The 72,089-nt window shown below is 37.5% G+C and overlaps 1 protein-coding gene across 2 annotated transcripts; it reads right to left on the bottom strand.

Moving 5' to 3' along the window:
• Positions 1–15,871: 15,871 nt before the first annotated feature.
• LOC126416216 (serine/arginine-rich splicing factor 7-like) lies at positions 15,872–59,523 on the bottom strand. Of its 2 annotated transcripts, XR_007575417.1 has the most exons (6): positions 59,393–59,523; positions 58,905–59,120; positions 47,286–47,439; positions 47,005–47,172; positions 17,628–17,800; positions 15,872–16,297 (listed from the first exon to the last, which is right to left on the bottom strand). XR_007575417.1 is itself a non-coding variant. In XM_050083812.1 (5 exons), exons 2-5 carry the CDS (start codon positions 59,038–59,040, stop codon positions 16,219–16,221), a joined length of 537 nt encoding a protein of 178 aa, XP_049939769.1. In that variant the 5' UTR covers positions 59,041–59,120; positions 59,393–59,523; the 3' UTR covers positions 15,872–16,218. The 2 variants fall into 2 exon arrangements, 1 of the variants encoding a protein (XP_049939769.1); XM_050083812.1 differs by lacking the exon at positions 17,628–17,800.
• Positions 59,524–72,089: the final 12,566 nt, after the last annotated feature.

Raw genomic sequence — 72,089 nt, 5'->3', positions numbered from 1 at the left:
TTACTGAATATTTGTTGAGAGAATAGAAAAGATACCAGGCAGTCATAAGACAAAACGTGTAACTGAATAATGGAAAATAACAAGATTGACAAATCAAACAATGAACACCATTACCAGGTAGCAGAAACAAATTACAAAATTTTTCAGTCAATAAATGAAGTAAAATGTGAACTTCAGAATAGTAGCATTCAATTTGCCAAAATTAAATCAGAAATCTGTAAATTAAAAGTTACTGCTGAATCAGCACAAAACAATTAACAGCACAGGTGGAAACTGATTTAGAAGTTGAGAAAAATACTGCATCTAATGTTGAAAGCTTTGATGTACGTGATGTAGTTACAACTGATAACGATATAATTAATTCATGTATTGATTCTGTAGAAGTCAATGTTTTGAGTGAAGTAGATGATGCAGGTGATAGAGAAAATGCTTCCTGTTTTGAAAGTGAGTATTTGTCAGAGGAATTGTTGAGAAACATTAAGAGTGGACATTATTCGAAATTACTGCAAGTGAAGAACCTGTTTGGGAAAAATTATTAAAATTTTGTTGGCTATTGCAGCTCAATTGGTGGGAGAAATATATTAACAAATGTTGTAAACAGTTTAACTTTCCATCAACAAGGAATTACAAATTAAAGATTCCTGTCAGTGCCTTTTTCTACCTTTCCCTCCTCCCTTAACTGAAAACAGTCATTATGCTTGAAGCAAGAAATTAAACAGACACAATGTCAGTCCATGTTCATGCATTCTTGTAAGTCAGTTCTGTCATCAGCTCTTTTACATGATGTATTGCAGGTAAGACAGCGTTTTTCCTTGCAATATTAAAAAATATAAATCATAATGTTTTAAAAGTTGTTTGTTTATTTATTCATTTAGAAAATGGATTTATCCCAATTGTCAAACAATTATGAGCCTTTTTATCAACCAACACTAATTACTGAAAGAAGATTGGTGGATGATGAGCAGCTGTTGAAATGGGATTGCACAATGAAGATTGTGGTGATATAGTCAGTCTTCGAAATTGATCACAACTCTGAGACTGAGTAGTCTTCAGACGAAAGAGATACTACCGATAAATCTAACTTGTATGATTGAAAAGGTGTTACAGAGTGCAGTCATCAGCCTCTAATTCAAAACAGGAGAGCAAGAAGAGTTCAACATAACATTATCAAGCATTTACCTGGGAGTCGCGTGAAGCAAAATATGTAAATTATCCAATTTACTGTTTGCACCTTTTCACAGATGACAGTTTCGAAGAAATTGTTAGTGGGACTAATATTTACATATATACCATTCATTCTAAATATTCCAGAGAAAGGAATATTGCAGACTATTTTTTGAGTCACCGGTCTTTTGATGCAGCCTGCCCTGAATTCCTCCCTGTGCTAACCTCTTAATTTCAGAGTAGCACTTGCACCCTACACCCTCAATTATTTGTTGGATGTATTCCAACCATGGTCTTTCCATACAGTTTTTACCCTCTACAGGTCCCTCTCGTACCATCCAGGTTATTCCCTGAAGCCTAAAAAACATTCGTATCATCCTGTCCCTTCCTCGCAGTATTTTCCATGTGTACCTTCCTTTGCCAATTCTGTGGAGAACTACCTTATTAGTCCACCTGATTTTCAGCATTCTTCTGTAGCACCACACAGCAAGCACTTCATTTATCTTCTGTTCCAGTTTTCCCAGTGGCCATGATTCACTATTGTACAATGATTCTCAGAATTTTTTTCCTCAAATTTTTGATACCGGTATTCTTCTCCTAGCCAAGAACTTCCTCTTTGCCTTTGCCAGTCAGCTCTTTATGTCCTTGCTTCATCTGTCATGGATAATTTTGCTTCCAAGGAAGCAGAATTCCTTAACTTCATCTACTTCGGGATTGCCTATTCCGATATTAAGTTTCTCGCTGTTGTCATTTCAGATACTTCTCATTACTTTCGTCTTTCTTTAACCTATATATTCAATCCACATTCTGTACTCATTAGATGGTTCATTCCATCCAGAAGATCCTGTAATTCTTCTTCATATTCACTAGGTTGTGAGAGAGATTTGTAAGCAGTCTCCATTGTAGAATGATTGCATTTCCCCAGTATTCTATCAATAAACCAAGTCTACAACCTGTTTTATCCACGACTGAGTCTCGTTCATCATTCCACTTCATATTTCTACAAAATGTTACACCCAGGTATTTGTATGAGTTGGTCAATTACAAATGTGTCACTGGAATGCTCTACTATAAGGACTCCTTACCAATCTTGTGGTCTGCATGGGATCACACTGAATAGCACACATAGCTATCCCTGGTGGTCACACACCCTATTATGGTCTATATTTCACCTTTGGTAATGTCAGGCAAACATCATAATTGTGATGACTTCAGTGTAATTATTATCTTTGAATAAAATTCTCATTTCTGTTTCTCTCCTTGACTGTTTCGTTCAGTTACCCCCTTTTTTTTTTTTTTTTTTTTTTTTTTTAACTGTTGCAGTTCTTTCTATGTATGGTTAAAATTTCACTCAACTATGTTACTTGGTACATGTGAAAGTTACGTTTGTCCCTAAGGTTTGCATACCAGTGTAATATGACCTCATGCTCGCCCCCCCCCCCCCCCCCCCCTTCCTTTTGCAGAAATTGAAAACATTATATTTGTTGTGAATGCAGTAAATGAAAACTAATCTTAAACTTTTGATGCTGATTCCATGTTTGTGTTTTTTCATTTATCATGGTTCCAGTAGAAGTGTTAAATATTTAGCATTATGATGATATTTTGCATGGTTGCAACTTATTTGGGTTACATTGGAATAAGTATTATGCTATGTCATATGAAACTACTATCACGATAAAAATCATTAAATGGGAAGATGTGGGTCGGACTTCTTTTTTCTTCAGTCAAGTTATAGTTGTTAACACTTCAGAGTCTGACCACTTAGAAGAATATCGAGCCTAGGAAACCGACCACTTATGCTGTTACATTAAATGAATTTGCAATTGCAAATAAGGACAACTATCAACTGTAGAATGAAATGATGACAATGAAAATTTGAGCTGGACCGGGACTCGAACACGGATTTCCTGATTGTTGTGAGCAGTCGCCTTACCACTTGGTTATTTGTGCAAGGCCAGACCCAAACTTCCATATGTCGTCAACCATGTATCTACGACCTGTACTTGTACATTCATTATGTATATTCCCGTACAGGTCAGACGTTGTACTTGAAAGTCACTCGCCCGGTATCTGCAGATAAACACGATATTGGAGTGCAAGCATGTATGTCCAAAGGAACAGACACTCGGCAACTACAGCCATTACAAAATACATTAAATGATGTATGGGAATATACATAACGGATGAAAGAGTACAGGTCATAGATGTATGGTTGACAACATATGGAAGTTTAGGTCAGGCTGTGGGTCACGTACAGATAGACAAATGGTAAGGTAGAAAATCCAGGTTCAAGTCACTCTCCGGTACAAATTTTCATTGTCGTCATTCACTTCTACAGCTAATGGTTGTCCTTATTCACAATTGCTATACTTGCCGCAGTGCCTGTTCCTTTGGACATGCATGCATGCATTGGATTATTGTACTTAAGCTGTTATTTAAAGCATTACTGGCACATTTGTAATTGATGTATCTTCAAGAGTAATACATGCAAAAAAAAAAAAAGCACCAATCCTCATGATTTATTTTTCACATTTACTTTAATTTTTTGATACATTACATATTTTAAAATAACGGTGACACAAAGTATAATCATCCTCCTAAGAAAAAAGTATGAGGTAACTGAGTAATTACTTCCTCTTGAGCTTCCAAAATTTCTTACTCACACAACAAATGTGATGTATTTGTAATACAGTTACGCAAAATGTGAAACCTAACAAGTACATGCACAAAATTATGTCAATGCAATCGTACTGGGCCAGCCATTCGTGACAGCGGCTGTTAAAGTTTGCTAATGTTCCTTTCGAAAAAATTATAGAAATTGATAACAGAAGGCAGTACCAATCGAGGGACAGGTAGCGAGATGTCTGTACATTGCTCTTACACAAAACAAGTCCAGTTTTCAAATGACAGGTGGCTCACACCTTGAGAAAGTCACAGTCCTACCTATACTCGGGCACAGTCCCTTAACACAAAGTTGTGGCCTGAGGTATGCTCAGGCCAGGTCTGTGAAGTGTTAAGTCAACGTATAACGGTCATTCATTTTGTACAGCAAATGTGTTGTGAAGCTTTATGTTGGAAATAGAAATCTGTGTGGAATAATGTTAGTAGAATAGTTTTTACTAATTATGCTACTGAAACTGATAAATATTTGTTAACCATTAGAAAAGAAAAGTTTTGTGTATAGCGAGACCATGTAAATTACTCTCATCATGATCAGGGCAAACTAAGGTTGACTATGCACTATTAATGATGAGAATGTTTTATCTGCAATGAAGTTTTCATGAGATGGATACTGATACACTAATTTCATGATGTTTCAATTACGTGAGAGGTTAGATACTGAGGATATGTTATGAGGTGATATGGTTATGATGTGTTACGGTTCTTCATGAATAACAACAAACAAGATTCTGCTGTATTATGAAAGATGACAAGGGATTATGAGTATTATTGAAGTATTGTGAGGAATATGAGGAGTAGTTTATGAAATGTAGTGGATTAAGATCATTGAGTCATGAGGAATGTATTTACAGTGAAGTAAAGACAATTTGAAAATATAAGTGACAAGATGAAATGTTACGCGATATTTTTGAATCTGTGGGCTTTGTGATGATAATGAGTAGTAATGCCTAGTTTAGACTTACATATTAATAAGTATGTGGTATAATGAATGATGATTAGACGAGTAATTAATGAAGTAATGATGTTATCTATGTTGAATACCATCCCAGCCCATCAATCTTACCACCTTAAGTAATGTAGAAACATAAGCTGACAGACAAAACAGTAACCACTGATATGTTGACAAGTGAATAAAATAATGATAATTGTTCTTTCTGTTATTAATGAACAAACAATTGTCTATTTTATTTCAGTATGTCAGCCTGTGTACTAAGATGCTTTGCAGTTTTTGTAATAATTACAAACCTATTCCAGCACTGAGAGGAGAATGTTTAAGCACGCTAAAGTGCTGTTTTACGAAATGTTTCAATTCTCATATAAACTTACATCATCTTTCAATAACGTGAATAACTTCATGGAAAAACATAGTTTGTTTGCTCACACAGTTAGTGCTCAGAAACATGTCACCCACAGTTGTATTTGTAATTTAATTATTTTATATATAAGTAAATAAATATAGCAGTACCAATGGAAAAGTAGGTGAGAACTGCTTACTTGAGTTGATGTGCGCATTCTGCTAGCACTATATGTTCATTAATATGTTTAGAGATGTAAGTATATAGCTTTGTTTGTGATCACATTTTAAGTTACCACTTACTGTATTACACAGATTGACAAAGTTTTATTCGACATTCCTGAATACATACATTATCCTACCTATACACCATGTTTATTTTATCTTTTAAGCCCTTGGTTTGATTTGACGCTATTTATACTGCACAATATGAATACAATTTGTAAGGCTAAAGACACTTCTGATGTGAAGTCTATGTAAGATGCATGCGAAGGAGATGAAGATGAGAGACTGCATGCCCCCCCCCCCCCCCCCCCCCAAAAAAAAAAAAAAAAAAAAAAAAAAAGATGAAACTTAATATTTGATGTGTCATGCACACTACAAACATTTATATAGTTAGTTTTTTTAGAACAAATACTCTTTGCAGACATACTTGTAACAAATAAAAACCCTTGCTGATTCAGTATCTACACAACTTATCTACGAGGGCCGTTCAGAAAGTAACCTCCGGTTGATTTAAAAAAATACACCAAGTTAAATAAAAATATTTTAATATATACACCTTACAACTACATCTTTGCACTATTTTTCTACATAGTCTCCATAGCGATTGAGGCACTTATCGTATCTCTTCACAAGCTTTGAAATACCTTCTGCATAAAAATCACCCGCTTGTGCCTGGAGCCAGCCTGTGACCGCATCTTTGAGCTCTTCGTCGTCATCAAACCGCTGAGACCCGAGCCATTTCTTCAAATGCATGAAGAGGTGATAATCACTTGGCGCCAGGTCTGGGCTGTAAGGTGGATGGTTGATAACGTCCCACTTGAAGGACTCAAGAAGGGCCGTTGTTCTGCGAGCAGAGTGAGGACGGGCGTTATCGTGCAAAAAAACGATACCGGAAGTCAGCATACCACGGCGTTTGTTCTGTATAGCCCGTCGTAACTTTTTTATTGTTTCACAGTACACGTCTTGATTAATGGTCGTACCACATTCCATGAATTCAACCAACAACACCCCTTTGGCATCCCAAAACACCGTTGCCATCAGGTTTCTGGCAGAAAAATCTTGCGAGGCTTTTCTTGGTTTGGTAGGCGAATTTGAATGTGCCCACATCTTTGATTGTTCTTTTGTCTCAGGGTTCATGTACTTAATCCAGGTTTCGTCACCGGTCACGATTCTGTTTAACAATGGTTCTCCTTCGTCCTCATAACATGACAGAAAGTCTAATACAGAGGCCATTCTTTGAGTTTTGAGGTGGTCGGTAAGAATTTTGGGCACCCATTGTGCACAGAACTTACGGTAACCCAATCTTGCTGTCACTATCTCGTACAAGAGTGTCTTAGAAATCTGTGGAAAACCAGTAGACAACTCCGACATTGAGAAACGTCGATTTTCACGAACTTTTGCATCAACTGTCTGAACGAGTTCGTCAGTCACCAATGATGGTCTACCACTCCTCTCTTCATCATGAACGTTTTCTCATCCACTTTTAAATAAACGTACCCATTCACGGACAACTCCTTCACTCATAACTCTTGGTCCGTACACGGCACAAAGATCACGATGAACAGCTGCTGCAGAATATCCTTTGGCTGTAAAAAACCTTATGACAGCACGCACTTCACATTTGGCGGGGTTTTCTATTGCAGCACACATTTCAAACTGCCACAAAAACTAAACTAGCGCAGGTACGACGTTCACTCGACCACGGCTTGATGCCGACTGACCTGTTGAGTGCGTGAACGCACAGATGGCGTCGCTACTCCCCCCACAACCCGCACTGTGACCAATCGGAGGTTACTTTCTGAACCGCCCTCGTATATTGACTGACCCGTGTGCATGAATTTTACGCACAAAATTTTTGTTGGTGTGTGTAAAGTAAGAGGCAGGATTCACCTACTGTACTATACGACACATCCAATTACTAAACATCAGAATACAGAGTCATTTTGTTATTTAAACACATATTTACGATAATGTCTTACCATACACTAATCATTATATAACAATATTAGAAATACTAATGAATAAATAAGAAAATGTATCCACACAATCCTATTAAAATGACATAATTGTAAACATAAGGAAAGCATTTCTGAAGAAGAGAAATTTGTTAACATCGAGTATAGATTTAAGTGTCAGGAAGTCGTTTCTTAAGGTATTTGTATGGAGTGTAGCCATGTATGGAAGTGAAACATGGAAGATAAATAATTTGGACAAGAAGAGAATAGAAGCTTTCGAAATTTGGTGCTACAGAAGAATGCTGAAGATTAGATGGGTAGATCACATAACTAATGAGGAGGTATTGAATAGAATTGGGGAGAAGAGGAGTTTGTGGCACAACTTGACAAGAATAAGGGACCGGTTGGTAGGACATGTTCTGAGGCATCAAGGGATCACAAATTTAGCATTGGAGGGCAGCATGGAGGAAAAAGCGTAGAGGGAGACCAAGAGATGAATACATTAAGCAGATTCAGAAGGCTGTAGGTTGCAGTAGGTACTGGGAGATGAAGAAGCTTGCACAGGATACAGTAGCATGGAGAGCTGCATCAAACCAGTCTCAGGACTGAAGACAACACACACACACACAATTGATTGTTGATGATGTAAACACTCTCACATTACTACAGTTTAGCGTGATTTGGAACATTTTTTGTATGGAATGATAAAAATGTGGAATTAAGAGTTACCATTACTGTGGAGAGTTGAAATACTAATTTATTTTTAGTGAAATTTTACATAATTTAATAATAATTTGTAATGTGCTATAATTTTATGAAATTCAGTATACAAACACTTTGCAATATGTAAAATAATTATTTGTATTATATTTTTCACTGTAATTTTCATAAAATAATAATTGTAATAACACCAAAAATACATTGCATTTTCAGCATTTTATACACTGGCTGGTGTTAGGGCAAAACCATTAGTGTTAGTCTGTTAATGGTAATACGATTGTGATTGTCAGTAGTAAATGTTTAATGTTGTTAAAATTTTGGCTGTAAGAAGAGTATTCAAATAGAAACATTCCTACTACCACATACGAATACAAAAAGTCACCCCACGACATTTACAGTGAATAAGAATATTTACCAGTTGAATCAACAATGGTCACCTTCAATTCATCCAAGTATTGACGTGTCAATGAATTGTTTCCTGCTTCAAACCTATTACATATGGCTTTCAAGAAACTTGATATAACTGAAGAGCACAATGCCATGTGTGAGCTGTAATTTACATCATATATGTGTACAGGAATGTTTCACAGTATAGTGAAACTGATATTAGTTACAGTTCATTCTCTGTAAAGTCATCTCCCCTTTTATGTTTAGTATAAATTTCAAATTTTTTTTAGAATATAATCTCTAATCTACACTCATAGTACAGCTGTCATTCATAACTACACTTTTGTGAAGAATTTAGATCAAATTCTTATGTTGGTTGCATAGCATGTATTTAATTATTCTACTGCCAATTGGAAATATATCTCTTGAGTGTGATTGGAAACGATATGTATGAACACGACATATATTTACATGTTTACATTTTTCAGGTTTTCCTTGAGACAAATTTAAGACTGACAGTTGCTAAACACTATACACAAAATGCCAACTTGGATGTGAATTGTGCCAGTGTGTTTCCTTGTGATAAGCTAGTCCAAAATGCCTGTCAAAAAGTCATTTGTACACACATAAGATGTCCTTAAAAATATTATTTATCAAGTATATGGAAGACACAGAGTGCCAAGTGCTTGAAATGTGCAAGTAGTTCAGTAGCGCTATCCAACATAGATCCTCTCTGAAATAATAATCATTTTTTGGCTCCAAATCATCTGAATTTTTCATACTGTGTTAAAATTGTGTTTTGGTAGACATACCACATCCCCCCAGTGCTGCATACTGTCAAATTAGCTCCTACAAGTTATTTATATACTTACTTGCATCAGAAGCATTTTGTAAATAACTAATAACATATAATGAAATTATTAATGATGGTTTACAGGTTGAGAATAATTAAAATAATGGTCATATATGTTTTCAAATGAGTACAAGGGGCCAAAGAACAGAATAAAAGCTAAAATAAACATCACAACGACAAAGCAATACAGAAATTAATATTAGTACGTGAAACTATGCCTTCAAATTGTATTCACTCAGCAACGGGCTACATATACAGTGTTGTCACTTGCAATCAATAGGTCACATCTGAATGTAAGTTGCTTTTCATAGTGTGCATGAGGAAGCTGGTCTTTTCTTCTTAAGGTACACAGGGGGTTGAATCAATAGTGAAACCCCATCTTGTCAGATTGTCCTTTATTCTGCCCTCCTCACAGCCTGTTCCATGACTCCCAACAGGCCAAGATGGGATAGGTGGTACAAATTCTTGTGAAAACTTACACATTACTGATGTTTCCCAGTTGTCTTCCATAGTTGTAAGACATACTGTAGCAACCTGAAGATACGTGACACAGGAATACTAGGTAAACTTCTTAAATTTAAAAGTGTTTCGTGGGAGTTTTTGTCCATGTCGTGTGGGCAAGAATAACACACTTCAATGTTGGCTCATTATGTTTAGTGAATACAGGTAGTTTGTTTATAATCATTAATATGCTCCTGCCATCTAATTGTTGTTTGTTTTGGAGAATTAAAATCTCATGAACAGAATGAGGAAATTTATGTAAAGGGCAGGATAAGTCAAGATCTAATATTACATGCATACTACAAAAATACTCTGATATTTTAAGTTAAGTCATTACAATATCAAGAAGTATGTACATGTATTTAAAAACAAAGATGATGCGACTTACCATATGAAAGCGCTGGCAGGTCGATAGAAACACAAACAGACACATACATACACACAAAATTCTAGCTTTCGCAACCAACGGTTGCCTCGTCAGGAAAGAGGGAAGGAGAGGGAAAGACGAAAGGATTTGGGTTTTAAGGGAGAGGGTAAGGAGTCATTCCAATCCCGGGAGCGGAAAGACTTACCTTAGGGGGAAAAAAGGACGGGTATACACTTTCGCACACACACACATATCCATCCACACATATACAGACACAAGCAGACATATTTTGTGTGGATGGATATGTGTGTGTGCGCGCGAGTGTATACCCGTCCTTTTTTCCCCCTAAGGTAAGTCTTTCCGCTCCCAGGATTGGAATGACTCCTTACCTTCTCCCTTAAAACCCAAATCCTTTAGTCTTTCCCTCTCCTTCCCTCTTTCCTGACGAGGCAACAGTTGGTTGCGAAAGCTAGAATTTTGTGTGTATGTATGTGTCTGTTTGTGTTTCTATCGACCTGCCAGCACTTTCGTATGGTAAATCACATCATCTTTGTTTTTAAATATATTTTTCCCGCGTGGAATGTTTCCCTCTATTATTTTGAAGTATGTACATGTCTTGACGAAACTAATGATGCGGATAGTAAGATTAAAACAAATATGGGATATTGCCCAATGGGAGACAGGACAACCAGTCAGTGTTTGAGATGCCATAATAATTACACTAAATGGCAATGCTGTAACTGAAAGTCAAAAACTGTGAGTACTTTTAACAATTACTTTCTAAATGCAGCAGCAAAAATAGGATTAAGTGGTTCAATTGGAGAAGCAAGAGAATATAGTAAAAATGTAATCCCACAAAACTTTAAGAGTCTAGAAGTATAACCAACGTCCTTCACTCAAAGAGCCCATGTGGTGGTGGTGGAATTTTAAACAGAATTCTGAAAAGTTGTTCCAACTTCCTTAGCATTATACGTAATGTGTCACTGGCACAGAGAAATTTTCCAAACAAATTAAAATAAGCAATTGTTAACCTCTTCATAAGAAATGACAAAAAAGACATAGTTATCATCCAATTTCTTTGCAGACATATTTTTCCAAAGTATTTGAAACAGTAATGTACTTAAGAGTAGTCTCGTACTTAAGAGGAAACTTAGCATACTACCGTTTGAATTTCAGAAGGGTTGTCGACTGTCAAAGCTATTTATACACTCGCTCATCAAATAGTACAAGCCATAAATAATAAAATATCATCAGAAGGGATTTATTGTGATCTTTCCATGGCATTTCACTGAGTAGATCAAAGTACTCTCTTAGAAAAACCAAAGTTTTATAGAACTGATAGCTTTAAGCACAGTTGGTTTGAACCATACTTAACAAACTGATTGCACAAAGTTGTGCTGAATGATATAAACAATAGTGGAAGGCCCATTAAAAAAAATTAGGTAACAGGTGGCAGCATTACTTATAAAAATTACCTGTATAATAAGAATTGTTGAGCATACCAAAGTGTATCATGTCCATTATACACTTCCCCTTAGGACTTCTCATGGTCCAAATACAGTCTCATTTCATTTCCAAAAAGTACCAAAACCCAGAGGTGTTTAACATCCCGTCTACAATGTGGGCGTTAAGAGACAGAGCACAAGCTTGGATTTGGGGAGCCTGGGGAAGGAAATTGGCAATGCCCTTTGGCAAAGGAAACATCCTGGAATTTGCCTGTAGTGGTTTAGGGCAATCACGGTAAACCTAAATCAGGATGGCCAGACACGGGTTTCAACCGTCGTCCTCCCAAATATGAGTCCAGTGTGCTAACCACTGCGCCACCTTGCCAGCCAAGACCATAAAATGTATGACATGTGGCAAAATGGATTTTCCATTGTTTGACTTGTAGCAAAGCAAGTTTTAAATCTACCTAGAATAATTTCTCCAAGATGACTCATTCTATTTCATGGACGAATATCTATTTAAAAATTGGCAGTGTGTGTGTGTGTGTGTGTGTGTGTGTGTGTGTGTGTGTGTGACAGGATATTAGATGGGCAGCCTGCAACTAGTAGCAGGTTCCAGGATAGTTGCTTAGCAATATAGGTAAGGTCCCTGGAGTAGACAACATTCCTTCACAATTTTTGAGAGATTTGGGAGAGCCAGCCACAATTTAACTATTTCACTGTGCATACAACAGATACCAGACAGGCCACATAACCTCAAGAGTTCAAGAAGGCAGCAATTCCTATTCTACAGAAGAAAGTAGCAGACAGTTGTCAATAGTTCAGAACCATCAGTTTGGTAAGTCATGGTCCAAAATACTGAGAGGAATTATTTACACAAGAAGGGGAAACCTGGTAGAGGTTGACCCTCAGTGCGATCACTTCGCATTACGGAAAAATGCATGAGCATGCAATGCAATACTGATGTTATGACATATCTTAAAATATAGACAGAAGAAATGCAATGCTATTGTTATAGCATACAGTTTTTTTTTTACGACTTTGAATGGAATACCCTTTTTGAAACAATGCTGGTAATATGGGTAAAACACAGTTGTGAAAGTTGTCTACAGCTGCAGTTATGAGAGTTGAAGGAAATAAAAGAGAATCAGTCAAAGATAAGGGAGTGATACTGGGCTGTAGCCTAACCCCAGTGTCATTCAATCTGTACGTTGAGTTGTGGTAAAGGACAATGAGGAAAAAAATCTGGAAACGGAATTTATCCTTCCGCGGGCACATTTTTTGTAGCAACTAAGCAAAGATAAGTTTTTTGCTATCCTATTAGAATTGCAGTCAACTGGCTATATTTATTTCTTGATAATTTTGTTTTTGTGATTTAGGACCAAACACTATGGTGGTACATATGTCATCACGACACCTTTGGAGTACTGAAACTATGGTGGTAAATGAATTTCACACTACCCTTTGGAGGGCTGTTACGTGTTGTCATGACACATAAAAAAATAATGAACAGTGTTTCTGTTTTTATTTTATGTTTTTATTTTATGTTTTCTTTTAATTTATTTAAAAAATAATTATTACCAATATTAAAGTTTACTTACCACAATGTGAAAACAATCCTCAACACTTTATCGTGCAATAATGGCATGAGCTGATGCTGATCACAATAATGTATATTGCAGAAGCAAAGCAATGTGTTTTGACAACAGTAGTGATGCCACGACAAACAGAAACTAATTGTTGTAGCAGTTTTCATACACCTGGTGCAGTATATTACCATAAGATATGAGGCATAGACAGATGTGGTAAGATGTACCCAAAAGCTCCAAACTGGTGGCAAGTACGCTTCCCAAGGACCGCAAATGACAGATTAATTTTGTGATACGTACCAAGCCTTTTCCAGAAACTACTTTGGTGGTAACCATACTTCCCAACAACCATTAAAACACCATTGTTTGGTGGGATATGTACTTCCATCAGTCCTCACGGCTATATTTTACAAGCAGAAATTACAGCTGGTGCAGTGGGCTGTCACTAGATGACAGGAGTGTACGGACGCACATATTCCCTCAAACATTTAGTGGGTAATATTCCCCCTTGGCCTGTGAAAAGTAGAATGTGAATTTTGCTATATGGGGAGCAAAATTAGTGAAGATGGCTGACGTACAGAGGATATAAAATGCAGACTGGTAATAACAAGAAACGCATTTCTGAAGAAGAATTTGTTAATGTTAAGAACAAATATAAATTTAAGTGTTAACAAATCTTTTCTTAAAGGTATTGGTCTGAAGAGTAGCCTTGAATGGGAGTGAAATGTGGCTCGTAAACAGTTCAGACAAGAAGAGAATAAAAGTTTCTGAAATTTGGAGCTACAGGAGAGTGCTGAAGATCAGCTGGATAAATCGAATCACTAATGAGGAGGTATTATATGAAACTGAGAAGATGAGGTGGGGTGGGGTGGGGGCGAAGTTATGGCAAAACTTGACTGAAAGAAGAGGTTGTTTGGTAGGACACATGTTGAAGTATCAATGATTTGTCAGTTTGGTAGCGAGGGAGTGTTATGAGTTAAAAATTGGAGAGTAAGACCAAGAATGCAGTACGACAGACATGTTTACATGGAAGAAGTTTGCAACAGTTATGTAGAGTGGAAGAGGCTTGCAGAAAATAGACTAGTGAGGAGCACTCCAGCAAACCAGTCTTCAAACTCAAGGTTACAGCAGGATCAATGATCTTCACGATATATGACGGTAGTATCTGTTCCCGAAAGAACAGTTACCATAGATGACCATGCAGCTTTGCTAGAAATGAAATGATAATTAAATGGACACCCATATAGTTAAAATATGGCTCCCGGCCATTGACCTTCTTGTGTGTGAACGCACACGCTATGCCCGAACTCGTATGGGACTTGGTAGATTAATCTGCCACGAGTAATGAGTATGATGGGCAAACATCTATTAGGCACACTACGAATGTAATGGTGTGGACATGTTGGGAATGTAGGTCTCACGGGGAGCGAGCAAGGGATAAGTCCCTGCAGGCGCACTATCCTCTGTGTCGTCGGTGGCTCAGATGGATAGAGCATCTGCCATCTAAGCAAGAGATCCCAGGTTCGAGTCCCGGTTGGGGCACACATTTTCAACATGTCCCCAATGAAGTACATCAACGTCTGTTTGCAGCTAGGGTGTCCATTTAATTATCATTTCATCTTCACAATACTTTGCTTTCTATTGCCACGGCGATGCTTGAAAGTCAATTTGAGATTCAATGTTATCCTCAAAGATTGTAGTTTTAAAAGTGTCCCAAATTGGTGCCATTCCATTTAATGCCTAATATTCTTTTCATTTCATGATTTTTCAATTTGAAGTCCCATAGCTATTTTGTGGTAACTGTTATTCAGCAAATTTTTCTTGTAATATACTGACATTAAAACAAAGGTTTCTGGATATATTCAGAAGTATTATTTAGGATTGCAATTTCTAGACAGCTTGCTTCCTCTAGGTAACAATTTTTCACTGTGACCATCAACCACCTCACCCAAAAAGTTATTTAATAGTACACAAGTGTGCAAGCTGCACATTGTTTACAATGAACTAAGCAGGAAAAGCACATCGCACCCAGTAACTCAGAGAAGTCCTGCATTTTATGTCTTATCTGGTGACAACATATTACATTACAAAGAAATTTGTTGTGAACTGCATCTAGTCAACTTATGGCAGAATAACAATGACAGCCAAAACAAATTAGGGCATTGCTTCTGCAGCAAGCACATAAAGCTTTGACAAATCCCTATGCAGATTCAAAGATCTTCATTACCTTCATAAAAACATGTCTAAATTGCCATGTAATTAACGTAAGGAATTTGATGGAAAGGTAGCTGCAAAAGAAAAATAGAAATTAAAACCAAACCTTGGATGATACAGCAGTCAGTATGACATGCCAAAGTTACTGCCTTGTAACATTACTTTCAATAACTTCAAAATTACACTTATGTAAATGTATGGACGGCTCTTCGAAACATGTCTCTTCAAAGTGTGAGTCCAGTCTCTTAGCCACTACACTACCTTTGTTGATGGCTCTTCCCAGCATGCAAACACACAAAATTTATACCATGAGCCAGCAATCTGGACAGATAGTTGTTACTATTAATGAACTGATCAATGTTCTCAATCCAAAGTAGTGTTGTACACTATGAAGATGAAACTGTCACTTAGTATAGATGTGGGATAAGGAATGGCAGAGTACCGCAAACTCAAAAAGTTTCTAAGTTATACAGTGTTAAAAGTAAATTCATCAGTTTTATTATCACATAAGTCAGACATCAGAAACATGAACAATTCAAACTAATGTATTTTTTGTACCAATTTGTATATGTACTCAAATATGCATCGTTCACATCCAATACACAATGTATCCGATTTCTCCAGTTACGCCATGAAATACTTAAGTAACCAAGCACTGACAATGCATTAATGCTTACAGTGCCTAAATACCCAAGTAATTCACAGTATCTCATTACAGTGAAGATGAAATTTTATTTTATTAATGTTATTGTATATAATAACTAAATTATTTACTTTGGTAACAAGAGAATAATGTCCCTTGGTTCTTAACAGCAACAGCAATCAATACCGCCTCCTCCTACTGTATCGTGTACCACCCGATGATCGATACGGTGGTGGTCTCCTCCTAGGCTGTGGTGACCTAAACACAACATATAAAATAAAATAATAAAAAACTTTTAGGACACCAGCGTTTACATAGAATTAGTGACATTCCTCAGATTCACTAATGCTTGCTGTAACGAAGAGAACTGTGAGTTTCCTCAAGTACAAAGTTCCATTAGTACTTACACTTGTGAAGCAATGTCTTCAGCCATTATTAGAGAAGTTGATATGCAGCAGCCACTAAAACTGTACTGTTTACAATTTTAAGTGCAGACAAGTATGGCTAATACTTTACTGAGAATAATGAAAAACCTTTTAAACAGTCTTTTAAAATTGTATGGTGTTATGTTTCTACACACGGAAAGAGACAGCAACAAATGAGCTGTGGTAGCTATTTACGTCTACTTGCCATAGGAATAACAGTAGTGTTATATATCTACTTCAATGACCACACCACGTACAACACTAAATCATGATTTTTGCTGGCCTAATCATGACGATATTTACTTCCAGAATATACTGCATGGGAAGAAATCAAACACCTCTCCTACAGCTCCTTTTTCCAGTCAGCATGAATAATTTATTTGTAATAGTCAAACCAATAATTTAGGAAGCAAAAATATGTTTTTTATCATTACCTATCATATATATCAGGTGCAACACCATACAATTTTAGAAGAAACAACAAGAAAAAGTTCTGTAAATAATCAGGTATATAAATCATTCTGAAGGAAATCATAGCCACAAACTGAATGAATTATATTAATGACACACAAATTCTGAATGTAACATTATATTAGGGAAAATTTATGCACATAGTCCCTTCAACATATGAAGAAAAATATGTTTTTTTCTTTAGTTATATGCCTTCTGTGGATTTTTTCTAATGTTAAAAGTTCTAAAATATTCAAAAACTACATTAGCACAGCCAGTCAATATAGTGACCAATATATACATCATTTTCTGACTGTCTTTTTTGTGCTGAAATATACTTCTGTATAGATTATTTGCACTAAAGTAATTCCCTATCCTCAAAAACTACTGAAACTACAAATAGATTGGAAAATGAACCACAAATCATGTTGGTAATGACAACCCTGTAACTACTTCCCAATATTAATAATCCTGTTTCTTCTTCTTGCTGTAATTTCCACAGCAGTTTAAATTTAAGTACAGTTACAAAAATTATTTAATACACTTTAGTAAAAAGATTTCTAACTAGGGAAAAATCAAATTCTGGAATATACGCTCTCCAGAATATACTTCTGTGTAATGGCACTGACCTACTAGAGTTTCATGTTCCAAATATAAATGTCACTGTATTTAAAATATTTTCAACTGTGACTTTTCCAACTGAAAATACCTACCATTATTTTAACAGTGTACCAAGAAACATTACCACAGCATCAACTTTGCATCAGGGAGTGAATCAAAAGCAATCAAAACCAGATTCCAGTCTTCATCTAGCAGCCGTGAAGCTTCACTCCAATCAGAAGTCAAGATAAGTAATCATCTCTTTACCATAACCAACACACACAGCCTAAAGTAAATGAAGCAAGTTGGTAAGTTTGCTATGAAAAGCTGGGGGAACACGTATTACAGTAAGTAAAAATTACAAGTGTTCAATTCTCTTTATGTCAATTGATATTTGTATCACCATCTCTGAATATTCAGTGCTACCTGAAAAACTAAAACAATGAGAATACATAAAATTACTTCAATATGCTTCTGGCACCAATACTTTAAATGTGAGCACCATTATAGGATCCTTTGACATTACTGTGTTAACATTACAAAAAAGACAATGAATATATGAAAAGAGAAGTACTGAAAATAAAAACAGTATAATAGCATGGAAACTACAAGGTGCAAATTTGTCCCAAATGTTAAAAGATAGTTTTGCATTATTTATTAATAATAAACCCTTTATTCTTCAAACGCAACAAACAGTAAATCTTCACCGTTTCATCGAAAAGATATAATGAAGTCAAGAAGTAAAACATAACTAATGTTAGCAACCTATTTTTTTTCTCTGGGAAAAAGTGCCAGATAACCATGCTGCAGTCAAAATAATCAAGCATCTTACTCCTAAAACTATAAAAAAACACTTCTGTGTAAGTATACACTAATTTAGTCCAATGAGAATACAAACTGGTATTCATAAAGAGACATGTATTCAATATCCTACTAACTGACGGACGTTTACTTTCTTCCCACAAGAATGTTTGTTTTAGAAGTAGCCTGTAGAGCTATCTTATGAATTCCACTCTTCCTACTTTACCAGTAGTTTATCCTCTGCTCTCTTATTACTCTAATTTTATGATTTAAGAAAAAGAACACTCCCTTTCCATTTTTATTTCAGTAATTTCTATACAATTAAAAAACATCTGCAATAACTTTCTCCTGCTCTTCTTACACCCTAAGATATTTTCTGTCTACCATTATGCATTAATCTTTCTTTGTGCCAATGCTGTCTGATACACTTTTACCTCCATTCAGTAATTTCTGATAAATACCTGATTCTGATACTAAAAGTTTCATTTTAAGTGTATGTTTCTTTTTGTATGACTTATTTCCATCGTATGTAGACAACCTTGTAGATAGGGCAACCACAGCTACGAGTAATCATCTTTGGTATTAATAAACAGCTTCAGCCGTATTTAATCCTTCATTTTCACATCATTACCTGTTTCATGACACTAAGAGCCACAACCTTGAAACATTCACTGAAATGATAATTTTTCTAAAATTATTTTAAGATATTTTAGAAAACTTTTGAAAAGATTCACATGAGAATATTAAAATATGCATATGTGCAAAACTAAAACATTAGAGCTAAAAAGCTCTGAACTTGGTACCAACATTTGTCGTTTGTCAAATTTCACCAAAAGGTGGCATATCATTGAATAAAACAGTTGGATACATGGATTCCAATCCAGTATGGTGGATGGGACCTAGAAAAATTATATCACAGTGATATGTAGGCAAGGTGGAAAGACCTAATGTGCAGCTAGCTTGAAAAATTGTGGAGTGGTTGCAGCAAGACGGGAGGTGGGAGGGGAGGGGGTAGTCTAAGTAACCTAGACTAATGTGCCAAGTAGATACCTTATTAATGAAAATAAATGTCAACTGTCACTATTATATTCTACATATGTTTTTACAACAGTTTTTGTATTTGTATATCCCAATATTCCTTGCATAACTTCAGAGTGTTAGGTACTGTGGGGCAGCAATTCATTTTAGATTGTGATGCAAAAAGAGACAGCCAGAGCTGCAATTGAAATGGATGTTTGTTTAGCCGATGACCAGTTTTGGATTATTCTTGACTGAATATACATCCAATTTAGTTGCAACTCTGGCTGTCCCTTTTTTCATCCCAACATTCCTTGTTCTCATTCACCATTCATGTGTTCCCTTAGAAGACTAATGAATATTTGGTTGTGCCCACTCATCAGTGCATGCACATGCCATTCATAGGCTAGTTGTGTAGTTCGATGCCGTCTGTAAGAAGACAACGTACATTTGCGTACCTGTTCTGTGATTGCGCATGCTCCAAGAAGTTGTAAGCATGTTTTTCATGTTCTATTTTTCTGTCTATAAGCTATTTACTTGATGCATTTGTCCCTGTTATTTAGAATACACCCATTTTGCTGCAACCATGCCACAATTTTTCAAGCTAGCTGCATGTTATTAATAATTTTTCATATGTTCACCTTACCAGTGTTATTACTGTGGTATAATATGTTTAGGCCCTATACACTACAATGGATTGGAATCCATGCATCCACCTGTTTTTATTCAATGATGTACTGCCTTGTGAGGGTTTTATTTTGACGGACAAATGTTGGGTACCAAATTCCGAGCTTTTTAACACAAATGTTTTAGTTACTTGAGTATAAATATTTTAACATTCCTATGAGAATCTTTACAAAGATCTTTCTAAAAATTTAAAATAATTTTAGAAATAATATTATTTCAGTGAATCTTTCTGGGTTGTTATTTCTTCTTAATTTATTGTTATGCAAATGTTTACCTGACAACGTGGCTCTTGGTGCCATGAAACTGCTAATAATCTAAATACAAAGGATTAAATACAGCTGAAGTAGTTAGTAATAACAAAGATGATTCTATTTTATGGTTTCAGCAAAATATTACCTATAACTTGCAGTAAATGTAGCTACGGTTTGGTTTAATTTTATTTAATATATATTTGCTGGGGTTTAAAATTTCAACAGCGTGGTCACTGAAATGGACAGGAAGGAATAGTCAGTTGCATAAGAATTACATGGTCAACTTCAAATTTCATTCCAGGGCACAAAATAATAGATCTGCTTGCTGTTTCCTGTAGACTCTTATGTAAGTCATTTGAATGTTCATGATCTGTATACATCATTATACACATATAATCAAGAGAAAGTAATTACATAGCTATTGCCATAGTATAACATTAAACCCGGTTGTAATGTTGTTGTTGTTGTTGTTGTGGTCTTCAGTCCTGAGACTGGTTTGATGCAGCTCTCCATGCTAATCTATCCTGTGCAAGCTCCTTCATCTCCCAGTACTTACTGCAACCTACATCCTTCTGAATCTGCTTAGTGTATTCATCTCTTGGTCTCCCTCTACGATTTTTACCCTCCATGCTGCCCTCCAATGCTAAATTTGTGATCCCTTGATGCTTCAGGACATGTCCTACTAACTGGTCCCTTCTTCTAGTCAAGTTGTGCCACAAACTTCTCTTCTCCCCAATCCTATTCAATACCTCCTCATTAGTTATGTGATCTACCCACCTATCTTCAACATTCTTCCGTAGCACCTCATTTCGAAAGCTTCTATTCTCTTCTTGTCCAAACTATTTATCGTCCATGTTTCACTTCCATACATGGCTAGACTCCATACAAATACTTTCAGAAACGACTTCCTGACACTTAAATCTATACTCGACATTAACAAATTTCTCTTCTTCAGAAACGCTTTCCTTGCCATTGCCAGTCTACATTTTATATCCTCTCTACTTCGACCATCATCAGTTATTTTGCTCCCCAAATAGCAAAACTCCTTTACTACTTTAAGTGTCTCATTTCCTAATCTAATTCCCTCAGCATCACCCGACTTAATTTGACTACATTCCATTATCCTCGTTTTGCTTTTGTTGATGTTCATCTTATATCCTCCTTTCAAGACATTGTCCATTCCGTTCAACTGCTCTTCCAAGTCCTTTGCTGTCTCTGACAGAATTACAATGTCATCGGCGAACCTCAAAGTTTTTATTTCTTCTCCCTGGATTTTAATACCTACTCCAAATTTTTCTTCTGTTTCCTTTACTGCTTGCTCAATATACAGATTGAATAACATCGGGGAGAGGCTACAACCCTGTCTCACTCCCTTCCCAACCACTGCTTCCCTTTCATGCTCCTCGACTCTTATAACTGCCATCTGGTTTCTGTACAAATTGTAAATAGCCTTTCGCTCCCTGTATTTTACCCCTGCCACCTTTAGAATTTGAAAGAGAGTATAATGTATATTCAAGAAATATAACAAAAAATGTATTTGTTGCCATTAATCATGTTTGTGTACGACAGTACATTTACACGCCGCCTGTGAATGGATCCATCTATTATTATTCAATAACTGGTTTGGCAAAATGATACTGGTCCGTAAATATGTCGAACTAACAACTCAAGAAACTGGTACGTTAATCTTGTATATATGCTTTGATGAAATAAAATTCCTCACATCAAGTGCACTCTAGCCAAAATTTGGTCCAATCCATCTATTATTAAAGTAGGAACACACTGTTTTGACCCTCTGCCACTCGTCACGTTAATAACGAGACAAAAGTACGTTGCTGTTGTGCTCTTCAGTCCGAAGACTGGTTTGATGCAGCTCTCCATGTTATTCTATTCTGAGCAAACCTCTTCATCTCCGAATAACTACTGCAACCTACATTCACTGAAACAATTATAAGGAATGGAAAAATAAAAAGTTACAGAATAATGTTCCATTGGGCAGTAATGAGGAAAGATATTCATTGGAGAAAGCCAAACAACCTATCCTACCTTTTACCTCAAGTGATTAAGTCAAGGCAAACTTAATTCACGATGCCCTCAGAGATTTGAAACCCCCTTACCCCAAACGCATACAGAGGATAAGCTGTTAACAGCAGCAACAGCCAGAGCAAGTGGTATATTATTGTGCAAGACTGAGCACATCCCCTGCTTCATTAGCTTATCCAAATGCATTTGATCTCATTGTGGCAAATTATGTCTTCCTTTATTCAAAATTAACTGTACAAATGTTTTTAGCACTTCAATTTCCAATGAATTTAGTGTTGTTAGCCTGTAAAAATGCTAGTCTGACCTACGGGCTAGTACTAGCCATGGCTCCAACTATTTGATGTTACTGTCTCGACACTGATGTCACCAGTTTAGCAAAACAGATTCTCCTGGAACTAGTATTCTTGAATATGGGGTATTACAGCCCCCTGGTGCCCATGGGCAATCATGTGGCCAGTCATGTCTGATGAGCTTTAAATAGAGTTTTTCAAGAAGAAATTCAACTACTCAGAAAACCACAGAATGACCTATTCAATGACCTTTCCCAAAGTGAAACACACGAAATGGATGTTCTGCCACCATAACAGTAAAATACATTTCATGATATGAAGAAATTGAGAATGCTGTCAACACAATTAAGCATACTTAGGTCATCTGTGTGATACACATCCACAGATCTTTGGTGTGACGTCACATGTGCTGCACTGCCGTTGAAATTGCTCATTACTATTTTATAAAATTTTAGACTTCATTTACATATTTTAAAGTTTTATTTGTGTTAATATTTGCCGTAAAAGTAACTTATTAGTGGCTTTTCATTAATCTCAGTCCTTCTTCCTGTGTTATTGACTGGAGTGGTCTATTATTCGTGAGAATGCTTGCGTCATTCGTCTAAGCCTCGCGCCTCAGTAGTGTGTTTACATTTTGCGGCATGCACTGCAGCTGTAGCGGTTATAAAGCTAAGTACTGACAAACTTATTTGTGCTCTGTAATACAGATATTACATTTAATAGTTTTCAGCGGTGTGTGTGCCGTGGCGAAATAACGACTTTTTAAACTTCTGTAATCGTTCGCTCTGTGTTTCTTTAGAGTTTTCTGTGTGTCGAAGATGTTTAGTAAATTTCGTGCTTTAGTTTTCAACCGACGTTTATTATTGTTTCTAGTGAAGTATTTCAGTAACATTTTCATTTAGTGTTTTAACTTCACTTAGTGTTCCAGTGTTCATTTGAATTTTTTGGTTTTAGCTAATAATTTTGTGAAAATTTGTTGGTATTGGTATTAGTTGTGGTGTAGTAGTATTAATACGAGTAGTTGCTTTCTTAATAGGCAGAGAATTTCGAGACCATTATTGTTAGTTCTTATATAGTTCTACTGGTGTAACTGAATTTTGGCAACATAGACGTACAGTTTTTTCAGTAATTGTAAAATTTTACCATGAGTGAGAAGTGTGGGCTCTGTCGTACGTAAGTTTGTGAGTAGTGGGTTATGGTGTGGGATTTGTTCAATTTTTTTTTCATTGGGGAGAATGCAGTGGGGAAGCCAGAGGTCATTTTAGTGAGATCCTCTCCTGGGAATGCAGAATCTGTAGTAGAAATAAGTTGATAGAGGAGCAGGAGCGTAAGATCTGTACCCTTCAGCTGCAGTTACAATGCACAAAGGAGGAACTAGATAGGTTCATGAGGGTGAAGGGTGGTAGGGAATGGGAACTGGCAGTTGGCAAGGAGGCAGCTAGGAAGAGGAGGTATTCAGACAGTTTTACTTTGCGTACACGCAATAGATATGACCAACTGTCAGAGTTGAGTAGACAGGAGCCTCGTGTAGCTGTAGATGTAGGGAACATGCAGCAGACCTCAGCAATCAGGAGGCCTAGGTTAGTCGCAAAGTCTAGCAGAAAGAAGAAGGTTCTGCTGCTACGTAGTTCCCACGGAATAGGTGTGGGCCAGCAGTTACAGGAAGTGTTGGGGAGCGAGTACCAGGTCACCAGCATTGTGAAGTCTAGTGCATGGTTGGCTCAGGTGACTGACAGCATAGGCGAGTTATGTAGAAATTTTATGAAGGAGGATCAGGTAGTGATAGTGGGTGGAGCAGGGAACAGTCTCGATAGGGACGGGGAATATGATGTAGGTGGCGACCTGGTAAAGATAGGTACTCAAACTGTTGGCACTAATGTGCATTTCATACAACTGTTTCAGCGTCATGATAGACCTCACCTTAATGCGGCTGTTAGGCGAGTTAACGTGGGGTTGGAGAGGGCGCTGATGGCACAGGGCATGGGTCACATCTCAGTGGTGCCAGTTGGGTCTATCAGTAGATCGGGTTTCACTAGGCATGGCCTGCACCTCAATAGGTATGGGAAGGGGATGCTGGCTAAGCTTATAGGTGACAGGGTAGTGGGTGGTGGTGGTGTCACTCATGGAAAAATTCCTGTAGCAGTTGGTGTTAGAGGTGCACCTTTTTTAGATTGAAGACAGCTGATAGGTATACCTGCTAAAGAAAGTCCCTCTAACTAAGGGCTCACCTTCCGAGGATGTAATGTTTCCAAGTAGAGAAGGAATTAGCATAGTCATCAAAATATAAGAGATATTAGAGAAAGTTAGTTAACTGCTTATAGATGTTGACTATGAAATTATTGGTATATCAGAGGCTTCCTTTACCAGGCTACAGATTAGATGGCTGTTTCTCAAGGAGTTCCTTGCGGGGTGGAGGAGTGGCTCTGTATGTAAAAAACAGTATTCCATTTGAGTCCGTAGGTGTATCACGACACTGCATTGAGCAGATATTTGAATGTTGTGCAGCGGTAGTTGAATTTAGTAAAACTAAACTTCTAATTGTTGTTGTTTATAGGTCCCCTAACTCCGACTTCAGACCATTTCTGCTCAAGCTGGAGAGGGTTCTTGATTCACTTTGTAGGAAGTACCTGAAACTAGTTAGATGTGGTGACTTCAATATAAATTTTGTATATGATGGTGCAAGAAAAAGGATGCTGGTATATCTCCTAAATTCATATGATCTGACAAATTGTGTTTTTTCCAACTAGGGTGCAGGGGAACAGTAGCACAGCCATAGACAATATTTTTATTCATTCTTCGTTACTACATGGACATTCTGTTAGTAAAAGCGTGAATGGCCTTTCAGACCATGATGCACAAATTTTAACCCTAAAAGGCTTTTGTACTCAAACCAAGGTCACATGTAATTACAAACTATGTAGGAAAGTTAATCCAACAACAATAGAGTGTTTTTTAAACCTTGTCAAGGAACAAGAGTGGCAGGATGTTTACAGTGCCGATAACATCGATGATAAATACAATGCTTTCCTCAGCACATTTCTCATGCTCTTTGAGAGCTGCTTTCCATTAGAACATTCTAAACAGGGTACCAGCAGTAATGGGCAGCCTGGGTGGCTGACTTGTGGGATAAGGATATCATGTATAACAAAGCGGGAATTATATCAAAATGTTAGAAGTAGTCACAATCAAGCTACAGTAGCCCATTACGAACAGTATTGTAAGGTGCTTCAAAAAGTTATCAGGAAGGCAAAGAGTATGTGGTATGCTAATAGAATACCTAATTCACAGGATAAAATTAAAACCATATGGTCTGTTGTGAATGAAGTGTCTGGTCAGCAGCACAAGATTGACGATATAAAGTCAGTTTGCAGTAAAAATATTTCTGTTACTGATAAATCAGATATATGTACAGTATTTAACAATTATTTTCTGAGCACTGCTGGTGAATTAAATAAAAATTTAGTTTCTGCAGGAAATCATATAACTTTCTTGGCAATTGCCTTTCCAAGATTGATGTCTGAAATACTCCTTTGTGATACAGACAAAAGGGAGATCGAGTCAATAATTAAATCACTGAAGACTAAGGTCTCTCATGATTATGATGGAGCATCTAGCAGAATATTAAAGTACTGTGCTGCACATGTTAGCCCTGTATTTAGCCATATTTGTAATTTTTCCTTTAGGAATGGTCAGTTTCCTGAGCAATTAAAGTACTCAGTAGTAAAGCCGCTTTATAAAAAGGGATAAATGGATAATGTAGATAATTTAGACCTATTTCTATGCCATCAGTGTTTGCAAAAGTTATTGAAAAGGCTGTGTATATAAGGATAATTAATCATTTTATATCAAATGATTTGCTAACAAATGTACAGTTCCACTTTGGAAGTCATTTAACAACTGAAAATGCTACATTCTCTTTTCTCTGTGAGGTAGTGGATGGGTTAAACAAAAGGTTTCGAACACTTGGCATATTTTTTGATTTAACTAAGGCATTTGATTGTGTTGATCACAAAATATTGCTCCAGAAGTTGGACCATTACGGAATATGGGGAGTAGCTCACAATTGGTTCACCTCTTACTGTAGCAACAGGCAGCAAAAGGTCATTATTCACAATGTTGATAATGGCTGTGATGTGGGGTCTGAGTGGGGTACTGTCAAGTAGGGGGTGCCCCAGGGATCAGTGTTGGGGCCACTCCTGTTCCTTATTTATATAAACGATATGCCCTCTAGTATTATGGGTTACTGTAAAAGCCCACGTTCAAGATCTTGTTCAAAGACTCAATACTGCCATTTTTGCTATTCGAACGGTATCAGAAGTGAGTGATCGTTCGACACGAAAATTAGTGTACTTTATTTATTTTCATTTGCTACTGTAGTATGGTATTATATTTTGGGGTAACTCTTCCCATTCTAAAAGGATATTTTTGGCTCAGAAACGGGCGGTTCGGGCAATAAGTTGTGTTAGTTCATGAACCTCTTGTCGACCTCTGTTCACGAGTCTGGGTATTTTGACACTGGCCTCTCAATATGTATATTCCTTATTGTCATTTCTTATTACCAATATTAGTTTATTCCCAAGAACAAGCAACTTTCACTCGGTTAATACTCGGCAGAAATCAAACCTGCATTTGGATTGGACTTCCTTAACTCTTGTGCAAAAAGGTGTGCAGTACACTGCTGCATCCATTTTCAATAAGCTGCCACTCAAATTCAAAAGTCTTCGCAGTAATCAACATGCTTTTAAATCAAAACTGAAGAGTTTCCGCATGGGTCACTCCTATTCTGTCAAGGAGTTCCTTGAAAAATTAGCTGATTTTTATTGTATTGCTGATAGTGTTTACTTAAACTTATGGACTGAATTTTTTAAGGTCCCTGAACATTTATTTTTATCTGTTATTACGTTTATGTTGTATTGCATGTACTGACACGTTCCATGACCTTGGAGATATGCTTCTCAATTTGGTGCTACTGAACTTGATGAGTAAATAAATAAATAAATAAATAAATAAATAAATAAATAAGCACAGAAACACAACTTCCATACGCAGAAGCAAATAGGAAACATGAAATGATTCAGATTCACTAAAATCTTTAGATATGGAACAAATCAAATTTCAACATGCAACTAGAAATGGAAAAAAAAAAAAAAATTAAAAATACATAGAGGCAAGGAATGCCAAACTTTTACATTAATTCAGGGCACCAATCTCCTCCTTTTTATTCCACCGACAAAATTTTGCAAGAAAATTGTTCTCTTCATACTGCTGTCCACTACCTGAGCTCTACATCGTACAGAACTGGTCTAAATTATTGCACAGAACAAGATCCATAGTCTTAAGTCAAGCATCTTGCTTTCTAACTTGAAAAAATAACGGTGAATGCCGTTGCTGCTAGTACATAGATGCTGAGTGTCACCCAGCCTGCTGGACCTGATGAGGAAACTTAAAATAAAATAAAATCAACTGGCACAAATTTGGACGAAGGGTTGGCATTATCATCTCTGAATGTTACAGCAGACACCGAATGAACAGACACAACTGTGGAAAATACAGGTATCACCGAGGAAGGTAGTTCTGCGGATACTGCTAGTGAAAAGTCATGTGCGATATAGTGTACATCCCGCTACTCTACTTGTTCTAAGCGGGCACTACCTTCCGCGACACACACACAAATGTGTAGCATATAGCAGTGCTCCATTTATAAGACTACTGGAGTGTATGCTATTACTATCTACACTCCCTGCTTCTTGAACATATGCATTTATTTTGCTACTACAATTTCCGCGACCATAAGATCTGACATCATATTACAGAAAATGTACACATATATCAAAAAAACATGAAGCAGCAAAAGTCACACTGAATGCATATGGGCTTGAAAATTCTGATGCCTATACTTCTACAGATGTAGAAGCTTTTTATAACTTGGTAATGATTGCAGTTAGTTCAAAACTCTTGTCAATGAATGAAGACTGAGCGACTGGTGCTGCTTCATGTTTACTTTCCTTAATGGCTTTGCCTTATCATAAATTCACTGACACAGACGGACTGTTTTTTTCTATATGCTGAATCCGTCCTTCCAACTTTTTTTTAATTTTTTTTAATTTTTTTTTTTTTTTTCAGTTCCTTCACATTTTTCATGAAGCCATTTCACCTTAGCTTCCTTCCACTTCCTATTTATTTCATTCCTAACTGACTTGCATTTCTGTATTCCTGAATTTTCCTTAACATTTTTGTACCACCACCTTTTGTTGATGAGCTGAAATATTTCGCCTATTATCCATGGTTTCTACACAGTTGCCTCACTTGTATCAATAGTTTTGTTTCCAACTTCTGCATTTACCCTGTTTAAACGTGTTCGTTCCTCTCGAACTGTACAACCAACTGAGCTATTCATTATCGCATTGTCTACAGCCTCACAGAACTTCAAGCATATCTCGTCATTCCTTGTACTTCCATATCTCATTTCATTGTACATTGACTGTTCCTGACTTGTCCCAAACTTCTGTCTGCTCTTCATCATTACTAAATTGTGATCTGAGTCTATATCTGCTCCTGGGTACAACTTACAATCGAATATCTGATTAAGCAATCTCTGCATGACCATGATGTAATCTAACAGAAATTTTCCTGTCTCCTGGTCGTTTCCAATTATACCAACACCCCTCGTGACTCTTGAATAGAGAATTTGCTATTACTAGCTGAAATTTAGAGCAGAACTCAATTAGTCTTTCTCCTCTCTTGTTTCTACAGGGTGTATACGTGGACAAGGAAAAAAAATTCCCCGGTTTTTCTCCAGATCTCCCAGTTAAAAACACATTTTTTCTCCGATTGAAAATAATACTTTTTTCATGTTGAGTGATACTATATTTTCCCTCGGAACCATAAAACTTATCAATCCTTTGAGTAGTTAAGGTTTTATACGTCAGCATAAAACATCCCGGCACTTTAGAAAACAAACCCCAGAAAAAAACTGCGTTTTGCAAAGATCTTTGATGCACAGCAGCATGTACACTGCATATTTTCGTATTATGATACGCTGCATACTTTAGTATTATGAAATTTGAATTCCACCAAGCACAGCATGTTAGTTCCTGAAGCATTGAAATCAAGGTTGTGATGTGCTTTTGTAAACCAATCGTAGCTCATGTCACATTTTCTCGCCAGCCAATGATAGCAGACATTCAGAGCTTAGGACATATGATGTAGTTAGCCAATAGCAACATCATTTTTTAGTAGTGCGAACACACAAACAGGAAAAATTTATGTTTTAAATTAATTTACATAGTACAGGTATAACGAAAGTTAAGCTTTCATATATAATATTGGTCTTCTTTTGCTTGTGGTCCACTTTAAGATACATCAGACAAATGTGCCAGTAAAATTTTAAATCATGACATAAATTTTTGGTCTTCTGAGTTCAAAATTCTTCTAAGTGGTTGGTTTTAAATGAGAAAAAAACGTTCTGTAATTGAATAAATTCAAAGCACGTTCGCACATGTAACGTAATTCATCTTGTGTAAAAAGAAATTTACTTTGAAAGTAACACTTTTCAAACCACAATTTACAATATTTTTCCTGCAACCTCTTAGTACTCATTTCAGCATTTGTCAGAGAGCCAAAGAAAACGTCGTTACAGTGTGTGCGTAGCTACAGTGACATAGGAAGCCCATATGTTTGTATGTTATAGCATGAAGTGATCTCACATTACGTCATAAATGAACCAGGACGTCTGAGATTACTCCAAGAGCATCAGAATTTCGTAAACCATATTGAAATGCATAATTCACCTTAAAGTGAACATTCATATGTCCAGATTCACAAAGAAGTGGGCCCCAACCTGATATTAAGATTTTCAGTGTGGTTTCCTGGATACAAATTTTCTTGGAGTACCAGTACTGTATTATCTCATTTTGGTTCTTTATTATGGCATAATACCATGTGTACCAGAAGATAAAAATGTGCACTTGAAATAACAATTGACACTCGCCAATATTGTATCAAATAAATTGACTGCTTCTGTGGAAAAGATTTATAAAAGCCAAACTTCTTTAGCAAAGACAGAGAAATAACTTCATTGTTCCGCAGGGCAACTAATGCCCGACTGCCAAAAGCCTGGAAATACAATAAAATCAGAAAATTTATACTATTAACATATTTTAGCTTTCCATAATTATGGGAATGTATTTTAATTCACTTGATGGCTCCCGACCACAGAAATCCATTTTGTTTCCATTTGACACAAGAGCTGTAAACGAAGTGGAAACAGCAAAATCACTAAACATAAACACGGGTCACATGGGGACTCCCCCCCGCCCCATTACAACTCAAACTGCTCTGCTCATGCACGAATCTGGCAGCTTTTCCATGTAGCATCTGGCTGTTGCTACTGCTGATATGGTTAATAGCTGCACTTCAAGTGACCAGAAGCAGGAGAAGGTACTGCCCATACATGACATAACTGCACATGTGCCTGAGTCTGCTGTTAACTGCCCAAACAAACTTAATGTAAACTGTTGTGATATCACAGCCATCAGAAGCAGTGTCTTGTTATTAAGTATTGCTCAGTATATGTCCTGCAGCTTTTGGTATATTTTGCTGTTGGCAGACACCTGTGTGTGCACTATGTTTGTTATGGTAAATGACAAATCTTTGCAACATTTTGGTTTTTTCCCCTCGTTTATGTTTTACTGCTGTGGTATTATTCTGCAGTAGTGGGCTAAAGTAAAATTCTTTGTTATTGTATCAGTTCTTACCAGTCAAAACTACAATGAAAAATTCCCGGGTTTTTCCTGGGCAAGCACCATATTCTATTATCAAGTCCATATTCCCCCCTAACATTTTCTTCCACTCTCCCCCCTTCAACAGCATTCTAATCCCACACGACTATCAGATTTTCATCTTTCTTTATGTACTGAATTACCTGTTCAATATCCTCATATACTTTCTCTAGCTCTTCATCCTATGCCTGTAACACTGGCATATATACCTGAACTACTGTTGTTGGTGTTGGTCTGCTGCCGATTCTGAGGAGAACAACCGTATCACTGAACTGTTCACAGTAACTCGCTCTCTGCCTTTCTTTCTAATTGTTACACCATTTTCTGCAGCTATTGAGATTATCCTACACTCTTTTGACCAGAAATCCTTGTCTTCCTTCCATTTCGGTTCACTGACCTCCACTTTATCTAGATTGAGCCTTAGCATATCCCTTTTCAAATTTTCTAGTTCCCCTACCATGTTCAAACTTCTGACATTCCATGCCCCTACTCATAGAATGTTATGTTTTGTTGGTCATTCAAACTTTTTCGCAGATCACCTCCTCCTCTGCAGTACCTTCCCAGGGATCTGAAATGGGTAGTAGTTCAGAATCTTTTTCTAATGGAGAGATCATCATCAGATTTTCTCAATTCAGACCACATGTCCTGCGGACAGACATAGTGTGTCTTTAATGCAGTGGTTTCCATTGTCTTCTGCATCCTCATGCCATTGATCATTGCTGATTCTTCTGCCTTTAGGGGCAGTTTCCCACCTCAATGACAAGAATGTGCCCTGAACCTATAACTGCACCTTCACCCTCTATGACAAGTCCATTAACTGAATGAGAGTAACTTGTAACGCTAGAGCTCTTCAGCTGCCATTGCTGACGATTTTTATTCAAAATCTATGTGGTGGCAGGGTTCGAACCTGGGACTGAGGATGCTTTGATTACTAATCAAGGATGCTGTCCCTGTACATACCTGTGCATTAAGACGTAGTTTCTTGTTACCAGTAGTGATTCAGGATAGGAACAGTCATTGTGTTTCATGAGCCAGCTGATGAGCAAGAAGAGATGCGCACAGAAGGCCACCCACTAATTTTTGTGTACTTGGCAGTACCTATACACCCAATTTTGAACTTTTCCCACTGCCTGCAAATGTCGCATGATGGTGGAATGATCACAGTTCATCACGTTAACCAGTTCTCAAATACACTGACTTGGATCAGTGTGAATTAATGCTTTTAAATGATCATCATCAAAACCCCAAAGGTCTTCCTGAACACAGAGTGTCACTAATATCAAAACGGTTCTCTTTAAAACGCGAAAACCATTTTCTTGTCATGCTCTGGCATTATTCCCATACCAGCACAAATTTTCTGGAGCCCTCTGTTGCTGTCACCTCTCTATCAAACTGAACAAAAGGATATGTTGGAAATGTTCGATTTCTCCATTTGACACTTATTTTTCTGGCATCCACAGCTTCACTCACCATCTCCAAATGAAAATGTGACGATATGTACAAACAAATAGCAACAGTGAACTACAAATAATAAATGAAGCAATAAATAAACCTACAGCAAATGGAATACCAAAATACAAAACAAAGATCCTACGAACATAAGCACCAACCTAATACTTTACTCACGAGTTACTAGAATGCAAGTCGCCTGTTAATTCTCACTAAATATTATTACCAAGGGGCAAAGAGCAAAGTAATAGTTCAACTGCTAATAAAGATCCTACTACAGTGTTCACATTCCAATTCGTTTTCCAGTTTTCCCTATTTCATGAATTATCAAATGGACATTTCATATTAGCAGGTTCCATACTGAATTCTGGAATGCCACAATATGCTTGCACATAACTCCTTTAGAAGTCAGTAAATGAACTCTCAGTCATTCCTTTAGCAAGATTAAAACAAATATAATTGATAACAGTGCACTGCAACATACAAATAATTCTCAATACTAAATGGAATGATTTCAGGTAGCATCTTTGACAAATGAAAGATTTTGATGTTACAGAACGAAATTCATTTAAGGTACTATGGAAAATCTGACACTAACTGACTAAGCTGGTACCTAAACAAGCTTCATAAGAGGAGTTTTATCATTTACTAAAGACAGCACCTTGTTCATGCAGCCAACTTCCACTCTATCTACCTCCACCATTTGGTTGTAGAGCTTCAGCTCATTCCACAATTTGCAGTATAATTGTTTCAAGCCTGTTTCTTGATTTTCTTTTCTTCAATTTGTTTCCTTCTTCCAAGAGTTCCTTTATGAAAGTGCTATGATAAACAAGTGCCTAGTTAACTTACAAGGGTGTGCTGGGAAGTGTCTCTGAATTTTTTTTGTCAAAACTCTTGAAGTTTTTAAAATAAAACAACTGTAATTAACATTCTAGATCTTTATTCTTTCTGTCACTAGACGGCTGCAAATTGTAGTGTGTAACATGGCGATGTTTAACATAACTATGTTGGTGCCTGAGAAACAGCGTACTGTAATCGAATTTCGAATTAGAAGAGTTGGGCCACATGTGGAACACCATCTTCTTCTGCACAACAATGGCAGACTACACATGCGCACTGTGACATCTACAAAAATCTGATACCTTGATTTCATTGTCATTTATCAGTCTTCATGAAGTCTCTACTTCGTCCCCATCCAATTTTCATCTGTTTCCAAAACTTTAAGAACACCTTCGAGGACTTCACTTTGACAATGACGAAGCAGTGCAAGCAGAGGTGAGGTTGTGGCTCTATCAACAAACGTTCTGCAGCGATGGTATCAACAAACTGGTCTCTCATTTGAAGAAATGTGTTCATCACCAGGGCGAATATGTTGAGACATAAATAGATTGATATGAAGAACAGAGATACAGAGTGTTAATAACATTTGCTTTATTTTTTTGTTTTTTTTTTTAAATTGAGGTTTTTCATATTAAAAATTCAGAGGCATAATTTTTCAGAATGGCCTCTTAACTTCCCTTTTCTGTGTTTTATTAATATCCATTTTATGTTTCATTCTTTTGGTGAATGATCAATGGTTTTGCTTTCAATCCAGGATTCTGACTTCCTGTCAATGTTTCCATTGCTTAAAATTTGTGTCAAATAAATTACTTTATTTCTGGATATTTGCTTGGCCACTGTGGTTCTTGTTTTATATCCATCAGATGCCTGATACCAATAATTCTACTAATCTAGTACAGAATTCATTTACTCACTTTAATTGTATTTCCTCTCACTTGCCTATTCAGTGTCATTTCTGCATTATTATTTTTATATTTAATTTATGTATGGCTAGCAGGTAAGTCAAAGTAATTAATATACAGAGTATAACACAAAGGTATAGCCAAACTTTCAAGAAACATTCCTCACATATAGAAGAAGAAAATATGTTACTGGACACGGGTCCAGAAACACTACTTTCATGTTGGAGCTCATTTTCTACTTCTCTTCACAACCACATTAACCATGGGAAACATAAAGGATATTAATATGTGAGCACAATATGAAAAGCTTCCCCAAGTGAAATGTTCAGTATGCCATCTGTTTGCAAGGATACATGTATCAACCCATCATTGCATTGAATGCCTGATGCGCTGAAGTATCCTTGAGGAATTGAATAGTGCTTCACAGCCTTCCACGACATGGGTACGTACATTCTGTACACATCTTATACTGGGGTTTCATACACAAGAGCTTTCAAATGCCCCCCCCCCCCCCCCAAACAAACAGAAGTCTAAGGTTCATAGGACCTACACATGTCAATAAAAGCAATGAAGTTATTCATGTGTCACCATTATCTTGTTCAATTAAGCAAGAAACAATGGCAGTGAACCTAGGAATTATAACGTATTGTACATTCTAACCAAATGTAATGAAGAGTGTATTTTAAACATTTCACATTAAAAAAGTGTTTAATTTAATGCTGGTATGTTCTGTTTCTGTGTGTTTCCCATGATTAATGAGATTTTGAAGATAAGTAGAAAATGAGCTCTAACATGGAAATAAAGAGGTGTGCGAGGAAAGTTTCCTGAAAGTTTAGCTATACAACTGCTTACAGAACAATTTCATTGATCAGTATTCATTTAAAATTACTTTTTAACTCTTTAGGTGATGTTTCATTAAATTTATGTCTATTACTGACTTTTAGATTCCACACAAACTGAAGATCAGTCTTATCTCTCCAGGCTATTCCATTTTTCAACTTTCTGAGCTCTCCAGGTCCTGTGTCAAATTCTTTTTCCATGCCAACAAAAGCTATATAAGTTTTCACAATAAAGGATGGCAGCCAAAAACAGTTGCAGGTTAGAATTTTTTTGTTTTTTTTTTTTTTTGTTTTTGGCTGCCATCCTTTATTGTGAAGAATTTTAACAGTTGCTGCTGCAGCAATGTTTAAAATCTTGATATATAAGTTTTTCTGTTTACTTCTAATATAATCCACATTTTTTCCTACACCAAAAATGATCAACCTAAACGTTGATGAATCTTTGTTATTAATTCTTCAATATTTAGCACAATTTTTGGAGCATAGGATGGGCTCCGCAATTTGAACACATGTTAATCTTTATAGGTTTCATAAATTCTGTAGGTATAGTTCCCTTAATGTAGTAACATGCACACACAAATTATTTAAGCAAGTAGTTTTGATGCTTAATTAGCACTGCAACTGGTTGCTTACAATATTTAAATTTTTAGGAAGGAATACAGCTGGTGATATACTTTTTCTACGAGTTATTGATCAGCCACAGTCCAGCACCCATATCTGTATGATGGATCTACATTTCTGTAGATTATTTGTATGTCACTTTGTAATCGATGAAATGGTTTAACATACTGACCAATTCTGATCTCTTACTCTGTTGCCCTATGAATTTATTTCTCACTACTTCTATGCGCTTGTGAAATCTGAACCACATCTAGGCTCACCTGAAGCATATAACTCTCCATGAAACAGCACGTAACTTGATACAAAAGGAAGGCCTACTGCTAGTTTGCAACTGAAGCAAAGGTTAACACAAATAGGGGCAACTGCCTATGTTTATGGAAAGTTTGAGCAAGTCAATAATAAAATATGTGGTTAGTGCCACATATGACTGAACATATGATCAACTGCAGTTCAAGAATAAAAACAATATTCACTTAAGCAATATTTAACTTACATGTCGAACAGTTATTTAAAGAAGCACAGATTCAGTTCCAGTAACACTACCTTCCAAGCTATGTTGTCTGGTGGGTAACAGTTCACAAGCAAATTGAGGATTTCCTTAGAATACACTGCAAGAATTGTATGACATCAGTCTCCAGAACTTCCCTGTGACAGATTTGGCTGTTTTGTGTAGCCTTAGAACATGAGGTCACTTAAGACATATAGTGCTGTGCCACATCAAATCTGCTATTTCTCCAATAAGAAGTTTCTAAACATGTGCTCAACCTAATAACTCACCATATCACAAGACACATGAGATAGTGATCCACAACATATTTGAACACCATCTGAAACTATGACATTTCAGAGTCTCATATCACTGTTCATATGATTACTAAAATCCATAATATTAGTAGCGAAATATCAGAACGTAAATAATTTAGGAGTAAAGGAGACCATTCAGCAAACATCAGAAGCACTGGCATTCACAGAAAGAGAGAGAGAGAGAGAGAGAGAGAGAACGAACTCTGCTAGCTTTTGCAAAAATCCTTTTACAAGTTCTACAAGCTGTGCCACAGTGACCTCATCCCAGAAGTCCAACATAACCTCCTATTCTTACTGGAATCCTTAGGCCCATCCCAGAACCTCTCCCCTGAGTCCCTCTTCCTCCTCATCCCCCCCCCCCCCCCCCTGAAATGGCCGCTTTCTACATGCTTCCCAATGCCCACAAACCCAAACAAATCATGGATGCCCGGCTGTAGATGGTTATTGTGCTCTCACTGACCAACATCTCCAACCCGTTGCCCGAAGCCTAGCCTCTCTCATCAAAGATACAAACCACTTCCTTCACCAATTCTTGACCTAGCCCACTACTACATACTACCCAAGTCCCTACTCCTCACTGTTGATGCCTGTTCCCTATATACTAACATTCCTCACGCCCATGGCCTTGCTGAACACTATGTCTCCTAACATCCTTTCCACTCAAAACCCACTATCTCATTCCTCATACACCTTATCAACTACATCCTCACATCCAACTACTTCTTCGTAAGGATAAATATAGAGCAACAATGTGAAAAAATTCAATTTTTTAATTGCATAATTTATTAGATTGTGATGTTATTCTTAAAGAATCAAAGTTTCATAATCAAATTATGGCTAGAAATATGTTTTAAAGAGATTAGTTTGGGTATCTGTGCTTGCCATGCCCCTCTTTCAATGCTGTGATCCACACCTCTAAACTAGAAATTTTTTGTGCATTAATTTTTCGTTCACACAATCGAAACGAACTGGAGACAAGTCTAGAAGGCTGTGAGAAAGATTATCTTTGCTTTTTCCTTTCTTCACAACACGGTTTTTTTGAATAGTACATGCTATAATCTTATTTCAGTTTTTAGTTTTGCACATACCAACCTGTTTTGCTCGAAATGGGTCATAACTGTGGACACACATTTGAAAAAGTGAGTAAATGTCGAATTTCATGTGTAAAAGGTACAGGAAATTTAAATAACAGTGTTACACATGCTGCTCCTAAGTGTGAAAAAGAATTATCGACAAATTCACTGAGTTCATTGGAGAAGAAAATTAGTGAAGAAATTGATGATGCTGTGCACAGTGCCACAGACAAGTTTTCCAGTGATTTAGGTTAATTGACTTAGAAACGCTTGCTCATATGATTAATGTTTCATGTGCATGTGATAACCATGGGTGAAAGGACCTTACACTGTATAACAACAGTGACATCTGATCAACTGGGTTTCGTGAAAACTATACATACAAGCAGATGATGATATCACTGGCCAGGTCTCTACCAATCCATTAGACACTTTGTAAGCCACTTAAGGATTAAATGCTTGTAGAGACTAGGCTTCCATCCAGATGCATTCATGATGAAGATACTCAGAAGCATCGATGTAGTACAACTGGAAAATGCTCAGGCAACAGCAGATAAATTGGAAAAGTTGGCTAGGCAAAGCAGGCAGGGGAAGAGATTACCCTAGGAAGATTATGGATATGGGCAGCTTTAGTCACTAGCGATATAGCAATACTGTCAAAAATTGAAATAAAAACTTCAAATTCAAACAGTCATAAATTGACTTTTTTGAGCTATAATGTACCTTTTCTCAGGAACTATGAAAGCTAACATCCTGAAATTTGGCGTAGTTCTAAAGAATTACTTACTGAATAATCCTGTGCAGCACTTTTCTGTTATCTTTTCTCTGAGAAAATTTCTCCTTGAGAAGTTGAGAAAAATAGATCAGAAAAATAGCCACACAGTAATGCAAAACTGAAAGAAATTAATTTCGAAGCAGCTATGACCTTAAACACAAATCTCTTACACGTTTTATTAGTCTCTTTTGCATATGTAAACTGTGAAATTCCTATTTTATTACTTGATTTGTTACATGGAAAAGGTACTTTATAGAAACAAAGGTATCAAAAAATTCAAATCCTTATAAAATGTATGTCGATACGCATTTTAGAAAATGACACGGAATATCAACCATTATTATGTACATAATAATCTCAAGCTTTACTCTTTTAGCTGTAATATTTTTGAGATGTATATATTTATCAGTATAAGAATGCATTTTGCCCTACATTTGCCCTTAAGGGGAAGATATATAAACAAATCCACAGCACAGCCATGGGCACCAGCATGGAACTCTCCTACGCCAACTTGTTTGTGAGGCAGCTGGAGAAAACCTTTCTAGCCACCCAGAATTCCAAAACTCTTGCTGGTTCAGGTTCTTTGATGATATCTTCATGACCTGGTCTCAGGGCCAAGATACTCTATCCTCACTCCTCCATAATCTCAACACCTCTCCCATCCATTTCACTTGGCCGCTCTCAACCCAATGTGCCACCTTCCTGGACAAGGATTTCCACCTCTCTGATGGCTCCAGCCACACCTGTGTCCATATTGAACAAACTAACCACCAACAGTACTTGTGTTCTGACAGCTGTCATCCAGTCTACAATAAAAAGAAAAATCCTTGCCACACAGCCTGACCGCCCAAAGATAGTGTACCTGCAGAGATGAAAGTTCCTTTGAGTGTTTATTAACGATTGTGTCAACAGTTGCAGTATTTATATTAGGCAACTAGTTTCAAATCTTGATTACAAAGATGCCTGCACTGCAGCACCTGATCTTAAAAATAAACACCAAAGTGACAGCATATGCTTTATGAATGTTTGCAGAATCAACGCCACAATCCACATGTGCCTCTTACCACGTCAAAACCAAACTGGAGATCAACATAGCCAACAGCACCAGGAAACTTTTGATGGCGCTAATGTCACACCTCACATACAAATGCAAGTCCACACTAATGGGCGTGTTGCATCTTATATGTGGATGTGTCTAAGCACCTTCATTAAACCTGACATCAATGCAGTGAACGACAACAACAAATGTACAAGTATTACACAACTACAAATTCTAGTGTCGCATTCACCTGTAACATATTTGGACATAAGACAAGCATTTCATTTCATGTTCTTGTTACATTAATGGCCAATGGGCGCACAAAATTAAAATAGGGGCCATCACTGCACCTTTATTAACCAGTGACATTTAATATAATGTACAATTAAACAAGTAAAATTAAATTTGTTGCTCCATCACACATTATGCATCATACATATAGATGATTGTCTTCCAACATTCTACGTACATAAATAATCAATGTACATAAAACATTTAAAAAACAATATATATCATTTAACTGATTAATGGAAAATCTCATATAAAGATGTGAAACAAATACTAACAAAGAGATAGAGGGGCTGGCCAGTACTTACCTCAGCTCAGTACAGCCGATAGATACACAAAAAACAGAACCGAAAATTTACGTTCCTAGCTTTCGGAACAAATGTTCCTTCATCAGGGAGGAGAGGTGAAAGAAAGGGAAGAAGGGAAAGTAGATTCAGTTAGTCACAACCCAGGTTATGAAGCAACAGGGAAAGGAAAACTGGGAGGGTAGCAAGGATGGAGGGATGGTTGTCAGAGGGAAGGCAAAGATATTCTACTGTAAGTACTGTGCCAGCTTCAAACCAAAGAGGATGCATACAGAAGTAAAGAGGTATATAGTATAAAGATAAACACAACTATGTAGGATGAAAAGACGTGTGAATGGCTAAAGAGGAAAGGGAAAGAGGAGAAGACTGAAGAGTAAATGGGAGTGAGGTTGTTTAACGTAGGTTCAGTCAAGGGGATGGCGGGATGAAAGGATGTGTTGGAATGCAAGTTCCCATCTCCACAGTTCAGAGGGACTGGTGTTGGGTGGGAGAAGCCAAATGGCACATACGGTGTAGAAGGTTCCTAGGTCCCTAGAATTATGCTGGAGGGCATGCTCCGCTACTGGGTATTGGACATCTCCTTGGCGGACAGTTTGTCTGTGTCCGTTCATGCATGCGCTCAGCCAGTTTAGTTGTTGTCATACCAATGTAAAAGGCTGTGCAGTGCAGGCATGTCAGTTGATAAATGACGTGTAGTTTCACACGTGTGTGTGTGTGTGTGGGTGAGGTTTACGGGCGCTAAACAGCGTGGTCATCAGCGCCCAGTTTCACACGTGGCCCTTCCTTGAATTGTGTATGTTTTACCAGTAGCGGGGCTGGAGTAGGTGGTTGTGGGGGGATGCATGGGGCAGGTTTTGCAGTGGGGTCAGTTACAGGGGTAGGAACCGCTGGGTAGAGAAGGTAGTCTGGGAATATTGTAGGGTTTAACAAGGATGTTATGGAGGTTGGGGGGGGGGGGGGGGGGGCGACGAAAGGCAACTCTGGGTGGTGTGGGGAGAATTTTGTCAAGGGATGATCTCATTTCAGGGGTTGACTTGAGAAAGTCATATCCCTGGCGGAGTAATTTGTTGATGTTTTCGAGGCCAGGATAATATTGGGTGACAAGGGGGATGCTTCTGTGTGGTCTGGGGGTAGGAACATTGTTGTTGGACGGGGAGGACTGTATTGCTCGGGGGATCTGTTTGTGGACAAGGTCAGCAGGATAGTTGCGGGAGAGGAAAGCACTGGTCAGGTTATTGGTGTAATTGTTGAGGGATTCATCACTGGAGCAGATACGTTTGCCACGAATACCTAGGCTGTAGGGAAGGGAGCGTTTGATGTGGAATGGATGGCAGCTATCAAAGTGAAGGTACTGTTGTTTGTTTGTGGGTTTGATATGGACAGAGGTGTGGATGTGAGCTTCAATAAGATGAAGGTCAACATCCAGACAGGTGGCTTGGGTTTTGGAGAAGGACCAGGTGAAATTCAGATTCGAAAAGGAGTTGAGGTTATGGAGGAAATTAAGGAGTGTTTCTTCACCATGAGCCCAGACCACAAAGATGTCATCTATAAACCTATTGTTTAGCCAACAAGTTTTGTAAGAAGCAGATACATAGTCCTACTAAAACAGTGTCTCGTGGCACAGAATCGTTTATGATACCTTGTCATGCACAACCACACTGAAATCGCCTTTTCCTGTACTGTGTGTATCTGTTTGTGCGAGTCCTGTTGCCGTAAATCACAGTGGGTGAATACTAAAATACAGATACTCAAGCGTTTTACTCAATTCTAAACAATTTTACGTTACTGCTCATGCATGCAACATGAACAATCTTCTCCCAATAGCGCCTCTATGAATACACCACCAGTCAGATACAAACATCACGACTTGACATAATTTACTAACTACACATGCTAATCCAATTACAAATGCACATAAGTGTTCTCCGGTGAACCACTGTTTCAAATTCAACCACAATGATCTAACATATTTGTTGGCTTTACATGCATATCAAATTATGGATTACATTTCAATGACATAATACCCACTACAAAGTGCTCTTGTATGAAACACTGTGTTGTGTGTCACACAGTGAGCAGTATGTACGATTTATTTGCTGTGAGATCATCTTATGCTATTCTGGGTACCTAATGCAGTAATTAAAAATTGAAAAAGCCATTAGGCATTGCTTGCATTCAAAAACCTACATACCCTCAAATAAAAATGAAATAAAGAAATAAAATTTAAAAAGTCAAGAAATAAAATTTAAAAAAATCAGGCCATTGTGTCCGGCCTCCGTGCATGAGCACTTTTGCACGACATCTGGACACATTATTTATAAACCATTTACTCCTAGAGTTCCTGCCACACACACCTTAGAGCCTGTTAATATCTTTGCATTACTATCTAGCAATTATACGGAAACGGCATTGGCATCCCAGAACGCATGATGAAGACGCTGGTGACATTACACGGCCATTCAGCCATTCAATGAAATGTCCATGCATAACTAAACACATGAGTAGGTGAGGAGATCTCACATTAAGTGATATTGCCCATATACTCTGTATTAAGGAGACCAAGTAATCACAAAAACAGAAGTCACTACAAGCCCCAAGTCAACCAGGGGTGTATGATTAATTTGAAACAATGTTTTTTAGGAGAGCACTTAAGTGCATTTGTAATTGAATTAGCATGTCTAGTGAGCAAATTACGTCAGGTCATGATGTTTGTATCTGACTGGTGGTGTAATCAAAGAGGCACTATATGGAAATGTTGTTCATGCAGCATGCATGACCGGTAACACAAAATTGTTCAGAATTATGTAAAAAGCTTTGAGTATCAGTATTTAACTATTTATCCTCTGTGATTAACGATAACGAGACTCACATGAATGTACACGCACTTTGAATACAGGAAAAGGCAATTTCTATGTGGTCAGGCATGATGGATTCTGTGTGGTGAGACACTGTTTTAGTAGGATTTCGTAACTGTTTTTTACAAAACTTCTTGACTAAACAAACCCTATGTATTGTTTTTAATTGATGTTTGATGTACATAGACTTTTGGAAGACAACCATCTGCACATATGATGCAACATTTGTAATGGAGCAACAAATGTGATTTTAATTTGTTTCATTGTACTTTATATTAAATGTCACTGGTTAATAAAGGTGCTCTGATGGCCCCTATTTTAATTTTATCTGCCCATTGGCCATAGATGCAAACATGAACATGAAATGCTTGTCTTATGTTCAAATATGTTACAGGTAAATGTGACACTAATATTTGTATTTGTGTAATACTTGTACATTTGTTGTTGTCATTCACTGTACTGATGTCAGGTGTAATGAAGGTGCTTAGACACATCCACATTTAAGAAGCAACACACCCATTAGCTGTGGACGTGCATTTGTATGTGGGTGTGACGTAAGCAGCATCAAAAATTTCCTGTTGCTTTGGCTATGCTGATCTCCAGTTTCGTTTTGACTTGGTAAGAACCACATGTGGATTGTGGCATTTATTCTGAAAACATTTATAAAGTATATGCTGTCACCTTGGTGTTTATTTTTAAGACCAGGTGCTGTTAGTGCAGGTATTGTTGTGATTCGTGAATTTCTGTGTAAATGCTAGAACTACTTGGCCATCTCCTGTCTCGAACGCACGATATTTTAGACATGAGTGCGAGAAAGTGGAATCCTACTTACTACATGTCACATGTTTGTGTGTGCAGGTTGGAAATGAGTCGTGAGCAGAATGTAGACACGGCGGGCGAACTGCACCAGGCCCACTTGCTCTTCTAGCACAATATTTTCAACAATTTACTGTGAGTCTCTGCGTTACAGTATTGGAATATGTCTTAAATCCCATGTTTAGCAGAAAGATACCTCAGTAGTTTTCACAGTTACTTCTGTCTCATAAATGGGTATTATTGTAGCTAATTTCTAGTCCCCTGGAATTTTCTTGTGGAGTGTTTATGCTACTCTGTTCTAATTGTGTTTTGACCATTGTTATAGTAACAGGAACAATGAAGAAGAACCAGTAAAAACTTTTGTCTTAGCCTTGGTGAAGGGAAGATGTGTTTTCTGATCTCATATTGAGAATGGACATGGTTTTTAAGCCAACTTTCTCTCTTATGTAACTTATTTTGTTTCTAATGCTTGGAGACACAAGAGGCTTATGAAACAGTATTTATATATGTGAAGTGTGGAATTTGTAAAATGTCTGAAGTTAAAATAAACATTGTTAATTGAAGCAAATGAAATTTGGTACGTCTACTTATTTTTATAAGCAGAAAGAGTCTTAAGAAATTCCTGTACCCAGCAGCATACTTCAGAGAAGAAGTGAAAGAGAGTTTGCAGCAACAGGCCAGCCAGCAGGAAAGTTTGGCCGAACATCTCAAGTAAGTCGTCTCATAATAGAAGTAGAAGTTTGCAAACATACTTCAACACTTTAAGTTGCCAAACTGTTAAGAGTTTATCTCTGTATTCAAATAATTTCTGTTACATTTGAACTATCTGTTGTTAATTCCACTTTTGCATTCACTGTTCATTGACAACTATGTACCGTTTTCGCAGCCTCAGTAGGCCAGACTTGAAAATTAACCTGCAAGGTATGAACTTCGACGCCTAATTTTTTCTTGCCAACAGAATGCTGAAACTGGAAAAATGAAAAAACTGAAAATTCCCTTGCCCAGTATGCTGATGATCTAACAAAAATCCTTCCAAACCTTCCTGAAGCGTTATTCCATTACCAGCCCAACGTACACATCATTAACGGTCCATCTTTTTGCCATTCCCACTACTAACACCTTGCCACAGGTCATATACCTGTGGAAGACCCAGGTTTCCCATACATTCACTCACCACACCCTACTCCAGGCCTGTTGTGGTCTTATGCTACCTCTTCAGAGACAGGGGCAGTTGTGAAAGCAGCAATGTCACATACCAGTTCTGCTGCAATCACTGCATGGCATTTTATGTGGGCATGGCCAACAAACTGTCCACCAGAACCATCAGAATGAATGGCCACCACCAAATTGTGGCCAAGAACAGAATGAAGTTGACCACCAATACTGCTGAGCACAACATGGCTGGTTCACAAACTGTGCCACTTTGAACATCTCTTCCAGCACCAGGTTTTCTGAACTATGTACATGGCAGTTACCTTTGCATCCCATCCTTCACTCTCATAATCCTCCTGGTCTCAATCTCTGTTAACCCACTCTCCCCACATCCTCTATCCAGAAGTTTACCCTTTCTCTGTCCTTCCACCCCCTCCCAATTCAAACTTCCATGTCATCTTCATTGTAAACTGCATCTCACCAGCTCCTGTACCCAGGCATTACATGCCTAGCCTGTGCACCTGCCACACCTCCCTCCTGCATTCTTAAGGCATACACCTGTTTCCTCCCTCTGAGCTACACAGTAATTAAAAACTCCTCCACTGAAAGGGCTATGGAATTACGGATACATAAACTCACATACCTATACAATACTACCAAATTTATGAAAAACACAGTTATACAGTCTGCAGTCACTGTTTTGAAGAAGAGATATCTATAGCTCTTTCATTTCTTAAAATTATGTGGTATACGGCCAGATTTCATGCTCAAATGGCTCAACACAGCTCAGTCTCCATACAAATGTCGAACTCTTGGAATTACGAATCGCCTGAGCTACGTTCACAGCATAGAATATGCCTTCAACATACATGCGATTTTTCTCCCATTAAAACCGTAACATTTGCTTGCACTGGTACAGTTATTTGCATGAGATACTGTGACCCATAAGCTTTAGTCACGTATCTCATTCCTGGCGCTGGGAACCCCGTAAACGTGAGTTTAAATAGCATGCAACTTTTCTGTATGAATTACTCTGAAGACTGTACAAATATCCTGTGCAGAGCTTGTGTGAAAAAAGAGAAGGGAAAAAATGTACAAAATGACAACCACTCTGTTAACTTTCACAAAATGTTGATAAGGAAACTTCCAAATTTTCAGAAGACATATGTCATAAGAATCTAAACAAATTAAAGAACACTAAGTCACACTGACACAAGTAAACTGCTGCTATCTTGTATACTGAAACTAAATAGCTGGAAAATGAAAACTGATTTGAAACATACAGTATAAATGACAAGTGAAATTTACTTGCAAACAAAACTGAGTAGGTCCCCTGCACAGCAATCAAACTCACAGTCCTACCATTATTTAAAATGGTTTGATTACTGTCAGTAAATTTCTCTAATCTATCAAATAATGTCTAGTGGGTGTCACATTTTCCATTAAAACAAGAAAAATCAAACAAATAGCAGCATTTCCCCTTGTGTATACTCTAAGCATAAGTACCACCCGCCAGCATTGTTGAAATTGCTTAAACAGAATAATACTCTTACAGATGCAAAAATGTTTGCTGTTTCGAGTTAGTGAAATCAAATAACTTCCACGTCACTTATGCCTTCAGAGGTGTAATGCATCTTAGAAGATCACAGATAAAATTTTTAATCAAGGTACCACAAAGTTGGAGTACTGAAATTCATTTACTGGGTGAAAAGACATTACCAACTCAACTTAAATCTCTAATTCAAATAGATGTAACTGTAAGGTTATTTCATTTTTTGCAGTACATTAACTTTAAGAGGCTACTATTAACAGAAAAGGAAAGAATTTTAAAAGGGTAAACATCATAAACAATTATTACTGCACCTGGATGGTGGTCGTTTATATCCATATGGAGTGTCGGGGCAATCCCTGGAGAAATGTCCCTTATCTCCACACTGATAGCAGCGCATATTGGGATCAAATCCCCTGCGACCTTTCCCACGAGTCCTTGGCCGAGCGAAGGTGACTCTAATACGACTGCCATGAAGTGTTCTGGCAATTGCACAATTAAAATTCAAAAGCTAATACAAAATAATGAGATATAATGGAACAAAAAGTCTCTAAATATCTCAAGTCCTATTACAATTATTAACATTTAAACTTACATTCCATTTGTAGCTTTGACAGCATCTTCGGCATCATCTTTCTCATGGTAAACTACAAAACCAAAGCAAGGTGGAGCTTTGGCCAACCAGACTTCCTTGAGACGCCCATATTTTTCAAAGAGACGTTCCAAGTCTCTCTTTGATACACTGAGCCCTAAATATAACAAACTGGTTATTACATATCCTTGAAACAGCTTACACAGTACCTAGATTTCATATGATCATTGAGTTTGATGCAGCATGCCTCCATCAAATAAAACAATTTCACACTGCAATTTTCCAATTCTTCCCATAACTGACTTAAAATGATATGTGCAAAGTACTAGTGAAACAACTGGCTACACAACAATGCAATTAGTGTCTGACATAACCATCAGAACACATCAGTATTGATTATATACTATACAGCCACCTTCTGCATGCCTTTTCTCATCCCACCAATGCTTCCCTTCTCCTGCCTTGCTCTCTGAAATAAACCATCACTACAAGTGTACCATTAACACATCACACAACAGCAGGGAAACTCTGCCATCTATTACACTCTAACAGCCTCATAATGTAAGTACATATGTGAAAGATAGAAGTACACAATGAAATTGCTATGCCAGCTCAATATGAATCTTGTTTATGTAGTAAACAGTCAATGCTTTGACTATGAATTGGTTAATTTCCCTCCAACATTAACCATTTCTGCCCCACCATGATCGTTCATAACCTAAAGCTGATCGAGATCACCAAGCGTCTGGTTTAATAAAAATGAAATAACTGGCATCTACCTCAACATGACCTGTAAGATATAAAGTCATCTACAATAACATACAATGCTTTTTGAACAAACATTTTCTCTGAAGTAGAAGGGGAGAGATTGCAATCAAGGGTCAAATATTGGACGCACAAATCTTTTAACACTAAGGATTTCAAATTCTAAAGGAGTTAAGAATGAGATGAAGTATGGAAGCAAAATGATTAACAGGAGAGGGTGAATGCTGAAATGAGGTGTAAAAATAAATATAAACACAGAGGAAGCATAGATGAAAAAGAAGGAAGATATTAGAATACAATTTTTTACTACCTCACAAATACATGGCATAGTTATAATTATTGTTTCCTAACATAGTGTGTACTCATCGTCAGCAGTCAACTCTGCTTCACAACCCACATGATATGAATTCATTGCGTCTGTCAATGAGCCTAGAGGAGCATATCACATGTCATCAAGAACAATAATTTCTCTGTCAGGATCCATCATAGAAAGTGCTAGACCATCTGCAATAAGCCATTCAAACATTCCATACATCATGAATAGGAATGAAGTCATCAGAGCATGCTGGCCAAGGCAGCTGAATGATAACCTCACCTTGCGCACAACATGAGCTGCACAGGGATGAAACCACAAAATTGGAAGAATTTACAACACACAAGCATAGTTGCCTTGTATTTTTTTTTTCAATTTATAAATTAAAACAAATCCTACACTAAAACCCAAGTGTAGGACTGGCAATGTGTTGCTGCAGATGGGCAGGTAAGTCTAGGACCACCAAAATTACAAAAAATGGTTCAAATGGCTCTGAGCACTATGGGACTTAACTGCTGTGGTCATCAGTCCCCTAGAACTTAGAACTACTTAAACCTAACCAACCTAAGGACATCACACACATCCATGCCCGAGGCAGGATTCGAACCTGCGACCGTAGCAGTCGCATGGTTACAGACTGTAGCACCTAGAACCGCTCGGCCACTCCGGCCTGCACCAAAATTACAATAATGTTCTCAAACAACTAACACCAACAGTATTAACAGCTTAATGTGCAATTTCAAGTAAAATTGTTGACCTCGGGGCAAGTCAGTTTTGACTCCGGAGGAAAACAGCAAGACAAGACTTGTGATTCTTGAAGATTTCCCAGCGTACTGAATGTTCAATGAGGTTTTGGGATTGCAGCCGGATCATATTCACTTCTCGCCACGATATTTCGGCAAGAAGTCAAGATGACCCGGCTGCAATTCTGAAACCTCATCAAACAAGACAAGACTTCTCTTTAAAGATATGTTAAGGAAAAGCAAACACAGATTTATAGCATTTGTATACTTTGAGAAACCTTTTGACAATATTGAGTGGAACACTCTTTTTGAAATTATACACCGAGGAGAGAAAAGTCATGGGATCCCTCCTAACACCATGTCAGACCACCTTTCGATCAGTGTAGTGCAGCAGCTTGGCTTGGTACGGACACAACAAGTTGTTGGAAGTCGACTGCAGATATACTGCGACATGCTGCCTCTGTAAATTGCTAAGTATTGCCGGTGCATGATTTTGTGCACAAACTGACCTCTCGATTATGTCCCATAATGGGATTCATGTAGGGCAGTATGGATGACCAAATCGTTCACTCAAATTGTCCAGAATATTCTTCCAATCAATCACGAACAACTGTTGCAGAGTGACATGGTGCGTTGGCATCCATAAAATTCCATTGTTCTTTCTGAATATGAAGTCCATGAATGATTGCAAACGGTATCCCAATAGTTGAACGTAACCATTCCAGTCAATGATCGTGCAGCTGGACCGGAAGACCCTGTCAGTTCCATGTAAACACTATCCACACCATTATGGAGTCACCACCAGCCTGTGCAGTGCCTTGTTGACAACTTGGCTTTGTGGAGTCTGCATCACACTCTAATCCTACGATCAGCCCTTACCAACTAACATCGGGATTCGTCTGATCAGTCTAAGGTCTGACAGAGAGAAGCGCAGCAGGTGATGACGTGCTGTTAGTGAAGGTATTCGCATTGGTCATCTGCTGTCACAGCCCCTTAAAGCTGAATTTCTCTGCACTGTCCTAATAGATATCTTCAGCATACGTCTCACACTGGTTTGTCTGTCAGCAACGAAAACTGTACGCAAATTGTTGCTGCTCTCAGTCATTAAGTGAAGGCCGTAGGCCACCGTGTTGTCCATGGTGGGAGGTAATGCCTGAAATTTGGTATTCTCGGCACACTCTCAACACTGTGGATACCGGAATATTGAATTCCTAATGATTTCCAAAACTGAATGTCCCACGACTATAGCTCCAACTACCATTCCACGTTCTAAGTCTGTTAAATCCTATAGCAATAATGATGTCAGGAATCACAGGAATCACCCGAGTACAAATATACTACTGCCACCTGCATATGTGCACACTGGTACCCCATGACTTTAGCCACCTCAGTTTACTGGGAGTGAAAAGGTATTTACAACTTGTACAGAAACCAGAAGGTAGTTATAAGAGTCGAGGGGCATGAAAGGGAAGCAGTGGTTGAGAAGGGAGTGAGACAGGGCTGTAGCCTATCCCTGATGTTATTCAATCTGTACATTGAGCAAGCAATAAAGGAAACCAAAGTAAAATTTGGAGAAGGAATAAAAACTTCTGAGGTTTGCCAATGACATTTTATTCTGTCACAGACACCAAAGGACTTGGAAGACCAGTGGAATGGGATGGACAGCTTCTTCAAAGGAGGATGTAATATGAACATCAACAAAAGCGAAACAAGAATTAAGGAATGTAGTCAAATATGATCATCAACCAAAGCAAAACAAGAATAATGAAAAGTAGTCAAATTAAATCAGATAATGCCGAGGAAATTTCATTAGGAGATAACACACTAACAGCAGTAGACGAATTCCGCTATTTGGTAAACAGAATAACTGATGATGGTTAACGTATGGGTGATATAAAATGTCGACTGGTAAGGCAAAAAAAGCATTTCTGAAGAAGAAAAATTTGTTAACAGCAAATATAAATTTAAGTTTTAGGAAGTCTTTTTCTAAAGGTATTTGTTTGGGGTGTAGCCACGTATGGAGTGAAATATGGACAATAAACAGTTTAGATGAGAAGAGACTAGAGCCTTCTGAAATGTGGCACTGCAGAAGAATGTTGAAGATCATACGGGTATTTGTGTTATAGACACGCGCTGAGACGTCAAGGGAGCACCAGTGGGCAGAGCGTGTGTGTGTGTGTGTGTGTGTGTGTGTGTGTGTGTGTGTAGGGGGGGGGGGGGGGGGTGCTGTTGCAGTACGTGATGGGCATACTTCTCACAGCAGGGGAAGGAAACAGGTGTTCATTGGCCTTCTGCCTAAACAATGAATGGTAAATACTGTGAAACATTCTGGAATTGGAAACAGGTGGTGACAGTGCTTGTCCACATACAGTTCATCACAAAATTATCTATAGGGGGTTGCAACTGGGAGTTTTAACCATACATCCCATAGTCTTGATCTTGCTGCAGTATCTTGTACCTGAAGAAAATTTTCAATAAGTGAGATGCTTGTGGTTGTCAAACAGACTGAAACCATACATGGCAGGCTTCTACGATACAAGAATACAAAGGATTGTTCCCAATATGATCAGTGTCTCACTTCCAAAGGTGAACATAATGAAAAACAGCTTAAGAGCTGCCTCAATGTAAATGTCAATTATGCATATTCTTACCTTTCTTTAGAGACAGTTAGAAGAAAAATATTGTCAGCATTCATGCGCAATATCAAGTTTAGTACAAAATGTGATACAGTGTTGACTGTCAATGATGACATTAACATTGTGGAGTTATGTGCTGTCAATGGATGACGTCATTAAAAACTAGCAAACATTTGCAAAACAAAAACAGACAACTAATGGTTTCTCAATGGGACTAGGGGTTTTGGGATGGGAGATGATGATATTAATGCTTTGAACCATATTTAAAACTTGAAACTATCATACCAGAATGGAGCAAAAGAGGTTTTCACACACCACATAATTCTAATTATGGAAAACACAATGTGTGTGTGTGTGTGTGTGTGTGTGTGGGGGGGGGGGGGGGGGATATATTGTTCACGACATTTGCTAACTCAGAACTGAACTGTCAGCTTCTTCCAATCTAACCTAAGTTTTCAGCTACGGTAAAAAAAAAAAAAAAAAGTCTGTCACCACTGCCTTCATGAAGAAAATCAGGAATCAGGAATGTCCAAATCACATTTGTTGGCATCCACCTACTCTCAACCAAACTACGACCTTCCAACCTAACTCAGACTCTGGGCTACACAACAAAACAGTGTCGTTACAACCACCATTACAAAAATTTTCGAAACAGAATGACAGTATCACAATCTTCAACACACTCACTGGCTCCGCTAGACTTACAGAGGTCTACCACACAATACGATCTAAGCTACCACCCAGAATAAATAAATCACATTGTTTAAAGAAAACTAAAGCATGAAATAATGTGCAAACACCAAACTATTAGGTGATTATCAGCTGCTTAATTTTTCAAGCCTTGTGAAACCTCCCTTATCATTATTCACCATGCGAAAGGGGAATGTTAACCTACGAATACTGAACAATGGCTCTGACCTGTTGTATGGTGACAGGTAAAAAAGTGCTCTTTCACTAGAATATCGCACCGTCCCAGACACACAAAAAATCTTTTAATTACGGCAGGTAAAGAAAGCTTTTGTTAAGCTGACACGTTCCACATCATTACAAAGTGCCGTGTTCATGATCAATGGAACAAGCATTAATCTAATATAATATCAGCGATAACAAAGGGAAAAGTGCAGGAATTGGGCTTTGAATTGGTCCCTAATCCACCCTAATCACCAGACTTTGCTCTAGACAATTTCTTCCTGTTCCCTAAGCTAAACCTTTGGTTTGCTGGGAAGAAGTTTTCCTCAAATGAGAAAGTACTAGCTGCAGTCAACAAGCACTTTGCAGAGGTTGACAGAACCTATTTTTGCAATGGGATGAACAAGCTGGAGGATCACTGGATCAAGTGTATATTCCTCAAAGGAGACTATTTTGCGAAGTAAGGTGAATTGTTTATGAAACAAACTTTTTTTTCCTGGCTTATCAAACCACTTTCATATGTTCAAGGAATGAATTCAAAAAGTAAGAAGCAAAATGTGTATAAAAGTATTCCTGAAGCCACTGATCCAGTTCCACATGGAGAGTATTTGTATTTTCTTTCCCCAACTCATTTAAAGAATGTGGGAGAAAATGATTTCAAAAGCAAAGGAACCCTAAGACAATAATGATGTTTACAATCCTGAACAAGACTGTGTGATGTCAATTTGCTGAAGCAATCTGCTGCAGTAGTTGGTTCTTGTCTGAAAAGTAAAAATGTTCTAGCACCAGGAACAAATTTCTTCAGTTTCCTGCAATGACATCAAAAAGTTAATCTACAATTGTGAGGTGAGCATGATCCTGCCGAGTGGAGACATTTTACTGATTCTCCTGCACTAAGCCTCAAAGGTGTATTCATTTTACTGATTCTCCTGCACTAAGCCTCAAAGGTGTATTACTGCATAATGAGTTCATATACAGATCCCTTCCTATAGACCATTCAGTTGAAATGAAAGAGCCATTCAGATTATGACTGTGTTAACAAGTATTCAAAATGAGGAATACAAATAGTTTATTTGTGGCACTTTATTTACAGTAGCAAGCTAGGTACTCTAAAATATCATGCTTTTTAATGTGACGGGGTTAACTGGGCAAAGTAGAAGGAACATATTGCATGGACATCTTGTAAAAAATCAATAGTAGTAGTAATAATAATAATAATAATAATAATAATAATAATAATAATAATAATGTTGCTTCCATTACTACGCATCGCAAGCTGGAATTCATGAAGCAGTTAGTAAGGTATTTCTCACAAGATGGCTACCACTCTAAGAACCTTTGTACAAAATTGTTCATTATCACTCAAGAAAATTGAAAGCTGGGGTTCTGTTTTCCTCAAATTCACAAATTGATGAGGGACCATAAATCTGAAAACATGGTGAATATTAGAGAATAAGACACATGGTGCTGAAAACTTTCTAGGGAATAAAAAATATTCATATTATACTGCAAAAATCATGATGGGAAATTTCAAGAAATTAGGTTGTAACTCGAGTGTGAAAGTCATTTCCTATACCCACATAATGATTACTATGCACAAAATCTATGTCATTATAGCGAAACACAAGGAGAGTGGCTCCAATGGGACATTAAGGAGGTTTCAGGAAAGATGGGATGAAAGTATGACAACTGACTATTGTTGGACATTAAAGAGGGTTCTGTGAAAAAATAAAAAGTGAAAAAGTTTGTATATAACAGAATACTCACAATGTCACAAACACAACTATTTGTAGTTTTTTTTATGTAGGCTTGTGCAATTTTTATTTGTTCACAAATATGGCTGTAACCAAGGTGGCAATTATGGTTATTTTTTACAACACACAATTATATTACATTCTTAGTACTACTGTACAATAATTTACTATAAAAGTAAATTTACCCTTGTCCAACTGACCATAATCTTGAATGTATTTAAATCTGATGACACTTTCTGTAAATGGACTAAGGATATCTTCTACATAGATTTTTCTTTACTGTCTGACCTGTGTGCGCCCCCTAATTTAATTTCTCAGCACTCAGTGTCACACCCACATATCAGTTTTGTTGTAATGCTGTCAGGTCATAGCTTGTAGTCTTGTCTTATAGCACAAGTGCTATCTGAGGAGGTGATAAGTTTACTCTTCTTTAGATTTACCAACATTTCACTTCTTTGGACAAAGTTTCTGATGACTTCTAAATCATCCTGTAGAATCTCATAGCCTCCCACATTATTATTTTTTCCTTCTCTCTTCTTCTTCTTCCTCTTCTTCTTTTACTTCTTCGTAGCAAACAGTTTCAATTTTGACTTTATCACTTCCCCTGAATCATTTACATGAACCACACACAGCAATGGCCCTAATTTATAGCTTTGTGGCACAACTCTATTATTGTTAAATTTGATGTGAAGTCTCTCATACTCACAATTTATGTTCTGTCATAGACTTCTCGGCACCAACATAATATGGTTTCATTAGGACCCATCCCTTGCAGTTTTGTTGGCTGTACGAGATTCATTCTATCAAATACTTCGGAAAGATAAATGGCTATACAATCAACTGCCTTCTCCTGCCAATCTGATATACCCTGCTGAAAACTAGCTAGCTGTTGAGTCATGAAAACCTTGCTCTGAATCCATGATGGCTTCTACACCATCACCTCACTTTCTGCAAAGATTCTCTAATATATTTATCAATCATCCCTTTAAATATTTTACTTACAATACAAGTAAGATGAAATGCCCTGTAATTTTTGATATTGTCCCTTGGTCTTTCTACCACTTCTTTCCATTATCTGGCATCTCACTTATTTGTACAGAAGTTGAACAACCTGCATAAGCAGAAACGTTTCAGGACTAAGGAGATTTTAAAGTTAAATAGGGATCTTTGATAAGGCACAATGGTGAAACCCATGAGTTTTTGAATTTCTCTATTCTGTCCTCTCCTGCTTGTTTACTTCCTTGCTCCTATGGTAATATATACTTCTCTGTTATTAAATGTGGACCCTTTGACATCATTCCTCCATTGTTCCTGTACCACTACTCCCCTGGACTTTCCCAGCCACACCCACAATTCTCTTGAATTCATGGTTAAATAGCTCAGCTTTTACTGTGTTCTTTATTACTTGACATTTGCCTTTGTGTTATTTTATGGCTTCTTATACTTCCAAACATGCTGTTCCACCTCTTGGTAACACTCCACCAATGGCATCAGCTGTTCCAGGAAGCAATTTCTTCTTCTCTCTCTACCTTACTTAACCATTCACTAGGTCCTACTGACAAGCCTTGTTACCCTTTGCTTTAGTGATCTAATTCTTCTGCATTCTGACCTTACTTTTTACTATTATTACATATCTAGTGTAATAAACAGGGTTTGACAATTCCTTTGTGACTCTTCATGGAACATTCTTTGCTTCACATTCTGATGTAACATGTTTCAATTCTCACAACAGTGTCTTAAACACCACGTGGTGTCCTAACAGTTTTCTCCTGTGTTTAAGCACTGACTGAATATTTCACTTAAGTACATTATTTCCTCCACATATGGTATGTGATATTTAGCAACTGTTCTTTGTTTTCTGTTAAGACTTGTGCTCTCTAACAATACTTTGACTACTAACGTCCTAGGGTTACTTACTCCTCAATAATGCCGTTTCTACCATTTATAACCTCACTATAAGAAAAAAAATCCATAAGCTATCTTTTCTGTTAACCTTCTTCTGAGGGCAGCTTGTATAATACAACTTAATTCTTGCACTGTGAGTACACTTTCCCTTCCCATTGTGCTCCTGGCTGTTTAAGTCCATCCGAATTACTATACATATGTCTATCCTTCTGTTCAGCCAAGCTCCCACAGTTGAACAATTTTTCTACTGTACTGCAAACCCACTCCTCATTACATTTATGTCTATTACATCTAACTCTTCCTCTCTACTAGTACTGAGTCATAATCTCACTATTTCACTGACACAATCATGGGAAGTCTGCAGGTATGTATATGCTTCATGCATTAAAACAGATACTTCTCCATCCCAGGCCATTCTGAAGACATGGTATCCTTTTTTTTTAAAAAAAAAAAAAAAACCACCCTTCCATGTCCCCCCCCCCCCCCACTCCTCGTCATGCTAGATTCTACTCCTACATCATAACACACTGTTCCCCAACTAAAAATAATGCACTTTAGTGGGAGACACCTCAGTGCTAACTTGTTTGACTTATATTCCGTTTTCTTTAATTTTACCCATCCTCACATCATCATTTATACTTTTCCCTCTTCTAATCATTAGTTTCCATTTAATGTGTTATAGTTTTAAATATTTGTAAACATTTTACTATTGGTCAACATTTCTTGTCATTTTATCATTCTTGAACAATTATTTTCATTATAATGCCTTAGCTTTTATTACAAAAAAACAGCCCTCAAAGCACACAGACAGTAATTCCAAAAAATATTAAAAAGCTGACAGTAACCCACTCAGACTGTCACAATTCACCTTTGTTTCACCTGGTGAAACAGCTTGGTACATTAGATTCTCTCTCCAAATTCAGGCTTACACATTAGAAACTGAGCAAACGGTTTTGATGCTGAGCAATACATCAAATGGATGTCTCAGTATTCAGGAACTTTAACTCAATAGAATGTGTCAACATTATGGTGTGTGATACCATCAACTCTGTAACCATCATAATTTTCTTGATAAATAATGAAAATTTCAAAGTAAATTAGAAAACCTAGACGGACAACAAAAGAAGTTAACAGAAGATTAACACTGACCTAGATTGCCTTTGGTAAAGTAAATACAGCACTTTCACACCCAAGACACTGATGTGCCTAAACAAAAAGGGAAGTTTACAACTGGCACACATTACCTGTTTTGACCTATGACAGAATGCAATGGAAAGAGACAAGCTGGGAGTTGGCAGGAGAGCCAGGAAAAAGGGAAAAGACTTAAGTCGAAGATGCTTAATTACAACTGTAACCAAACTGAGATGGATGGAACATGGAACAAGGAAATACTTGGCTCGATTCTAAAAGGGGGAAAAAAAGGCTACGACAGTGAACTCAGAAAACTTGCAGAAGCAATGTTAATTCACATAGCTGAAGACCATAATGTTTAGGCAAGTGTGTTGGCAGCCTTTATCCAGCAGATGATGTCAAAAGGCTGTTGATTATGAGCTTCTGTCGCACAGCAATATTAATATGAAACTATGCCACTTTCCCTCATCTACCTCCAAAGTCTTCCTGTTACACATCTAATCAAAGAAAATAATTCAACCAACCCTACGCACATTTGAAAGTCTTGCATGTGAATGACGAGTTTTGGGCAGTCTACCTACAAAAAACAAGAAAGTTTCCAAAGTGTACATGTGCTCTCATACATAACAGTTTCTACAAAATTTTGGTCTAGCAGTATCTTTGTCCTTGTTTGCTGTAACTTACAGGAGACCTTCATAAACCACGTACTGCTTGCAAAAGCCATTTCTCTGTAAACCTCCAACAGTTTTCATCTGACAATGTAGCAGTGAAAATTCCTCTCCAGAGCGCTGCATGCATTTTTGCTGTAACTGTCTGTCAAATGATAGAGGACATTAAAATGAATACTATGTTTGTCTATCCCTGACACTTAACAAGAGTGAATCACCATGAAATGTAGGGTTCACTGGTAGTGAATCAGTAGAGGAAAATTATATTACATGATAAACACAGTTTTGATTTTTTTATTAGTTCAATATTAATGATCAGCAATAGGTGCCTCTTTCTTACAATATCAATTATGTATGAATTCCTCAGCTTTTTGTGGACTGAATAATTGATATTATACACCTTTAAACTCGAGGAAAATAATTTATAAACATGGTGGTACAATAAATTTTGATTTCCAAAAAAAATACAGATGACTATGAGCATGAGAGACTAATTATTACTTTGGCACATTGTTGTCCACTGACTTATAGGAATTTAGTACATTTTCCATTCTTCATTATTACAATTCAAAGCGGCTTTTCTAGTAGCACGAATCAGCCATACACAGTGAGAAAGGATGTGGAGCTACCAACATACTGTAAAAGCTACTAGTTACTCCCAGAACAAGATGTGTGACTTTAATTTAAAGGGAACTGAAAATTGTTGTACAACTGCCTAAGTAATACTATGCAACATGCATCCCATCAATTTATGTACAATTTTCTGTAATTACGACGTTATGTAGTTATATCGCATACCAACATCCGCTATGTGTAACCGATAGCCTTCTTCTTCTTCCTCAAAATCGGCATCGTCGTAATAGCTTCTACTGCGTTTGCTGCCTTCACTCGATACTGAACTAGGGCTCCGTTTTCTCGCTCTTCTGCTCGACATTTCTGGCACGCTTTTGCCGCTGGCAGTGATATGGAGTAACACACACCTTTACGCTGCAACGTCTATCCCGACCTCCAAATCTGTAAAACCGCAGCTATTTTAAGCATTCAATATTTCACTATGCATGAATATATTTTAGCTGTACATCCAGGCATAAAACGTAGAAGTGAGGGAATCGTGCAACAACACTCAACAGGGAAATAAGTACAAATTATCAGAAATTCGGAACGGAACAACAGGTTCGGAGTGTCTACAAGACGTAACACAGCCACTATAAACCGGAACTTCCAGAACATTTACAATCCGTTGCTAAGTGTCAATAAAAAGCGCTGTAATTTTCCAAAAATCTAACCTTCGCTCCCCCTACACAACGCCGCACAACAAACACCTAAACACCCACACCTACAAACCCTATGACACCACACAAACTCATTTAAGTGATCTCCAAAGATGTAAACTGACAGAGCCATAGATTTACTTCCCTTGAACTGGTCTTCCACAAGCCACAGCAACGACTACAAAACTAAGGCCGTTTTGAACTAGTATTTCCACACGTTGCAGTCAGAATTCTAGTGGCATAGTATTCAGTATGGGCTCATCTGAAATGATATGGGCAGACATTAATTAAATTATTATCCACCAGTACCGTATCTACGTCTGGCGCCCAAGGGGCACAAAGTCCAAGGCCCGCGGCTTGATGGGTTATTACAGTTGGTTTTTTAAGTGAATTTTTGGAATTGAAGAACAAATAATTAAAATTTATTGCCAAGTTACGAACATTTCTCACATTTCCGAAAAGTTAATTTCAAAATTTAAACCGTCCTACTTACTAAAAAAAAAGAAAAGAACAAGAACCCATGACTGTCACTGGAGGACTCGCTAGTTTTCAGAAATTAATCCCTTGTGTAATCCTTAAATTAGTTGGGGTATTTTCTCGAGTAAGTCAGCTTCTCCCTCAAAAATTACATCTATAGTCTTCTCAGTGATTAGATACGAATTCTTCTTATTGTTTTTGAGCACAATGAGAATACAATTGTTTTCTGTAAGTTTAACCATAGCACCTGACTTAACACACGTAATTCGTTCCTGAATCTTACTCGTAACACGAATCATTCATAAAGTGAAAAAAAAAGTTTCAAAAGGTATCCATGTACAATGAGACAATGCATTAAATCCCAAAAATAAAATTCAAAAAGATTTTTAATGGACTACACCACCTGTAATGTAATTTTTATGGTAGTATCGTATTATCATAAACTAAACTTGTTGTGAAGATAGAAACTGCCTTTTAGGTACCTTCACTGGCATTGTGTTAGCTAACTTCGACAAATTAGAATTGGAATTCATGATCAGATAGTGTAAGGCAATAAGTCGAGAAAAGAAAAAGAGTACAACATCATTAGAGAGAGTTTGCAACATTGCCATGAAGTCTGGCACGCTGGTACAATCGCGGCAAAGCACATTGTCACCAGTCTAGCTGAATTCGGCAGTGTTGGAATTCCTATCTTACAAAACATTAGTTCGATATTGGAGGTGCTTGTTAAGTGACATTTTACTGAACATGATTTGCTTTACTTAATTGTCTATTTATTAAAAAGTTACCTAAAGTTTATGTATCTGTGTGGTTTTGTAGATTGTTTAATAATGTCAAAAAGGACATACTCAAGTCGTTCATAAGAAAGGAACAAAAATTGCAACTCAAAAAGAAAATATCAGCTGACTACCTGAACTAACTTCACTTTTGGCAGTTGAAGAAACTAACAGGCAGTGTGACTCATCGAGCTCATCATCTCAAGATATCTCTGAAGCTCAAAGCTTAGAAATGTGACCCACATATCACACAGTGGATGACATTTGTGTTTCGCGTTCATCAGTTCCAGTTATGAAGACAGTTACATGCACATCACAGCTTGGATCTTCGACTCAGGTCACCTCGACTCACAAGCAGATGTACTTTAGAAAATATATCGCATGGCCCTGGTAAGTACTGTGATGAAATCTGAACAGTTACACAATATTTGGGTTCACAAAAGGCCCGAGTATTTCCAAAAAAAAAATAGTGACTTCTCCGAAACTTCTACATGTTTTTTCTTATGTAAGTGATAAAAGAAAAACCAGAAACTTAAATCGAAGTGTTTTCTCTCGCAAACTGACGAATGGTGGGTGTTTGGGAAGAAAGGGGCTTTTATATTCGCTGCCGAAGAAATTCGTGTATTGTTATTCTTACCGTCTATTTAATAATACTCTGGGCAATAATTTGAGTTCTTCCAGTGGATACAAAGATTGGAAGCAAATAAAAAACTTATTAAAGGAGCATGAGAACAGTTTACAGTACAGGGAATCTATGATGAATTATGTCGCAAGAAGTAAAATTACTGGACGAGTGCACGTTAGGTTGTTTTCCAAAATTAATAATGTGGTGAGCTATTGGAACAGTGTACTAAAAAGAACTGTTGCAGTTGGGTTTCCTGAAGTTCTCAAAATAATGAAAATGATTAGGGATGCTTAGAATCAATAAATGAATTTGATCCTTGTGTTGCTGATCATATACAAAACTATGACAATTGTGGCAAAGGAAATATGTCATATTTGTCTGAGGATATTTGCAATGAATTTATTAATGTAATGGGACAGAATGTGTTAAGGATGATTATCAGCAAGCTAAAAGCAGCCAAATACTACTCAATAAGTGTTGATTTCTTGCCAAATCTCTCCCATGTTGAGCAGCTGATTTTTATCACTTGGAGTGCATGTTGAGACATTTTTGCGATTTTTGTTTGAGGAGGAGCATAGTACTCAAAATATAGTAGATACTGTTTGTAATTTCTTGGATAGCCTTGACATTTCAATGAGAGACTGTCACCAACAGAACCATGATAATGCAGCAAAAATGCAGGTAAGATTAAAAGAAAAACGTTAATTTGTTATTGTTGTCCTGAACTGCTCTTAACATTCTGAATAATGGCTACAATCATATTTTTGAAGCTCTAAATCAATTGCTAGAAACAGGAATCAACCAATAGAAACAAAAAATGAATCTCAAAGCCTTGCCACAGAAATGGAAAACTGGAGACCATTCTCCTAATGGAGATACAGAATGCCCTTTTGAGCATTATCAATAAGGAAAGCATAATTTTACAGAATAGAACCATCACATAAGACATTGCATCAAAAAGTTTTGCATCTTTGGCTAATTTTATCAATAGTACTTGCAGTAGATTCAATCAGCACGAACTGTTAATCAAAAAGAAAAATCATAGTGCTGATTATAAAGATAACCCCAAAAGAAATAGAATTTACAGCATGCATGATACTATCTTGAAGAATCTTCAGAGTCTGTGTGTGCATCTCGATGTAAAAAAATATTTCATGTGTAAAATTTTCTGTCTATAATCGACACATTAGGTGCTCATTTAAAGCAACATTTGGAATCACGCGAGGAAGTTAAAAAAAGGTTTACTTTCTTTTCTCAGCTATAAAGAAACGATTCAGACCAATTGAGAAATAACTGCAAAGAATTTGCAGAGTTCTATTGTGAAGACATTAACGATAATGAGCTCATTTCAGAAACATTTCATTGAAGGCAATACGTGAAAAACATTCCTAATGAATCTCCAGAATTGAGTATTTCATCCTTACATTCTCTAATAAAGGCAGATGAAACACAAGAAATTTTCTAGAATGTAGAAGTTCCTACCAGGATATTTCTTTGTCTAATGGTAATCAGTTGAAATGGAGAATATTCAGTTTCACAACCAAACAGAATAAAAAATGAATTATCAATGACTATGTTACAGGAATGACTCATTAAGTTATGCGTCATGGACATAGAGAGTGACATCCTTCAACAATCTGACTTTGAAGACGTTACAGAAGATCTTGGGCTTCAGAAATCTCGAAAGAAACCATTAACATTAATTTAAGTCCAATTTGCAAAACAGTAATCGCTTGTATTTGATGTGTATAGTGCTAACTGTAATAACCAATGAAGTCAATTAACAAAATCACGTTTTCATGAGTTAATTCGAATTAAACTTCTTTTTTATTACTGAGCCCCATACTCTGTGTGCCAGTTGGGTGCTTAGAAAGTGATGTCCTTCAAAAATTAGATGTTGAGGTTATAATTGAAGATTTTGCATTTCATAAATCTCTAAAGAAAGCATTAATTTGAACCTAAGTCAAATTTTCAGAGCTAACCACTTGTATTTGATTTGTATAACGGTAACCTGTATATAGTCACCAAAGAAATGTACACCATTATGATGATTTCATATAATTTTTTGAAGGGCTCCCTACCCTGTATAACCAAAGACACTATACTCTGTGTGCCCAAGGGCCCCTGCATTGCTTAAGATGGCCCTGTTCTTCATAGCCAACCAAAATGTTCGTTTGTGATTGTGGGCACAGGCTCAAATTGAAGGGGTCAGTGGAAAAAAATGCTAACGCACAAGAGCATCAGTTTGAGTTATTGCCTGTTATATGTTTGGTTAATCTGAAATGCAAGAAGGTAAATACAATAAAACAAGACTCTTTCTAGCAGGACATATCTACGGTTCAGAGAAATACTATCATAACTAGCATTTCTTTAACTTTACAGTTATGACAAACTTAAATTTGAATATTTCCTAGAAATCAGTCTGGAAACTACACTTCGAATGCTGCTTAGAATGTCCTATTATTCCATTATTATTACACTGAAGGGCCAAAGAAACTGGTACACCTGCCTAATATCATGTAGGGCCCCCACGAGCAAACATAAGTGCTGCAGCACGACGTGGAATGGACTTCACTAAGGTGCGAATTAGTGCTGGAGGGAATTAACACCATGAATACTGCTGGGCTATCCACAAATCTGTAAGAGTACGATGGGGCATCCCAAATGTGCTCAATAATGTTCATGTCTGTGGAGTTTGGTGGCCAGCAGAAGTGTTTAAACTCCGAAGAGTGTTCCTGAAGCCACTCTGTACCAGTTCTGGACGTGTGGGGTGTTGCATTGTTCTACTGGAAGTGCCCAAGTCCGTCGGAATAAACAAGACACATGAATGGATGCAGGTGGTCAGACAGGGTGCTTACGTACATGTCACCTCTCAGAGTCGTATCTAGACATATTAGGAGTCCCATAACACTCCAACTGCACACACCTGACACCATTACAGAGCCTCCATCAGCTTGAACAGTCCCCTGCTGACATGCAGGTTCCACGGATTCAGGAGGTTGTCTCCATAGCCACACACATCCATCTGCTCGATACAATTTGAAACGAGACTCGTCCGACCAGGCAACATGTTTCCAGTCATCAACAGGCCAATGTCAGTGTTGATAGGTCTAGGCAAGGCGTAAAGCTTTGTGTCATGTAATCACCAAGGGCACACGAGTGGGCCTTTGGCTCTAAATGCCCATATCGATGATGTTTCGTTGATGACCCAGCACTGAAATCTGCAGCAGTTTGCGGAAGGGTTGCAGTCCTGTCACGTTGAACGATTCTCTTTAGTTGTAGTTGGTCCTGATCTTGCAGGACCTTTTTCCAACAGCAACGATGTCTGAGATTTGATGTTTTTTCCGGATTCCTGATATTCATGGTACACTTGTGAAATGGTCGTATGGTAAAATCCCCACTTCATCACTACCTCACAGTTGCTGTGTCCCATTGCATGTGCGCCGACTATAAAACCCTGTTCAAAGACACTTAAATGTCGATAACCTGCCACTGTAGCAGCTGTAACCAGTCTAACAACTGCACCAGACACTTATTGTCTTATATAGGCGTTGCTGATTGCAGGGCATATTCTGCCTGTTTACATATCTTTGTATTTGAATACACATGCCTACACCAGTTTCTTTGGCGCTTCAGTTTGGTACTTTATAGCAAAAAACGTTCTAGAAGTTATTTTAGTACTGGAATATTTTATAAAGATTCTGATAGCTGACATTAATGTCACTTATGATCATATTTCTCTGAAATTGTACTTCATCAACTCGTGGCTACAAATGTGAATATCTTTTTTTCATAACTTCTGTTGACAATAACAATGCTTCTAAGACATTTCTTATTTCCAGAGCTTTCTAGCAAGTGAATATGGTAATAACTAAGCACAACACAACAACAAAAAATAGTTTCAAGAAAAATACAGATTGTATGTTAAAATTAGTACTGAAATTAAGATAATTTTAACACTTCATTCATCTTCTCCTTCAATATTATGAGCTTCCCCTTGGTTATGATAGAGTTCATGGTACCCTGTTGGAACAATGTACTTCTTGCATGGGACCATCAGATCAGAAAACTTTTTCTCTGAAATTGATAGCAATGACTAATACGATTCTTCCTTCCTCATGATTATTACCCTGATCTCAGATCATCTTACCCTTTCTCCTATTTCAGCTTAAGTCCAGTTTCGGACCATCAATGAAGCTCCTTTGAAATCAAAGAAGTCCTTCTTTGAGATCCCATATGATTTTCTCCATTTTGCTTCGATCTGGCTGCTAGTGTGCACCACTGCTGTGGCACATTAACATACATGACTTTTGTTTGGCCCTCTTGATAACACTGTGCTTGCTGCCTCATTCTCAAGGAACTTGGGTAATTGAATCAATTTCTAGCATACTTACATCGTACATGTACATGAAACATAAATCTGGGTCTGACAACTGAAATTATCAGGAAAGGAAGAAACATTTTTTTAGCCATACTCATTTTACTGTTTTAGGAATTTTTAGACTTACCTCTCTATGTCTATGCTTCCTTTATGCCCAATTCCCTCATGCCACATGAAGCACATTCCCTTTCATATTCCTATGTTGTAGATAGTCAGACTGCAGGTGTCCAGCTTTCTTTGTAATAGAGCAAGGATATCTCACAATGTGGAGTATTGAACATCTACTGTAAATCGAAACCAATGTATAGAAATATACTGTCAGTTTGCCTCATCAACTTATCAGCATCTTTTTCTGCTTGAGTCATGTCTTTGTTTTTCTTATGTGCTTGTATTTTTTCCTCTAAATCAGACTTATTTTGTGCTTCAGCATTCTTGTAGACCTCACACTCATCACATGCATCCATTTTAGGCTCAAACAACCCAAGATTGTTTTCTGTATTGAAAACCTTTCCATACATCCGAACTCATGCATGTTCCTGTCCCTCCTCTTGGCACTTCTGCATGTACAATCTATGCATATTTCGAACGCTGAAGGTGATATCTAGGTATTGGTATGAACTATAAATTATAATTTAATGTGGTTTTAGTTTATCAAATGAATCTATATAATTTATTATACCTTCCATAATGTCATCTGGTGTCATTTATGATTATTGCGCTTGTCCCATTTGCTCTCGCGCATTACACCTTTTTCACTAGGTTTCCCTAAAATTGTTTTTACCTCCAGATCTGTAGTACCAATGTATGCAAAAGCAAAAGCATTTCCAAATATAAATGTCAGGGGCAGTTGCAAGGAGGGAGGGATATGAGGGGCAATGGGGGATGCAGCCCTCCCCCACAATGGAGTATCATATTACAATGGATAAAATGACTTCAGAAATCAGTGAATATATTACTTCAACAGATTCAATCATTCTTTTATATAATTATGTAGCAATATAGGTTGCAATGTATTTCAAACACATTTTAGCAAAAGAATAAGAGCAGCAAATAGCTTACTATCTAAACCACTATCATTTAACTTAAAATGAGCGTCTTGTTATTTATTAATACACATTTTTTACCCTGAACTCCAAAATGGTTACCAAAAACTACTTTATGCAAAACCAAACTTTACAAATTTTTCGGTGGAGGACCCAAACTTTCCTTTTGTTAAGTGATATTCCATTCCCCCAAACCTCTCCCCCCATTACCCCTCCTTGACTTTCTTCTAGAATTGCCCTGCTAAATGTATACTATAATATACAAATGCATCTGGACATAGTGCCATCTTCCAGTTTGCTGCAAATTCATTTTCTTGGAATTTATCAGTTAATCAGGTCTCTTGCCTGTTCCTTGAAGCCATAAAATGTCTCATACAAATGGTTCAAATGGCTCTGAGCACAATGGGACTCAACTTCTGAGGTCTTTAGTCCCCTAGAACTTAGAACTAGTTAAACCTAAGGACATCACAAACATCCATGCCCGAGGCAGGATTCGAACCTGCAACCGTAGCGGTCCTGCGGTTCCAGACTGCGCACGGCTGTCTCATACAGTTTCTGTCTTTGATCTAATGATACTTTGTCTTTACACTTGCTCTCTGCAGTTATTTCGCAACCTTAACCCATCCACTTTTTTTGCACTTTTTTCTGCTTGAATTAATGTATGCTTTTCCTTTCTGATAAGTTTCTTTTCTAATGTCTGTCCTTCATTTCCATTCTTCATTTTTGCTTTTGCAAGTTGTTCCTGAAAAATAAGTTACCATCCAGCATATCTATTTAAAGAATCCAAAAGGCTGATTCAAATGTAGCAGCCTTATTATACTTCTATAACATCATTTGCCTGTGTTTTTATTTACAGTTGTTTTAGCTGTTTCATTAGAGTTATCTGCGGACTGCCCATGAGCACTATTATCTATCCCATCTGAATTCTCAGTTATGAAATCCTGCACTTTTTGACAAGCATTTGGCATTCCTATAATAACACTAATACTAATAATACTATTACTAATAATATTAGTAGTTTCTCAAGCATAGCCACTATGTTACTTTGCCGTTATATTTTATTGCAAGACCTCTAAATTTATTACAGTGGACCAATAAAATAAGCTTACCTGTAACTATTGGATGACTATCCTCACTCTCAGAATTATGTGACGATTCACTCTCAAATGAATCATTTGACCAGGTGCGGCTCGTGGTTTCTATACTGGGGAAGGCTGCGGCATTTATCAATCGGAGCGAATATAGACCTCTGGTTACGTTACAGATTAGTCTGACATAAACAACTAAGAATTCAGGGGGAGGGGGGTGGGCAGATCACTCTCTACCCATAATTTTACGTACTGTGTCTTCTATAATCAGGTATTTATTAAATATCATTAGAGGCTAACTTCGAGTTAAAATCTTGGGTTAGTGTTTTTATACGTCATCATTACATTTTCTGACACTTTGCAGCAAATCATATGAAAAGACGCGTTTCGGAGAGATCTTTAATGCGATGAATGTTAACTTTGCGGCTGCTTAATATTTTTGGTGTTTTCAGTTCTAAATTTAAGGCGTTTATTGTAGTTTACCTCCAAAGCTCGAAGTTAAATGTTTTTCGCTGGAATTATGTTTTTTCACCTTTGCGTGAAAATTCTTTAAGTCAGTGATACCAGTTTCAGCCCAGGCACTGTCAGTACTATTTGTACGAGGACAGGTGAAACAGAAAAATGCATTTTTCACTTCACAACCACACAACCACTCGGCTGCATCGTACATTGCTCTATTAAAACTGCGGTTGTATCCTTGCCTAGATTTGCACTGTTTCTGTTCTTGATTGATCGTTAGATCGGGTCTGGGTGCACAAAGTTCTTTCACTTGCATCCTATGGCCGTGTTCCAAGTTTTTACCTATTGAATTGCACACTGAATTCATATTGCGCTGGTTTCACAAGCAAGTAAAACTCACTAAAATCTTGCAAAATACACTCCGAAAAAGAAACTTGCTAATATCACACGATATCAACAAAAGCAGTCAGCATCAGCAAGCAAGGAAAGTAAAGTCACGGGACAAATTTCGCGCGCTTTGTCCTCTAATCACTTATGAAACTCTCGCTAGATGGCAGTACTGTTGTTACGGTTAGAGAGCCTGTAGTTACGGTAGTCTAGTGCACTCTGGCGGGATATTTGCAAACTTATTCTAAATGTGGATAAAATAGCCAATGGTAGAAACAAAACAACAATGTAAAACATTATCAAAACAATAATACTAAACGTCGATTAATGACGCATCGAAGCGTAGTAGAGATGTGCAGAGACAGAGATTGGATAGCGAAGTTTCGGCCACTCTGCATTCCTTTATTACATAGATAGTGGAACGTGAAAAACGTGTGGTGGTTGGTATGACACCCTTAGGCTGCAAGCTCTGAGCCTTCGGGTCGCCCATAAAGAGCGGTACTATGTAGAAGCCACGCCCCCAAACCGCTACTACATGCAGCTTACGGACGTTCCAAGGCGCAGCCTAAACACTACTAACCGTTCCGAAAACATCTATCGATACAAACAGTTCCAAAAACGTTGACCGTCGTTATTTTAATCGGAATGGGAAATGTGCGAAATTCTTCCTGATAATTTAAATTTTGTAATATGTTCTTGCGAAATTTACTTTAACATATATTTTGGGACGGCTCCGCCTCAGAGCCTTTAATTACGAGCCGCGCCTGCATTTGACACTGGAATGTCTTCTACAGAGGGATTGTCACTGTTGCCATCATCAATATCTAAATAATAATAATAATAATAATGATAATAACAATTTTAGCCCAATCTGTGCAGTAATGCTTAGCCTACAAACTGTATTATCGTGCAGCAGAATACCACAGATTGCAAATTCGCAATGGCTCTACCTTCTTTGGGATTTCATGATTTCGCAATGGCTCTACCTTCCTTGGGTTTTCATGATTTCGCTGCACCACCCTACGACGTGCAACAAGTTCTGCTGCTTACCTTCCTGCTATCTACAATATACACTGCGAGATTTGTTATAAACCGTTACACCTGTTCGTGGAGATGGGACAACATAAAACTATGTACCGGTACCAAATGTGTAGTCATTTACATTAACCACAAACATTATTTCCGTAGTATCAGTAAAGAAAATACTACGTTTACTTCTTCTAATCTTGAACCAGAGGCCACGGTCGTCTGACTGCAGTACCTCATGGTTGGAAATAGGAGGCAGCTACACTTCCTGGAACTCGTCTGTACAGTCTATTTAAAAAAAATCAGTCCCCACTTCAGTTGTACAGTGCAACGGGCACAGTCTAACAAAGTTTTCTGATAATCATCAACAACTGGTAGCGCTAAGGTAAAAATTGCATAATGTAGCGTTTCGCAAGCCATGTGAAAAGTCCTCTGAAACTTTAATGCAACCATTAGTTCCGCCATTGTTTCCAGTTATGCAACATTCTGACAAAGCAGTGTTCATCTTGCATCCATTGAGTAAACGTCACTGGCCTGTTGTAATTCGTTCTACAAAGTTATTACGTGAATTGAATGTACTGCTAGCAGAAAATAATAACTCTCATTTCAGTAAGGATTATCTGTTGCAATTTTGAATCCAGTGCATGTTGTTAACAAGTAGTCCCAGTTCGACGGTTCAGAGCGTTACTATTGTAACTATACCCTGAGAGAATTTGAAGTTACAATGAAACTGTGTCGTTCAAGTCATTATTTTGTTTGTGAAATGAAATCGTAACTGCTCCACTTACTGATCCATTGCACAAAGAAGATGTTCGAATACTGTAACACAGTGCTGTTACGATCCTTTTGCACTTGTATCTTTGGGAGCTTGTGGGGCCTTTCATCGATTTTGTTTCACCGAAAAAAAAAAAAAAACAAGTTCGTATATCATGGCACAGTTACATTGGTGTCACTGCACTCTTTTGTCAATGTAATGCATGGGAAAAGATTTTCATCCAGACAGCTATTTTGTGTTGCATTTATTGTCTAATATCACACAGTCATCAGTGGTGTAAGTAAGATTATTGTATCTGAATGATCATATTATAGGTACTGTAATCAATGAATCAGATTACAGTACATACATTTTGTCATTTGGTTGACAGCATGAAATGAATGGTTCTAGATTAATGTTACAAACGGCTTTAGAGAAAGCAAGATCTACATCTACGTAGATACTCCGAAAATCACATTTAATCGCTTGGCAGAGGGTTCATCGAACAACTTTCACAATTCTCTATTATTCCAATCTCGTGTAGCACACAGAAAGAACGAACATCTATATCTTTCCGTGTGAGCACTGATTTCTCTTATTTTATCATGGTGATCGTTTCTCCCTATGTAGGTAGGCGTCAACAAAATATTGTCGCATTCAGAGGAGAAAGTTGGTGACTGGAATTTCATGAGAAGATTCCTCCACAACGAAAAACGCCTTTGTTTCAATGATGTCCATCCCAAATTCTGTATCATTCCAGTGTCACTGTCTCCCCTATTCCGCAATAATACAAAATGTGCTGCCCTTCTTTGAACTTTTTCTATGTACTCCATCATTCCTATCTGGTAAGGATCGCACACTACCCAGCAGTACTCCAAAAGAGGACAACAAGTGTAGTTTAGGCAGTCTCATTAGTAGATCTGTTACAGTTTCTAAGTGTCCTCCCAATGAAATGCAGTCTTTGTTTAGTCTTCCCCACAACATTTTCTACGTGTTCCTTCTAATTTAAGTTGTTCATAATTGTAATTCCTAGGTATTTAGTTGAATTTACAGCCTTTAGATTTGACTGATTTATCGCGTAACCGAAGTTTAACGGATCCCTTTTAGCACTCATGTGGATCACCTCATACTTTTCGTTATTTAGGGTCAACTGCCAATTTTTGCACCATACAGATACCTTATCTAAATCGTTTTGAAATTTGTTTTGATCTTCTGATGACGTTACTAGTCTGCAAACAACCTAAGACACTGCTCAGATTGTCTCCCAAATCGTTTATATAGATAAGGAACAGCGAAGGTTCTATAACAATACCTTGGGGAACACCAGAAATCACTTCTGTTTTACTCGACGGCTTTCCATCAATTACTGCGAACTGTGACCTTTCTGATAGGAAATGACAAATCCAGTCGCATGACTGAGGCGGTATTCCATAAGCACGCAATTTCACCACAAGCCTCTTGTGGTACAGTGTCAAAAGCCTTTCGGAAATCCACAAACACGGAATCCGTTTGAAATCCCTTGTCAGTACCACTCAGCACTTCGTGCAAGTAAAGAGCTAGTTGTGTTTCACAAGAACGATGTTTTTTAAATCGGTGTTGGATGTGTGTCAATAGACTGTTTTCTTCGAGGTAATTCATAATGTTCGAACACAATATATGTTCCAAAACCTTCTGCAAATCGACGTTAATGATGTGG

Source organism: Schistocerca serialis, chromosome 8 (genome assembly GCF_023864345.2).
Source record: "Schistocerca serialis cubense isolate TAMUIC-IGC-003099 chromosome 8, iqSchSeri2.2, whole genome shotgun sequence".
NCBI classification, from domain to species: domain Eukaryota; kingdom Metazoa; phylum Arthropoda; class Insecta; order Orthoptera; family Acrididae; genus Schistocerca; species Schistocerca serialis.
This window is presented reverse-complemented; position numbering and strand designations above follow the sequence as displayed.

What these genes read in the sequence shown, in the direction of transcription:
- LOC126416216 (XM_050083812.1), bottom strand. Translation starts at nt 59,040, where the DNA reads ATGTCGAGCAGAAGAGCGAGAAAACGGAGCCCTAGTTCAGTATCGAGT. An exon ending in GTTACACATAGCGGATGTTG is followed by an intron (nt 47,440 to 58,904) that starts GTATGCGATATA and finishes TGTTATATTTAG; the next exon opens with GGCTCAGTGTATCAAAGAGA. An exon ending in TATAAACGACCACCATCCAG is followed by an intron (nt 16,298 to 47,004) that starts GTGCAGTAATAA and finishes TGTTGTGTTTAG; the next exon opens with GTCACCACAGCCTAGGAGGA.